The sequence below is a fragment of the Melozone crissalis genome, unplaced genomic scaffold (genome assembly GCF_028551555.1).
Source record: "Melozone crissalis strain CALT ecotype California unplaced genomic scaffold, PUWL_Pcris_2 ptg000029l_1, whole genome shotgun sequence".
NCBI classification, from domain to species: domain Eukaryota; kingdom Metazoa; phylum Chordata; class Aves; order Passeriformes; family Passerellidae; genus Melozone; species Melozone crissalis.
The window spans coordinates 14,677,364-14,749,097 of NW_026535807.1; positions in this window are offsets into that span (position 1 = coordinate 14,677,364).

Below are 71,734 nucleotides of genomic sequence, written 5' to 3' on the forward strand. Positions count from 1 at the left end.
GATGCCAAAGCTGTAACTTAATACCAAGGCATCCCAGCACTGTGGATGTGTTGATCCTCTGACAGCCAGTGAATTCCTCTGGGCTAACCAGGGGGTTATAAAATACATCTTAACATGCAGCTATTCAGCAGAAATCTTTCTTTACCTGATATCTGCCAGGAAATCCCTCTGGCCTGCCCTGGAGGGGAGTGGTCCCTGAAGTCCATGGACAGCCAGAGAGTTTTTGATGGCTGTGTTCTGTAAACACAGCACCTTCTCCACCAGCCATTACCCTGCCCTCCCTACTCACCCAAATATCTTATGTATAAGAGAAAACCACAACTGGAAGGTCAAATTTTCCAGTTCCAAGGCGCTGCTTTTGAGTGCTGTTGAATTGACCAAAATGTATTTGAGAAGTGCCATGGATCTCTGAGATCAATCCAACAAACTGGAGATCAGGCAGACCTATGATGCCCTCAGAGACACAGAGAATGTTGGAGGTCGAAGGTTTGGATCACAGGATGAGGAAGTTAAAGCTCCATGTCTGAGTCATGATCTTTTGTTTGGCTCTTCTGAGAAGGGGATTTTTGTGCTTTTAGAAGAGAAATTGTTTTGCTTTTAAAGTGTTGCCTTTAATTTCAAATGAAGGAAAAGTGAGTATAAAAAAGGAATGTTTGTCCATGTTTTCTTTCTTTTCTGTAAAAGCCTTGTGAAAGCACAAGTCAAATTCATTTCTGGAGAACAGGGTACTCCAAAAGTGGGAAAGCACCATATCCTGTCCCATCTGCTGTGTGTGACCTTCTGAGTCCAGGCATGGAAACTCCCATAAAAGAAGCAATAAAGCACTCTGGGATACTTCAGCCTAGAAAAGGGATAATTTGAGGGGGAATGTAACAGAGACCAACAAAATCTGGAGGTGCATGAAGCAAATGGGTAGGGACTTCCTATTCCTACCTTTTCCCTTACAAGAATTGGACGCCAACAAATGTGGGCAGATTTCAAACAAATGGTGGGAGCAGATTCTGGATGTACCAGGTAGGAGACACAGAGAACTTCTCATCAGAGGGTGTTGTGGGTGCAAACTGTATTCTTGTGTTCAAAGGAAGACAATAGTGTTTGAAACCAAGATTGTTAGGGATCACAGAATAGACCAACCCTCTAGGGCTGAAAAAAAAATCTCTTCAGCTGAAAACAGTTGAAGGTTAAGTAAATAATTTGTGTTTGAGAAGGGAAGTACCATGTATTTTTGATTTATTCTTCCTCTTTCCTAGGTGTCTCTCCATAGTTTATATTGTGGTGGTAGGTGGATCCTTGCTGTGGACTCATGTGGCTGCTGTAGGAGTTCGGAGACACTTAAGCCTGGAGACAATATTGTTAGTGTATTTAGTCCTGCAAAAGAAGCATCAGCACAACTAGAGCTTCCTAGAACATCCCAAGGATGACTGATCTCCCTAGAAATTGTTTCCATGCTATTCCTAATTTATCTGCTGTCTCAGTTATTTCCTTAATGCCCTCCCTGACTGCATAAGCAGTAAATGGGAAGGTCTTTGCTTGCTCAGGGAAGTATCCCCTGAGGAATGGGGTCTTCTGGGGAAGAGGAAGGCACAAGAGGGGCCAGAAGGCAAAGGGGAGGTGTAGGGGAAGGCACTACAGTGAGACTTTGGAAACATAATCTTTGGCAAGCTGTATCTGTTTGAAAAATTTCAGCTGTCTGTAAGTGGATAGGTGGATTGAGAGAGTTGGGTAAGAGCTGTGCTGGGATGGGGTAGGAGCTAGTGATGAAAAAGAAGCTCTCTGTTGGAAGGTGTGGGAACATTTCTGTCCCAGTTGCTCTTGAGCACAATCAGCCCAAAGGAGCAGTGCTGGCTGTTGGTTTCCTCAGAATGGGAAGCCAGACTCTCTACTTCCCACATATTTCTATGAGCAAGTCTGACAACTCCTCGGAGGGATTTTTGAGGACTGTTAAATGTCATGTCTACATGGAGCTTGTGTTGGGGAAATGCATATTCCCAGAGCTGCTTTTCTGAAAGCAGGACTTTTTCCTTTATTTTTCACTTCAAAAGGACTAAGTGCATAAATCTTGTCCCTGGCAGAACCTGCCTCTCCCTTTGCGACAGCTCAAGTGCATACACAGGGAATCAGAGAGCAGGTGACTTCAACTTAACCTTCCCTCTGAGCTTGAAGAGCAAGCCAAGGCAATACAAAAGGGACCTTCTAAGAGACTTGTGCAGCTGCACACCCTTATATTGGCCCCATGATGTGTTTATCTTTTGCCTTCAAGAAAGTCTCCGAGTTAGGGGAAGCTCCCCCAAGTGGGATGGCTTAAAAGACTGCATCCGCTGCTGGGAAGTGCACGTACTTCTTTCTTTGTAAGCCATTTGATGTATTTTTCCTCTCTTGCTCTCTCTTCCCCTCCTCCCCTGGCAGCAGAATCTCTGGCTGTTGCATGCTTTTCATTAAATCTTTCTGATTGTAAGCTTGTATGTTCTGACCCAGGGTCAGAGAGTACCATGGCAAGGATACAGCTCAGCAACAGAATGGAAAGCTTTTTCTGGTTTGGATTATTAGACATCTCCAGTTATTGCAGAGTGTGTTCTTGTCTGGGGTCTGAAGACAGAGTTAAATGTCACCCGGAAGGGAGCATTCCATGATGCTCCTGGAACTCTGAACATCTCCTCTTGAATGATGAGGGTGTCTGTGTGTGTGCTCCACTTGTGTCTTGGCCCATTTCCAGCCTCTAATGCTACTGTCGCCCTTATCCCACATGTTCCACTTTTGTAGTATCCATTGGGGCAGGTTATTCAACTTTCCTCACTGATATCAACAACTGCCACCGTTGTGTTGTTTGGGTTTAAGTTGTTTGTCTGTAATGAAAGCCCCACGCTTAGCACCAGCTCAAATCACCAATTGCTTACTCAGCTCTGCAGCTCTGTTATCGGAAGGCATAATCACTTCCTGCATCTCTGTTTGTCTTTGCCTCCGTACTGATGGGTTGGGAGGTGCCCTGCTGCTCCTGCAGCTGCTTTTCCTTGCCCCAAGGCACATCAGCATATGGGGGGAGGAAAAGCAGTTCCTGCTTATTGCTTCACCTTCTTGAGATGCCTCAGACACAGGCTGCTCTGTAATATGGAATATCATCCCTCTTACTCTGAGGGAGAAGATCAAGGGGCATTTATGCCTATTGTGAAGGCTGTGGAGTTTGCACTCAGAGGGGACAGTGGCAAAATCCATCTGTAAGCTCTGAGCTACCTGGTATGAATACAGGTGCTGGGTTGTCATGGGATGTGCTGGCATCTCTCTTAGTGTCTGGCTGTGATACTGGCCAGGGCTGTGGAGATGAAGTGTCAGAGCCCTGAGTGTAATGAGCCTGATGAACCTCTCATGGGCCTCCAGCCACTGCCATGCCCATGGCTTCAGGGGCTCCACTGAAACTCAGTCCATGACTTTCCCTTGCTCCCTGAGCTGTAGATGTAGCACTCCATGCAGGGCCTTACACTGGGACCCTGATCCATGGACTGACCTCCCACTTTGGCATCAGACCTGCCTGGTGACCACTAGACTATGTCCGACCTTGGTTACTGTCACTGGAGCTGACTGACCTGCACTTTGAGCTCCTGCCTCGACCTGCTCTATCACCACAAATGGTCTGGGCTCTGAGTTGGCCCTGGCTGCCCTCCCCAGACTTGGCTGCTGGTCTCACTTATGTCCTGTAGGATGGGGGAGCCCTGCCCTGCTGACTGAGCTATCCTTGACTCTTCATCCTGTAGGGAACTGCCAGCCCTTCTGATCCCTGACCCTTGAGAGGTCTCTATGGAGAGCTGATTCTTTGGAAAGACTCATCTTGGTGTGAAACACTTCCTCAACTACCAGCACAGCACAACAAGAGCATGTGGCCTTGGGGATATCCTGTCTGCCCACTGGGGAAGGTGACACTGTGTATCAAAGCTGTGCCTCCCTTCACATCTCCAGTGTGGTAAATGTGTTATCACCAGCTCGTTAGTTGCAAAATTAATTAGCATTCCAGCCATGGGATGTGATCTGTTTCTCAACTCAGCAGGCTGGCCAGGCAGGAGCTTCTGTCCAGCCTGAGGAAAGGATGTTTGGGGATTTGGGGGTTTATTTCTCGTTTGCTTTTTAAGCTGCTAATATTTCTGGTGTTTTCTGCTGCAATCAGCAAGCTGCCCTGTACTGTGACACTTGCAGCCTTCCAGGACAAGAAGAGAAACCATTCTTTTGCAGAATCCTTGCTAAACAGGTTCCCTGAAAAATATGAGGAACTTGTGACTGCTCGCATCTTGCAAGAAAAGATCATGATAGATGCATTTACAGAGCAGAAATAATAACAATCATCAACAGACAGGGGGAAATGACTCCTCTGAGAGCAAGAACCAGACCAAGGGAAGAAAAATGCTCAGGTTAGATAACTAAGTTTTGTGAGAAGGGAGGGGATAAAATGCTCATGAAGGAGGGATTGTAAGGAGGGACAGGGTGGGGAGCAGCCCCTGAGGAGGGGATGTGCCTTGGCAAGAAGCCACCTGTGAAAGCAAAGCCTCCTCACTGATAAGGCTGTAAAATGTGTAAGCAGAATTGCTGCAGCCTTCTCCCATGGGAGGCCAGGCCCAGCTATGCAAAGGACACCTCCTGTCCTAGGGCAGGTCTGAAGGGAGGGAGCAGAGGTTTCCTTGGAGAGGCACTGCCACTCATTGGTGTTCAGACACAGCCCTGGGATTCCTCCCAAAAGGCTGGGGAGTGTGGAGGCATTTAGCTGAATGTGGCAGCTCAGGGGGATGGAGAGAGCTGGAGAGAGAGAACTGGCCCTCCCAGAGGGCTCTGCATGGGGCATGCAGTGCAAGAAACTCACCCATGATGTGTATTTGTAATTCAGCACTAGGTTGTGCTGATCCCTCCTGCTCCCCTCTTTTTCCTTGCTGAGCTCATCTCAAGCTGATGGAACATAAAACCTTTTTCCCCTCTTTTCTGATAGGTTCCTAAATTCGCCTATGATTGCAGATATTGAAGGCTGCAAGCTCTTGCCAGCCTTCAGAGGTTTATAGCAAAATCCTCCCACACATGCTATGTACTTCAGAGGGTGGAGTATAAGGGTGCTCTGGGGATGGCTGGGAGATGTCTGTGATGTTTTGGAGATCCCCATTTGTCACTGAAGGGTAAAGTGGGACAACTGTTATCCCTGGGAGCCCCTGCTCTTCCCAAATGAAGGGATTTGGTGACCCAGCAGCCCAGCTATAGCCAGAGGAGATTTATTGGGTGTTCTGCATGGGTCCTACAAGTATTCTACACATAGAGCCTACAACTAGGTCCTTGTCAAAGTAATAATTCAAACAGGGTTCCTTTGAAGCTTTTCCAGCTATTCTGGAGACAAATCAGGGACGAAGAATCTTATTGTTACAGAAAATAAAATTTTTCCACACAGTAACAGAAGAGAGCTGTTGTGTTGCTTGAAATTCAGGGCTGGATTAAACTAGACATCTGAAAATGGGGAGATGTGAACAATTGGAATCAAAGCTGAAGAAAATGTTCTTGTGATCCCTTGTGAATTCACCCAGATAATGGTTGTTGTGTGACTTAATTATTGTTAAACCAGAATATGTTCCTGCTCTTAGTTTGCTTTTTTCTTTCGCTTTGTCTAGCAATTTCTTCCTTCAGAGATCTTAAATATTGTCTGTGTTATTACTGTCATTATTCTGCCTAAGTCAAATTTAAAGTAACCTATCCCTGCCCTGATTCTAAATAAGATCCTAAAATTATTCTTAGTTTACCTAAGGCTGGATTTCTAATGCAGGGAAGGCACTGGAGTAGTCCTGGTGTTGGGAAAGTATTTCCAGCTCTTCAGGCACTGCAGAACTCCTCTGTCAAGACTTGTTCCTACAGCCTGGGCTGTCCATGGTGTCATGACAGGAGAAAACACTTGTAAAATAGACACTGTTTCGTAGTAATTGATTTCTCTGGTCCCTCCTGGGTGAGGAAGAACTACCCACCACATCCTGTGATGCTGATCAAGATGTACTAATAGACCTTTTAATCCTTCATTTCCCTCTGTCCCACAAGAAATTTGTACCTGCTGAAGGGCTGAGTAGATTGAAATGCTCCCTTTTGGCGCTGTGTAAGTTCAGGGGAACAATTGAAATGGAAATCAGATTCCCAAACCATCACCCACAAGAGGAAGAGAGGGAGCTTTGATTGACTGTGTTTCGTTAAACAAGAAGAGATAAATGGACTGAAGTTTTAGTGTTTAGAAAATGGGAAAAATATCTTGAGGATTCTGGTTGGTGCTTTGGTCATGGGGAGACACTATTCTTCAGCAGCCTGTGGAGTATTTTCCCAGTGAAACACCATTGTGGGGGCATGGAAAACAGTCAAAAAGGTACAAATAAGGATGAGACTTATCACTGGCAAGAAACCATGTTTCTGAGGCACTATAGGGAAAGAATGTAATTTGGTTATTGTGAAAGACCAAAGCAGTCTTATCTATGTACCAGGCTTCAATAAGAATGATGCCATGTCAAAATTCCCCCTGCATTTTTTTCACTGCGTTTGTTTACTTTTCATCAAGAGTTTTGGGAAGTGAGAGGTGGTTTTCATCTCTTAAAGCTGTACTGTTTGGAATGCAAATTGTTCAGGTCAGGTTTTTTTCCCCTGTAGCTTTTATCAGAATAGTTTTGCTTCTGTGTATCACCTTTCATCTCTACTTCTCTCTCTGTTCTGAGATTTTTCCATTGGCGTCTGTGCCCTCAAAAGCACCTGAGGCCCCTGTTTCTCTGCTCAGACCCCAGACAAACTAGCCTAGGTCTATGTGAGCAGTGGAATTACCAGTCCCTGATCCTGGCCTCAGTTGTAGTGTCTTTGCCAGAATTCCTTGCTCTGAGAACCAAACAGATTTGCACCTTTGAAGCCCAACCAGCGTTGTCAGAATTAATTAGAAACACACAAGTGCACAAGTTCTGGAGTGACATTTTGTTGTTTTTTTACTCAATGAATATGCTAGGAAGTAATTTTTATTGTAATGCTGACTGTTAAATTGAAAATGACAATTGCATTTTTGCCAGAACTGGGCTTCTAGATGACAGGAGGTGTTAACTGCAAAAGGTGTTTCTGCATGGCATGTCACACTACCTCTAGCTCCAAAACCAGAGAAGCTAATTGCTAGATTTTTCTTTGTCATATGAAGACTGTCTAGCCCTAAAACTGTGCAAGAGCTCAAAATTTATAAATATACCTCAAATTACCAAAAAGCATCACTGAGTGCATTGCTCATGATAACACACTCAGAGATAATTGTACTATTGAATTATGTTAAGAGAGTTTCGGGGAAAAGGTAGGTTAAAATATAACTTCTGTGAGCTTGGGACTGGCTCTGGAAAACATCCTCCATGCAGAGCCACTTTTCTGTCCCTGGGTCATCAGTAGGTGAATGATTTTTTTTTCTTCCTCTGTGATTCAAGTGGTGAAAAGCACAGAGCTTGTGAATTTTGGTTTCCAAAATATGTTTTGCCAGCTCTGCTGAGCAGGGGCTTGCACCCTAAAGTCACTTGTTCTCTCAGTGAAACTGGTGGAAATGGTGGAAAGTGGAGAAAAATGCTTCATTTCACAAAGCACTTCAGTTACCTTAAAATCTTTAGATCAAAAAAGTCTGAAAGGGCAATTCTGCAACACAAAGGAGAGTAAGAAAAATGCAGAGCACTCATGGTTGGGAGTGCTGGAGGAAAAATCCATGCCACTGTCCTGGAAAGCTCAGTACTTGAACGCTGGAGAGGGAAAAGTATAGCAGCTCTCCTGGACAATGTCTTCCAGGGAAAATTCCTTCCTAGCCTTAAGTTTGGCACCAGGAGACAGGTGAGACATTCCTCAATCAGCCTCAATCCGGAGGAAATTGAAAGCAGAGATAGGAACAAGCTGTGGGCAATTTGAATTGCTTTCATTATTCAATTAACCTTGCATCAGTATGTGATGCAGAGATGGAGAGTTCTGATAATGCAGTGAACTATTACTCCGGAATCCTCTGGACTTTCAGGACTTTTTGATGACTTGCCTGATAAGAAGACTACTGAGATGAAGACCAGAATCCCTGTGGGAGCCCTTTCAGGTATCGTGTTCAAGGAAGATGGCAGCTGATGTCTGGAAAATAGGTTTCCTTAAACTCTTAAACTAACCTAATCTGGACTTTTCTTCTTGCCAGCTACTGTTGCTATTGTAAAAATGTTACCCCTCAGTTGAGAGGGGTCAGTCTGGGGTAGCTTTCAGGCTGCACCTGCACTCTAGTTTTAAATGCCACTGCACAGAAATGTGCCTTCCTTTCAGAACAGAGATAGGGAGCAGCAGTGACAGCAGATGGCTTAGAAGGTGTGAGCCCAAGCAATGACTACACCTGGCTTTGCCAGCCCAGCAGCCAGGAAGAAGGGGACAAGCCATGGATGCTTTGTAAAACCCTGGGCAGACACCTTTCATCACCAGGGATTTGCTACCAGCATCTCTCTCTTGGCTGTAAATGCCAGGAGAGAAAAGCATGCCATGCATACTTTCAGGAATTATAGGGAGGATCAGGTTTCCCTGCTGTCCTTCGTGGTGACCCTAGACCCAGGTACATCTAAATAGGGTTGTCTGAAATGCTTACAAATAGGGTCCTTGGAGCCCTTAGGGCTGTAAATAACCATTTGTAAAAGCTTTTGAAATGCAGTGGTTCTGTCAGCACTGCTGCATTCAGACTTTCCTCTTTGTTTCTTGTGTTGGTCCAATGCAGGAAAACACAGAATTGATGATAAAACAGCTCTTGAAATAAAGCCTGGCAAACAGACAGATGATTTTATGGCCTTGGCCACCTGGTGCAAGGAAGGGCCGCCATGAGCTGACTGGTCTGTGCCAGGCAGGGATCCCCTGACTGCCCTGGCAGGTGGGATCCTTACTTCTGATGGGGGCTTGGGGAGCAGGGGAGGAAGCTCTCTGAAGTTAAGTTAGAGCTGTCCTGCCGGGATAGATTTGCAGTTTCTTTTCTTAGGGAAGCTTGGCCACTTAGCAAGCATGAGAGGGGAAAAAAGGAGGACATGCCTCGCTTCTCATGCATCTGATAGGTTTCTACTATTTTTTTTTTTTAAGTCTCAGACTGATAAACATTAAACAGTTTGAATCTGTGGGGCTGTGTGTGCTCCTAAAGGCTGTGAAGGCACCTCTCAAGAGTTTTTTTTACTGAGAACTTTGTTAGTAATGCATTGAGATGTGCCTTAGGGCACATGGTGTTGTCCTGGGTGCTGTTTGGGAGCAGCAAAGCCCTGAGAGCTCCTGAGTTAAAGGTGATTGAGAGTGAAAGAGATATGGGGAAAGAGTTCTACCATCCCCTCCAGTTCTCAGTCCTTCCTCAAGTGCAATTCCACTTTGGTGCTTGCCTTTTGACTTCTTGCCCAAGTTGATTGAGTAATACGTCTGTTCCTGGCCTTTTGTTCCTGAGTGCCTCCCCAGGTTAATGGGAAATCAGACCTTCTCTGACCATGCTTTTGTTTGAAGTGCTTCAGGAAACTCTACAAGGTCAGGTCATGTAGGTAGGCTTGAAGAGAGCAGTGTTGGATGCTGCAGAGACAGACCACATGGGAATGCTGTGCAAGCTCCTGCCCAAACACAGCACTAGTGGCTGATCCCAACCTGTGAGTTATTTATGGAGCTGTTTGCTTGGAGGATGCACAGGTCTGTAGGACTGGGAAAAACTGGAGACACAGGTGTCATCTGGGTAAGCTATAAGGGAGTTGGAGTGCATTTTCAAAATGCAGGAATTGAGAGCTGGGAAAACCTGTCCTGTGAGAAAGTTTTGAGGAAGGAAAATGAATTGTTTTCCCAGGTAGCTTCTGGTCCTCTCTCAGTAAAGTGCTGCCTTCAAAGAAACTGGGAGGGTAAAGGATGGTGCCCAGGTCAGTAGGGGAATGGCATACTCAAGAGTCCCAGACTCGTGTACTAAAATCCAGAAGAGCTAGAATGGGGCCAAGCAGGAGAGAAGCACAGGCTGTTACTGGAATCTGCTTATAGCACTGAGCTCTGTTAAACCTGTGTGGAAACCCTGTAGCCAAAGGTGTTGGCCAGGAAGCTCAGCAGGATGAGGAAAGTTCAGAAAATTCCCAGAATGTTCTGAGATAGAAGGACAAGGATCATCAAGTCAAGGGATTAAACCAAGTTCACTGCTTCCAAACAAGCAAATAAAAGGACTGTCTCCAGCACAAGTTGATTTAGCTGACAGATGATTACTCGTTGTGCCCATGGGCAGGAGGTGCAATCAGACTGATTTTAATTGAAGTTCCTGGGTCTGCTGGCTCAACTGCCTTGTTTCAAGAATAAATTACAGTGTACTCTGAGAAAAATGTATAGACTTGAGTGTTGGTAGGTCATTTGCAATAAGACTTCCCCAAAGTACTGGTGAGAAGATGATTAAGTAATAGCTTGTAATAAACTAAGATGTGTGTACTGTACATAATGATCAACAGCAAAGAGAAGCAGCAGGACAAGGACAGGAGAGGAAGAGAAAGGTTTCTGGTGAAGAGTATAAAATGGTATTTTCTTATTGGTGTGTGGTTTTTTTTTTTTTACAGAGCATGTGGAGCACGTGGGTGGTTTGACTGGAACGTGTTTAGAGTTCTGTCCCTGTGGTGGCTCTGAGGGAGTGAGCGATGGGTGTTCCGTGCTGCCAGGCAGTTTGTTCCTCACAGGCATCACTGTGTAACAGATCTGTGGAAGAGCCACCCTTAGCACGTCAGTTAAAATGATAAATCCTGCATATTGCGCAGGCTTCAGTGCATTGCAGCTCATGCAACACAATCAGGAGAGAAAATGAAGATGCAGAGCAGGGCTATATCGTGCCCTAGGGAGGCACAAGGTCTCCCTGCTTCTCAGTCCTTTCTGCATGGGTGCAGGGAGCTCCCTCCTTGGCCCACCCCACCCCTTGGGTTTGCTGCTGTTTTATGTGTTCCTCAAGAGCAGCCTCTTAAACCTGAGCAGCTCAGCATGAGCTGTTTCCACCCTCCTCTGGGATGTCACAGATATCTGTGGCATGACTCTGAGTCAAACTGTGTCACTCAGCTATTCCAGAGCACACACAAAGCTCATCTAGGCCTTTACAGAAAAGATCTACAATTCCCTTAGTGCCTGTATAGATTTTTCCACAGTGTGGTATTTGGCTGCTTAGTCACAGAGTTATCTTTGTGTTTTAAGAATAGACTTGTCTGCCATCTCCTTGGCTGTACAGCAAAAGAAAGACTTTATTTGTCTTAGCACAAACACCTTGTAAAAGTGTCAGATGTGCCAGCAAGTATGTGCTTAATTAAACAGGCTCCTTAATAGGTTTTGTTATCATTTTAGAGCTCTGCACTTGAGCCACTTCTCTTAAAGGACTGTTTAATGAATTTCTGAGGCTATCTGACAAGTAATGTTCTTTGCTTGCTTGTTATGCAAAATTCATTAATGTTTCCCTTTGCATGGTGTATACTGAATCACAAATATTATGACTTAATTAGCTTATTGCAATTTATGGGGTGGTGGATGTAGGTTTTTTATTTACTGATCTTATGCAGAACTAACCTGTTTAAAACAAGCAAACAAATAGAAGCTCAAGTTGTTTTGGTGTCCCTGCTGACAAATACCTCCCCTTGACCCTCATTGTCTGGGGACTTTTCCATAGCTTGCTAACCCTTTTTTTTTTTTTTAAATTTTTTTTGGCCATAGAAAGGGAGAAAATATGCTGGAAGTAAGCAGAGCTTTAGTTTTAGGGGATTGGCAGGACTCAACCAACCTCATTGCTCTAAGCACAGAACTTTCCACGTATATTTTCTTCTTACAAGCAAGTCTCTAGTACACATTTCCTTTGAGCCTCACAGAAATGTTTTGGGGTAATTCCTTAGGTGGCATACTTGGACGGGCTTCCCTCACCAGTTCTGAGAAAGGGACAAGACTTATTTTTCCTCTGCTTCCTTGGGAGTTGAAATTATTCACACTAGTAGACAGAATTGCCACAGTAGGTTGTGTGTCTCTGAAATGCCTGTGCTAGCAGCATGAAGGAGAATCAGTGTGTGACAGTTATGGGCCAGAAAGGGCACGATGTCCCTGGAAAGACCTACCTAGTGCAGGTAGCTCTAGATAACCATCAAACTGAAGTATCACGTTCCACTTGTACCTTCTGTTGATGTATTTATTTTCCTGTGTCTTTATAACAACCTGGTGTGAATCCACCAGGCTATCCACATTTACTTTCCTAATCAACAGTTCTGCTGGATGGGAAAAATGTGCAGTGGGTCAGAAATCAGTGGGATGGTTTCTGCAGGATGACACTGGATGGGAGGGGTGCTGTGGTGCCTGCTCCCTTGCAATGCCACAGGCTGGTTTGCACTGAGATGGAGACTGTCTCCCCCACAAATAATGTAGTTATGCTCCTGTCTCGCTGGGCTGAGACTGCACAGAGGCAAAATAATAATAACTGCTTGCCCGGAGCATACAAGAAATCTGTGGCAGAGAAACAGGATTTTGCCAGAGATCACAATGGCAGAAATATCCTTTTTTCCATCTGTGTTGATTTTCAGATTGCTTCGTGCTCCCTTTCTGAGTTTTACCCTCATTATAACTTGGGAAAAGTTGAGCTGCTCAGTGGTCTCTCCCCTTCCACTTTCCTTCTCTTCCTACAGCTGCCTCATTGATATATTTTGCTATGCAGGGCACTGAAGTCCTTAGGAAATCAGCTGCTGGTGGTGAAGGCTGGACCTGTTTGGAAACTGTAGCCACAAAAGCCAGAATTTCCAGTGTAATAAGGCCATTAAACCTTCTGTGGGAATTTTTAAGGCTGGCTTTATCTGCCCTGCAGAGAGGAGTGTGGGGAGAGGCTGTTTCACCTTTGTTCCTCCTTGTGATGACGCAGACTGGAATTGCTTCTCCTTGAACACTGCCTCCATTGGGGTGAAGCCTGGCTTTGTGTTGTCCTAATCCCTCAGTCCTGACCACAGTGACCACATGAAGTTAGAGTAGCCTGAGGCTGTTCCCTTGTTCTAAGACCTGCCACCAGCAAATTACTCAAAAAGATAAAATCGTTGACTAGACTCTGACCCAGTGTCTCAAAATGCTGGTCTGTGAGCAGTCCAATTGAATTTGGACTTTACTAACATAAACAACTGCTTAGAAAATTCAGAGCCTTGTTTCCTTTCTTTCATATCCTTCGTCCTGTCTTGTGTCATTGCGTGTTTCAGCCCATGACTGTAGACTTTGCTGGAAAGAGTCAGTCTCTCTGGGAGTTACAAATGTTCATGCAGTCTCATCCCCATTTTTGGATAAGAGGGATGGATTTGGAGTGAAGAGGAAGTTTTCTCATGATGTAAGACTGTTTCAAGGTTTTGATTTTCAGTATTTTCCTCCCAAACTGCAGTGAGTTTTATTGTAATTTTGTGTTTCCTGGTAATTGACAAAAAAATCCAAACTGGTTGGCAGCAGCAAAAAAGGAACATAAGGTACCCAAACCTTCTAAAACAAGAACAGTTCTGGCCTGTTCCAAGATGCCTCCTCCTCCCAAAATGTTAAACTGGGAGATTGCTGAAGCTGTTGTGTTCCCATAGCTGGATTAGACCTCAGTGAATCAGCCCTCCGAGAAATCTCCTTGGGGAATTCCTGGCAGGCTGTACCCCAGGATCCCTTGCTGACTAAGTTGGGAGCTTCCTCAAGTAGTGCTGCTGTGTAGGACAATGGGTCAAACCTTGGTGCTGCAATCCTGGAGCCCAGCTGTGGATCACAGCTAAAAGCCCTGTCCCATCCTACATCCCTTTTGTCCTCCAAATTCCCCAGAATGGGAGGGAGCTGAGCCCTTCACTGAAGGTGGTGGATCTGGGATGAAAGCACACTCCTGGCTGCACTGAGCCCTAGGCTGCTGCTCTCCCAGGAATGTCAGTGAATGCTGGGCTGCCTTAGAGAGTGGGGCACCAGGCAGGAGTGTGGGAGCCAAAATATGTACCTGCAGCCTCTCAGACACTGCAAAGCCTCTTGGCTGTGGGCTGCAGATTGGCCACAAAGCTGCAGAGGACAGATGAAAAGACTGTGGGGTTTGTGTTGCTTAGGAGCTCACCAAAAGCTGTTGGAATAAACTGGAGAGCAAAATTCATCCTAGGAGGCATTAGACACAGGCAGAGAGATTTTGCTTTTGAGCTTTTAACTTGATTTGCCTCATGTGACATGCCTGCCTTTTCTCTATTTGGAGTTATCTTGTCCTGTTTGTACCTTTTTAGTGCTTTAATAAAACCCAGCCACAGGGCCAGAAGCCTTTGACTTCTGGCTTGGCTGCCTCCAAGAGCAGATGTAGCAATTTCACCTCCCAATCTGTCTGATTCAACCCAGTCCCAAACAGCTTTTAACTGATGAAGAAAAGGAGACAAATGCTTGTCAAAGTTGCCCTGGTTGAAAGGAGCAGAGCTGGACAACTGTTTTGGCCATGAGGGCTCCAGCTCCCTGCCCAGCCAGGAGAGTTTGCTGCCGGCAGTGCTCAATAATGTGTGTTTATGTGGGGGCTGTTCTGCACATACTAATTTTGAGCTGTACATTTTCTTCCAGGAAATCTGTATTTGGCTTTATAACTTCCTAGGAATAGTTTGTGCATTGGAAAACCCCCTCCTGCCATATGGGAAGGAGCATTCTCACTTGTACCCTGTAAAATATGCATGAAGTTTTTTTAATGAAATGAACTTCCGATAGTTGCAGAAGTTTGGAATTTTCAGAGGCTTTGATGAAATAGGTGTAAATTTGTGACAATTTCTGAGATGCACCTGGCAAAAGAGTGCAGCTGAGTGGGTCTGTCCCTTGTTTGCTCCATGGTCCAAGACACAGAAACCACCAGTGTGGTTTGGTACCAGAGCAGCTGGTGCTGCTCTGGTGGTATGGGGTCCATTATTCACCAGCCAGTGGATACAACTTTTGTGTAGATGGCTCAGGTCAGTTTCCCATGTCCAGAGGCTGCAGCTGGCCCTGCCTTTATCCTTTCACTCCCTGGTTTCCAAGGCCAGTTGTGCTTGGTTGGGCAATGCATGACAAGGGAATGTCCAAGAGGATGAACCTGTTCTTAATGTTCATTTAATCAGCTCCCAGCTGCCCACCCCCAAAGCTGACTACTCATTAACCTGGGTGCTCCTCACCCTGATTTTTGGGTATCTTTTTAGTGCAGCAGAGCTAAATTATCTGGATGGAACAAGTGCTGGAGGAGAAACAGGACTTTAACAGAAATCACTTTTTTCAGCTTCCCAGCAGTTACAGCTCCTTGAATGGAGACTCTTACCTCCTCAGCAAACAGTTTACACTGGCATATCCTGCTGTTTGCAAGGAATGAAATTTGACAGAGGTTCCATGTGTAAAGCAGGCTTGAGTAAAAATGCTGTCAGTGTCACAAATTCCTGCCCCTTCTGAGGCTCTCTTGTTCCTACAAAACTGTTTGGATGTTGATTGTGCAGTATTTTGGTGTCCCTTGTGCGTATGAGGGTCAAAGCAAAGCAGTTAAATGACATTTTGCATCTCAGAACTGAAATCACCTTTTCCTGCAGGATGCTTCAGGTGTAAATTTGCTAAAAAAAGCCCAACCAACTCAATGACTTGCCCAAAATTCCTCCCAGGAAGATTTGTAGGTACAGATTTTGTGGTAGTTGCGAGTGGGGCTGGCCCGGCCTCATCCCCAATGGGCTGCAGCTGTGAGCAGCAGGTGAGCAGCATTGAAGGTAACGAGCCATGGAGTGCCCAGGGCAGTGCCCAACCACCAAAGGGAACAGAGGGCACACAGGTGCAATGCATCAACAGGAGGGGATAAAAGGTTGGGCTGATAAAGGGCAGAGCCCTGTAGCCCCCTGAAGTGGGGAGATGTTCCTCTGTATGGGCAGATGCCTGAAGTCTTCAGAAGAGGTATGTGTTACTGTATGGGTTGGAGTTTTCTGAAATGGTGTGATGATACTCTGTGTATCCTGGCCATCTCGACTACAGTGTATGCTGTGACTGAGTTTGAGCAGGAAGAGAGGGGAAGTTTGGATAATTCCTTTGTAGAATTCATAAACATTCATTTTGTCACAAACAGTTTCCTTTTAGCTTCCTTACCTGAGCAGGTGGGAGGAAAACATGGTCCAGCAGTTACAAAAGGGGCTAAGAATGAGCAGAAATAAATCCTCTCTTCAGCTGCCCTGTGCTGGCCAGTACCACCTCCACAAACAGTGGTGTCCATCCAGTGCAGGAGCAGCTCAGTGTCAGCCCAGCCTGGTGTTTCTCCAGGTGCCAGGGACTTTTGAGTGGCATCACAGATTGAGTGTTTCCGGGAAAGAGAGGGTCTCTGTATAAACATGCTGAATAAACAGGCATTTTCTCTGTCCAGCCCCATCCTGTCAAGCATAAGGTGCAGATGCAGGAGCCAAGAGCTCTTCCAAATTAATTCTTTCCCTTCTTGCTGCCTCTCTGTTTTACCTGTGGTGTGAAAGCAAACCAAGGCCAACAGCCTTGGCCAGGGCCAGACTGGCCCAGGGCTGCCTGCTCTGTTTCCAGCATCCCTGTGCTGTGGACCTGCACCCAGCTCTGCCTCTTGAGGGACTTGCTGGAGTTGGGAAAAGGATTGCTGTTACCTTTGCTGAGGCAGAAACACAATCCAATCCAGCTTGTTGGGTTGTAGGGGAAGGGGGATGTGAAGTAACCAGCTCTTGCTCATACTGGTAATCTGTAGATCTTGGGAAATAAAAGTACATAAGGAAGAGCTAGCACTGAATAACTCTTGTGCCCTTCTTTAAGGTGGCTACTAAAGGCTCAGGAGTGGTAGAAAAACACCAGCATGTGACAGAAAAGGTATACAATAGGGTCAGCAACTGATGGTAGAAACACAGGTTTTGGAAATTGAGTTCTGGCTATCCTTTGTCTTAGAAAAGCTTAATGCCTTTTTTCCTCTAAATCCAACCAGTCTAGATTTAGGGCATTATTTTCTGTGCTGCTTAAAAACTTACACTGTTAGAAGCATTCAAGAAACTGAAACTAAGGCTGCAGGTAAATGTTTGCCACATATTTTTCAGTTGAAAAATGCTTAAGCAGCTCTTGCTTCAGTGGAAAACCCACAAAGCTGTTTGATAGTTTCTACTGTGTATCTATTACAAGAAGGCTTTGATTCTTTCCCCCTGGATTGCTCTGGAGCTTCCTGAGGACTTGTGTAGGAACATGGGCAATATTATTTCTGCAGGGACAATGTGAGCAGAAGAAAACCCAGTCTCTAAAGTGGGATGAAAGATTGATGTGTTTTCACAGTTTGGACTTAGATTTGGGAATTGGACCTCTCTTGAAGGAGGACCTGGGAACTTGGAAAAGCCCTAAGATTAATGTTTTGAGTCAGAGAAGAATTGTGATTTTTCTGCAAGAGCATAGTACACCCATCCTGTACCAGATGCAGCAGTTGTTTGCTCAGTAATGTGAACCACAGAGTGGCGATGACATAACCTGTGCACTCAGTTCTGCATTTGGTTTTTGGGGGACTTGAGCCACATATTTAGGATTTTGCTGAAGGAAACAGAAGTGACCTTGGTGCTGTCCAGATCTCCAGCTCCCATCTGCTGCCCTGGCTCCCATCACTCTGGGTTCCTGCAGTGCTTCTGTTCTCTTTCCAGGCTGGAAGAAAACTGTGTGTGCTTGTATCCCCCTCAGAGCTGAGGCCACCGTGGTGGCACTGTAAGGGAGGGCAGTGTGCCATGGCCCTTTTCAGCTCTTTGGCTAGAGTGCTGTGAGGATCCAGCATTTTGTGTGTGAGAGAAATCCCTCTGGCATTCTCTGTTAGAGCTGGCTTTACTGGAAACAGGTCCTTGGTGAAAACCTTCCTTGCATAACCCTTTTCCCACCTACAGGCAGTGGTGAATGGCACAGCCCAAAAGCCTTTGACAACCAGTTTTTCTGTAGATGTGTGGAAGGAGGCTCCAGATGTGGAGAACAAGGCTTAACTCAGGGCTGCTTTAATTGGAGACACTGCTGTGGGTTTGTGTATCAATGAGCAGGTGATGACCTGGTGGGTTCCCAGGCCTGCTCACTCATAATAGCTCTCAGGGCTGTGTTTGTAACAGGATTTTTGGAAGCAGTTTTCACTGCAGTGACAGGTGTAGAGAGCTGAATTTTCAGCCCCAGATCCTGATAGTTTATGGGAGGGAATGTTGTTTAGTTTCTATTGAAATGTGAAGGTGCTCCTTCAGAACTGCTCTTTTCTAGTACTGTTTTCTAAATGGCATGGACTGGGGAGAGAAAGTGTACGTAGAGAAGAGAATACAGCATTTCTGCCTTTTGATTTAATGGTCCTGTATAATTTTGAGTAAGTCTGTGGCTGTTATTTGGTGCTATTCCTGCTTCCCATGCCAGCCAACACTGGCAGCACAGGCGTATGTCTGCTCTCCTGTTGACTCAGCCCCCAGTAAGTTCCTGGTGAAGGCTTCAGTCCCCTCTCCTTTAATTGATGTGGTTTGCTGTGCTCTGATGGAGATTGTTTATAGACCAGACTATGCCTTTGGCCCCAGCATGTTACTCATGTCTACACAGATGAGCACAGACACACCTGAGCTTGTCTGCCTATGCAAAGATGGAGCTGACTGCGAGCCAGACACCTCTCAGCATGGAGTCAGAGCAGAAGCAGCTGCATGCCAGGCTCTGTGTAACTCTGCTCACAACCTGTGGCAGTGCCTCCTGTAGCTGCAATGAAGTCCTTGCTGTGAGCTTTCCTGTTTTACAGTCATTTGTCAGTAAATCCCATCCAAGTGTAAGCAGGTGTTTGGGATTTGCAGGCTCGTGGGAGAGACCTCTCCTTACTCCCCTGCCTGGTGACTGTGTTTTGGGAGATGAAACAGAGATACAAAATGCAAATAAAACATTGAGACAGGGAGGTATGTGCTGACCCCTGTGGATGTGCATATCCAGGCCTGGTTCAGACTTTGATTGACTGGATCTCCTGAGCTGGGGCCAGGGTGTGTTGCCAAGGGCTGACAGGACAGCAGGGGCTGCCTGCTGAAGGGGGCAGCTGGTGGCAAAAGGCAAGGAGCAACCCTTTGTGCTGGCAAGGAGATCCCCCAAGGAGCATCGTGCCTCAGAAAATGCCAATTGTCTGAGACAGAACAATTTTGTGGGAAAATGTTGGTTTTGATGAATTTCAGTTGCTGAAAAATATTAGATGAAAATGTTTTGAAAACTGTTTGACCTTTTCTAAATGGCAAAGTTTCAATGTTTTTAGGTCCAAATGCTGCTCCATTTTGATAGCTAGCATTAATTGAAGGTTAAAAAAAAATGTTGGAACTGAAATGGAATTCCTGAAAATGAATAGAAACAAAATGTTCTCTTCCTCTTTTCCTCCCCCAGCATTCTTATTTCTGGAGAAATTGTGAGATTTTTTTGACTTTTTAGTTCCTCTGAGCGGAGATATTTAAAACCTCACAAATTGTTGTGGGAGGGCATCCCATCCGGCTCACTATCCACCTGCTCCAATGCAGTTGCTGGTTTTGAAGTGGCTTTTGTTTTATTTCATCATGGAGCTGCAAGCATTTTTCAGACATTCCAAAGGTAGAGTCTCCAGATCTGCTAAGGGACTGGGGTTCAGCCTGTCCCTGCAGCCCTCATCTGCCCAGCACCCTCTGTTGGCTCCCTGGCAAGGCTTGCATCTCCCCATCTGAAAGGAAAGAGTGAGAGCAGTGTGCTGTGATTTGTGCTGTGGCTGAGTGACAAACACACTGTGTTTGCTAAACTAACACCCTGGGAAAGCATGGAATGATCACTCTAAATGCATCATGGCTAAAAGGAGTCAGTTGTGTGCACAAGTCGGGCTCACGTCAGAACATAGGAATAGAAAGTAAATAGGATTGTGCAGCAGGAGATGCCTTAAAAGCCTCAACAAGAAAATGCTGCTCACAGGTCCAGAGCCACAGAGAGCGGGAATGTCCTCTGGCTGAGGTGGCTGGAGCAAAAGCCTGTGTATTGTGGCATTTGCACATCTTACAGCCAGGTGAAGGAACTGGGGTGGAGAAAGCAGGAGGGGCTGTGAGCTTCCTCCTGTCCAGCTCTGCATTGGAGTTAAAGTGCACCTTTCCACCTCCTCCCTTAAATGGAAAGGGTTTATATATGATCTGTCATGTGGGGTGTGATGGCAAACAGGCTGTGCTGTCTCCTCCAGCATCCCAAGCCTGTTGCCATGTCTCTGGCTGATGTGAAGATCATTCATTGCTCCTCTTTTAGCTCTGCTGTCTTTGCCTTGTCCATCAGGTGATGAGCCACATCATCGTGGTGAGTGGTGTTTCTGACTTCCATAAGATGCTGTACTGGCTCTGTGTTTGGAGAGCTTTGTTTCTCCTTTGGAGGGGATGTCTGACAGATTTATTGCACCTCTTGGAGTGTCCTCAGTAGGAACAAGAGTTTGCATTTCAGCCATCTTCATATCATGTTGATGACAGTCTGGATTTTGGCCTTGCACAAAAATGATTGAGTTCAGTTTTGCTTTTGAGGCATGTTTGTGAAGTGCAAAGCCCTAGGCTTCAGGAAACTGCTAAAAATTAATGTGTAATATTGGTAAAATGATCCCCTTTACACCAAGGGTGTTCCCAAAGGCCTCCCAGAAGGCTGGGTGGGTAAGATGAAGACTGCAAGCAGTTTTGGGGCTGGTAGGTGGTGAGGTGTAATGTTCCTATAAATAACAAATACTGGCTTCAGGTTCCTGACAATATTGGTTTTATATTGGTCATTGATCTATTTCTGGAACACAGAGTATTTTGAAAATTCTTATCAAGTTGATTTGCCTCAGAAAGGGCTCCTCTAGGGTAGCCAGCAACTGGACCTGAACCCTTTCCCTCTTCTCTGAGAGCCAAGCCCTTTCTTCTTCATTTCCCTGTTGGTGTTGGCAGAAATGCCAAACATGAAGAGGTTGCAATGTAAGCAAACAATTTTTAGGAGACTATTTAAGAAGAAAGTAATGGCAAACAATAACAACAACATAATCCCCAGGAAAATCTGAAGGATTTATAAGATGTTTTTCCTCATTCAGATGGGTGCCATTATGCTGGGAGAATGAGTGGATACAAGTAAAGGGGAGCTGGCATGGAAAAATCAAAACACATAATTTCTAGGAGAGGTGCAGAGTTGAATTCTCTCTACTATGTGTACTGACTATATTCAGTGCAGTTATTCTGAAGTCACTTCTTTTAACTTGCCTAATACTTCTAAATGGATTGTCCTGGTAAACTGCTTTTGTCAAAGTACTTCTTGCATCTTAATGTGTCTCTCAGAAAGTGGTCTGCTTTCAAAACTGCACCTTGCAGGTATTTTTATTTTGAGTATCCATGTAACTTGTGCCTTGGCAGCCATTCATTCTGTTTGAATACTCCTCTGGCTGAACATTTGCTCCTTTGAGCAGAGTATAGGCAATGCTGTGTTCCACCAGTGCATTTTTTGTGCTTCAAACTCACCTTGAGCTGAGTGGGTGAAACTGTCTCATACAAGTAGCTTGTGTTCCTCTGGGCAGTTCCCTTGCAGAATAAGATGTAAGGCTTGTGCTAAGAATTTATAACCCTTTCCCCTCCCTGCTAGTTTCCCCTAATAGTTCACATTGCTTTCATTTCTGCTTTTTCTCCAAAATATGTAAATGGATTTTTAAAAATTAGCGTCATGAGCACTTACCACAAGAACTTGAGGCTGGGCTGTGTCAGAACAGAATGATGGAATACCTTTTTGCTTCACTCTGCTGTTCTCCCTTTCAAGCTTTGTGTCTAGGTCCTACGTATTTAGAAAGAAAATAAAAATTAGCCTGATTTTTCAAAAAACCTGAACACCTGGATTCACCATCTTTTTCTGCTGTGGGTATTGCCTTTAAGAACTGGAATCCACTTTTTCTCCACTATCATGCGCAGAACCTGACTGTTACCATGAGAAAGGGCTAGAAACTCAGATTCTGAGAAACTCAAAGTATTTGGTTCATAAGGAGCCCTCCAAATAATTTCAAAGCATCTTATGGGATTTTACAACCATGGCATGTTTTGCTTTCATTTTGGATTCAAAGAAATCCTCAGACTTAACGTTTAAAAACCCACTCACCAATCTATTCTTGTACCAGCTTGTCAGGTTCTATCCAGATTGCTCAGTTGCTTCCATGTTAATTTTAAGCTGCTGTATTAACTGGTTAGAAAATCTTGGGAAGGTCTCAACTGGCTACAGGAGCAAAAGCCAGGGTTTTCTCAGGCTTGGAAGTTTGTCAATTTTTTGGAGATCACTGCAGAATTTGAGCTGTAGCTTGGAAGGATAAGGGTTGCATGTGTGTAAAATAAGCTGGGCAATCACAGATCTGTAATGTAACCTGATTCTTTGCATTTTTATGTTCCCTAAATGTGTTTACAGTCAAGAAAAATAATAGTTTTTCCATGAACACATGGCTCTCTGAGCTATTTCTTGGATTTTCTATCATCAATGCTGTCTTTATTATTTTCTGCAGATGTAACTCTGCATATGAGATTTCCATAGACAAATAATATCCTCTCTTTTCTGGGTCTTTGGAAAGCAACAAGGAAAGCCAAACCAATCCTGTCCCCCTGTTGAGGTTCTCTTTGAAGAATGATTGCTTTGTGGTTTCTTTAGGGCACAGCTTCAAGTTTGGAAGCAAATGCGAAGTGAGCAGATTCTAGCCAGCAATTCCACCTGCCAGCAGGGTGCATTTCTTAGGTTTTACTGCCCTTGTGCCCAGAACTCTCTCTGCAAGACATTAATGAAGCAATTAATGGAAAGGGCTTTTAGATAACCCCTTGGAGAATAGTTAGTCTCCTTTTCATGTAAAACTCAGCATCCAGAGTAACCTGATGCAGTTGGCTTTCTAGGATGACTCCTTATAAGTCCCAAAGCACCTGGACTTTGGGCAGGTATCCTTCTCTGCTTGTTGTAAAATGCATCAGAAGTGTGACCTGTCTAAAAATATTAATTACCACAAGCTCAGACCTGGCACTGCTGCAGGCAGTGCTTGCCAGGAGTATGGCAGCTGTATCTGGTAGAGCTCCCTTTTAATGAGAGGAGCTTGCTGCTTTGGCTGCTTTAAGCAGCTTTCTTTGAAATATTGTCTCCCAAATGCAGGAAGAGGATAAAGCCACCTCCTGTAGCTGTGCATGGAGATCACACAATCATGAAATGGTTTGGGTTGAAAGGCACTTTAAGGCTATCTTGTTCCAGCCCCCTGCCATGAGCAGGGACACCTTCCACTAGCCCAGGTTGCTCAGAGCCCCATCCAACCTGGCTTTGAGCACTCCCAGGGATGGGGCATCCACAGCTTCTCTGGGCACCCTGTGCCAGGGCCCCACCACCCAAACAAGGAACAATTTCTTCCTAATATCCAACCCTGCTCTTTTTCCATTAAACTCTCTGAATGGGGAACTACTCTGAGTCTGTTGGCAGCTCTGGCTCAGGTAGGAAGGCAGAGGTCACAAGCAACATGGTTCCATGAGGCGTCAGAACATTGTCAGTCTCTGTCACAAGATTTAGTTAAGTCACTCGAGTTCTCACCAAGCTGCTGCTTCCAAAGGAAAGAAAGTTTCCAGACACAGATGGGAACAGAGCCTGAAGCTGCTGAAGTGTAATGCCACAGGGTGTCAGGGCTGTGGGCTGGGTTGGAAATGCACCACATCTGCATGAGGCTCTGCCAAAAGTTGTGCCTCTGTTGTGTCTGCCAGCAGCGCTGGCTTTTCTGTGACACCTCTGTGTGTGCCTGAGGCAGAAGTGCTCTCTCTCTCAGGGTGATTAGGAAGGGTCACCTCCAGAGAGTCACAGCTGCCTCCTTTGTAATCTGCTCATGGTGATGCAAACATAAGGTTAAAACTTCTCACCTAGGATTTTGTTGGGGTGTGTGTGCTTTCTACCCTGGGCTGCAAAGGACCCAGCAATAGAAAGTGGTGGAAAAACTGTGCAAGATACAGGTGGTTGTATATTTTCTCACCTCTTACTGCGCTCTTTGCTATGCTGTCCCCATTCCAGGCCAAATCTCAGTTTCAAAAACTCTTTGGTCATGATATTGATAAAGGCAAATGAATAAATTATTTTTAAATCCTGGCAATTATAAAAGGGAAGATTCTTCAAGACGCAGGTTAAGATATTTGAAGATGTGGCAGTGATGATTGTGCAATGGGAAGCAAAAGAAGTTCTCTCCTAGATGAATTACAGGATGAGTAAGAGCAGCCTGCCTGTCCAAGTCCTCCCCAGGGCTCTGGTGGGATCTGATCCATCTCCCTTCCTGTCTGAATTTGCAGCATGACTCTTGGGTGATTATTTCACAGGTCTGTGCCTGAAGCTGGCCCTACCCTTAGAGCACCTGCTCCTTCTCTCCAAGCTGTGCTCGTTGGGCTTGCAGGTCCTGGATGCAGCCAGGGCTGAGACTGACACAAAGCTGCTTAAGGAATGGTGTCCAAAGCCTGCAAAGAAGCTGCTGTGCTTTGCTGTGGCCTCTGTATCTGGGGGTTGTGGTGATGGTGAAAAACAGATATGGGAAGGAAAAACCAAGGGTGGGAAGCACCAAAGGTTAATGTACTGGTGCAACAGGCAGGCCTGGGAGGAGGGTGGCAGGAAGGGGTTTGCAGATGCAGCTTTTCTGTGCTCTTATCTACCCCTCTGGCAGCAGCTTCAGCGAGACTCGGGCTCTTTGGGAACTGGCCCAAAGCTTTAATGAAGGCAGGCGGGGCGCAGCGCGTTCCTGCCTCTCAGGGGGCCCTTTGTCTCTCAAGGCTATCGGCTTGCTCTGAGGAGACACATCATCACCCAGCTCGGAGCTGGATGAGGGCTTTTGAAGTTCTGTGTTTGATATGCGTCACTGCCTCCGTCACACAGCACAAGACCTTCTCTGGTTTTATCCTTTTGCTGCTGCAGTTTCACCCACCTGGTATCGCAACCAGAGATAAAACCGAGCCGAGCCACACGTGTCTTGAAATAGCCGGAGTTCGGGGAACGTGCTTTCCTAGAGAGAGCAATTAGCACCTTCGGGAGGTCTTAGCAGGAGTGAGGATGATGAGTCTCTCCTCCCATGCACAATCTGGGCTTTATTTCATGTAACCAGCTCGTTGATGGTCTCAGCTCTTCTCCCCAGATCTGGCTGCTGAGCTGTGCTTTCTGGGGCTGCCCTGGCTCCAGCTTTTCACCCGTGTGTTTGGCTGTCCAGGCAGGTCTGAGTCCTGCCCTCCGAGCTCCAGCACTGCTCCCAGGTCAGGACATCCTGTGGGTGTCTCTGGAGGCCACACAGCCCCCACGATGACAATAGTGCAAACTGTAGTAAAGGATTTGTTGTTTAAGTTCAGGCTTTGGTCGCTAATGCCTGGTAAAGACACACAAACAGAAACCAATCTGGGCTTTGAGGGTCGTTGTTAATTGTTTAGGGAAGGGGATTCCTGGTTTCCCTACCAGTGGCAGAAGGATGCTCAGAACTGTTCCCTGGAGTGATGAGCAGGTAGCTGATAGTTCTTTTTTCTTGTCCCAAAGGCACATGGCTCCTGTTAATGGAGCAGTGAGAGCAGGCAGCAGGGCAGTGCCTGAGCGTGCTGGGTGGGATGGCCTACCTTGGTGACTGTGGGCCCGGATGTGTGAGCAGCTGGTGTCCTGGTGACACCAGGGTGCTTGCAGAGTTAATGTTTCACTGACCTGTGTGTCAGGTGACCTCTTGCAGTTTAGAAGTCAAGTCATGCATGGAGTCAACCAAGGAAGAAGTCATGTGGAGGGGTGGGGTGAGGTACTTAGCCAAGAGGCAAAGCAAACAAATTATGAATGAGTTAAAACAACACTTCAGGTTATAACCAGAAGGGAGGCTCTGCTGAGAAGCTGTCTCCAGTCTCTGTTTGTCTTGCCATTTCTAAGTGAGGGAATTGTGAGCACAATGAACTGTGCAAGATCAATAATAAAATACATTCGCCTTGGATCTTGTTATATCTGCTGTGCAAGCAAACAGTATTTCCCATAATTGCTGAAAGGAAAAAGCTAATTAAAAGAGCTGCTATTTAATTGGCCTAGGTTCATCTTTATCTAATAGTCAACAGCAGACAAGTGAGTCTGAAAAGAAAAGCTCTGGAGGGTTGAAGTGACTTGACCAAGATTGAAATAAACCCAGCTTGAAATCAGCTCTTGTAATTCCCAGCAGAAGGAGCCTACCCAGCTGACCGAAAAAAATCTCTTGCTTGTGTTGCTGGCAAAGATCCTCAGCTCAGAGCAGAATACAAATGCCTCATTTTAAAGAAATTACTTCTGTAAAGCTTGTTCTGGTGCTTATACATCCACATGAGCAGTGGTGGCTTGGAGAGGACTGCAGCAAAGCAAACTGAGGCGAGATGCAGGTGTGCAAAGAACCTGGACAGTAAAATTCCAGTGAGAGGAACACACTGAGCTCAGCTGTGGTTTTGTTCGTCATGAGGCTGGGGATGAACCTGTCCTGGGAGAGAATTGGCAACACATTCAAGGGGGTTGAGGGCAGTCTTCTGTGCTTGTTGGTGCCTCTGCTCAACACGCCACATTTCTGCAGATTTATCCCCAAGCTTTCCTCTTTTGGGAAGTTCAGCCTCTGAAAGTTACAGTCCCTGCATACAGTGGTTTTAGGATCAGGCCTTGTAGGTGCTTAAAGTGCATCAGGAGTGTTGTTCCTGAGCAACATCTGAACCCTGTAGGATACAGACAAGGTAAAAACTATGGATGGTGCTTTAATGGCAACTGTGTGTGAATGAAGGGGGGATGTAACTCATCCCCATCCCCTCTTTTTATGGGATGGTACTGGCCAGATGAGCTGGTGTCAGGAATGCTACTGGCAGTTTCCCCTGTTCCTTGGAAGCTGTTCTGGTTCAAAACTAGGGAAGCTCACAAGACAAAACATGGGAAGAAATCAGGTTTCAGCTGCTGAACAAAACCTCAATTCAGTGTCATGTCTTGGGATCTTCTGATGTTTCTGGGGACACTAAAATATTGAATGTTCTATGGCAAAATCTTGACTTTTGTTCTCTCTAGTGGCTTTGCAGTTGATATCCATGTCTCCTGAAATCTGGCATGGTGTAAATCACACCAAGCAGGCCCTGATCTCTGCTGTCTATGGCTCAGGTGAATCTGCCCATGTAACTGACAGGGCAGCCAGAGCAGTGTGTGCTAGCAATGGTATTCTCCAGGCTGAGGGAGGATTGGCTCCTTGTCCATGTCCTACAAGGATATTTATGAGTGGCTGACACCTGGCACAGCTCCTGGGATACCCACTTGTCACCTGAAATCCTCCTGCACATGCCACTGGTACCTTCAGAGCAGACCCTGCTTTCCTGAAGAGGAAGGAATCAGGTCAGGCTGTTTCTGGGGCAGGATTTACTGCACACTCCTGGGGCTGACAGCTTAGCTCTTCTGACAAACTTGTGCCTGAGATTTAAGAGACAAAACTACAGTGTTTGTTACAAGTGATTGCCCCTGTCCTCTTCAGTCCATCTCATTTTCCAGTCTGACATAGCCAAGTTATCAAATCAGTGCTTTTAGAGGCTGGATTCATTTTATTTGTGACCAGGCAGTCCCGGGGACACAAGCTGCCAAGAACCTGTCAATAATCAACCAGAGGATATCTTATCTTTTTTTTTCCTTGGCTAAACACATTGTAAGGGCTAACACACCATGAATAATAGATAGTCATAAAAAAAACACATCCCCTGTAAATCTGTCCCAGCTGTTACTAGGCTGAATTTATGACAGCAATATTTAATCAACTGTTTTCAAGAAGAGGGTTACAAAAACACTGTGCTAAAAGTGGTGGGTCTAGCAAAAGTTTTCTGCTTTCTAGCCTCTAAGAGTCCCGGAAATGGAGAAATGTGGGAGGTGATATGGATAGACTTAGGGGCTTTGTTTTTGTTTTAATCCACAGCCATGCTGGTGTGCTGTCTAACCTGAGACAACCCACAGGAAATGGATTTGCAATCTCTGTGTTTTGTGCAGTGATTGTCTGGTGAAAGCAATGCCTGAGAAATCTGCCTCTGCTCTTGTTAACGTCTCTTGCTTTTCAGATGTTTGTTTGTCTCTGTATTATGAGATGTAGATCACTCATTTGCTGTGGTAGTTGAGATTTTAACTGCTGTACCTTTTCCTAGGTGTCTACCCCTGCATTAAGGAAACCTGAATTCCCATTAATTTCCATTTGGCTTCGGACTTGAGGTCAGCTTTCTGGTCATCTTTGTGTTGTCACACCTCATTCTGTTGTCTACTGGAGCTCTAGATTTTAGCCTTTTCCCTGTCCTCCAGATTTTTCACATGCTGCATGATTCAGAAGTCTGGCAAATCATAGGTCAGGACTTTTCTACCCTTAGAATATCCCTTGTGAAAACAATAGCTTGAATAAATGAATAGAAATTTTCATTTCCATTCTGATGTTTGAGACTTCAGGGTCCATTTGTTAAGTGACCCTCTGTGCAGCAGTGATAGCTGTTACTTTTACATAACAACATGGCTCCATTATCTACACCTCCAAGAAAAAGTTAGTAGTCCTGGTGGAAGACTGAGAATCAGAAATTGTCTCATTCCAAAAAAAGTTTGCATGGAAAAGGGATGGTGTCAAGTCAATGTGTTGAGGTTTAGGCAGAACAGTTTCCTCATATTGCTGAGGAGCTTGGAGCAAGTACCTGAAATGCCTTTTCAGAGCCTCAAGCTTAGTGGAATCCAGCACTAGGGGAAGTCATCCAGGTGATTTCTGCATCCAAGCATCTCTGGATACAAATAGCATGCAGGTTCAGATAAGGGTAATCAAATCGGATGCCCCAGGCTGTGAGATGATATCAGCAGGGGTTGGGAAAGCTCTGCTTCCCAGTCCTCCCCATTGCTCCCCACTGGGGCTGGCCAGTGGCCAAATTTTGCCATTGATTTGCCTGTCAAACTATTAGGGAAACAAAGTTCCATTCAGTGTTAATAACAATAATGAAATCCATTGCTCTGCTGTTTGCTTTTCTTTCTCAAAAGCATTGTGCTTGGAGGTGGCCAAGAACACAGGTTATAGAACACAATCTCTTCTTCTGAGCTTCCTGCTGTTAAGCTTTTGATGTTTTGAAAATGTTCTGGGGTGGGTTAGATGTCCCAAAAGTGCAGTTTCTCTGGGCACAAAACCCTTTTTGGTTTTTGACTTGGACTTGTGATTTTATGGAGAGGATCATTCCTGGCCTGTGTGGTATTTGGCTAACAATGAAGATATATTAATACCATGCCCTGGAGAAATGGCTGCTGAAATGAACTGTCAGGCCAGTGTAAGACTTGCTGCTGTCTGAGGGGATCTGGGCAGAGTCTGCAGCCACCAAGAAGCAGATTTATACTCAGTGCTGCTGCAGCTGCAGTAAATCTCATGTCAGCTATGTCATGCCAAAGGCAAAGCTTCTCAGGCATGTTGCAAAGATGACTTTCAGTGTGGTACAGCAGCCAGCTCTGGTCCTAGGTAAACAGAAACTGTAAAAACACTCAGAAATTATAAAGAATATGGGGGGGGGATGTCACACCAAAATATTTTATTGGGCTGGGGTGCAGGAGGGAGGTGGGTTTGTTACCAGATTTACTGCTGCTTTTCTTGGTGCTCTTGCTCATTTCTTATTTTGTTTGTGGTTTGGTTTCTTTCCCCTCCAAAGGTGTTGTGAAGTGTGTATCCTTTCTGAATATTGCCTTTAGTCTTTTGAGCAGAGGTGAAGGATCAAATATTGATTCAGTTTTGAAATGTAGGTAAAAAATGGCTATTCCTCCCTTTTCCACCTCTAACAACTTGCTTACAACACTGTTAGCTAGGAAGGTTGCAGTGCTGTAGACCTCTGTACCTTGGACTTCCAGGTGTATTTTGCTGATCCTACTGCTCTCCAGCATGGGCTGTTAGCAGCAATTTTGTTTCAAGGGAAGGTTAAAACTCACGTCTCCCTTCACACAGGAAAGCTACAACTGCATGAGATTTAAGCCTCTTGGCTTTGTGACTTATTTTTTATTGTTGGGTTCATGATTCACTGGCTGATCAAACAAATTTCCAGCAATAAACAGGAGGAAGGGAAAAAAAAAATGTGTGTCATGTTGATAATATGATGACTGAAGGGACCAATGACCCTGAGAGGAGAGTGAACCAGTCCTGTTGCGAAAGATATGGCTCATCCTGTTCATAGCATGGCACTGCCAGGAACCTGGGGCAGAGAGAGATGAGATAAATCTTACAAGGAGGAGAGAAGGGCAAGTGACCACAGGCTCCAGCTCAGGGAAGCACAAGCACCCTCCCTGCCACTGTACCACAGACCACCAGCCATGTGGGCAGTGGGGCTGAGTGTGGGGTGCCCATCATGGCCTGGGATACCAAAAAACCCCACAACATGGTCATGGCTCCTTGGTATGAAAGGAGATTCATGAGGGTGGCTATGATGACAAGGCTGCTTCTATGCACCATCAGCAAATTTCTGTGACTCTTCATCTCTCTCTTACAAGAGAAGGTATCAGTGCCCCCAAGTACGAGAAATTTTGGTTACTAGCCTGTGAGGTCCTGTTGGTTTCTCAGTGCCTCTACCTTGCAATTTTGGGGCCCAACCAGCTGTGCAGCAGCAGTGCAGCTGCCACATGCTCATTTGCCTAATGAGCCTTAGGCATCAGAAAGCAGCCAGGGAAGGGAAAAGTGAAGCTGAACTTTGACTTGATGGGCTCAGCAGAACTGGACTGAGCTGCAGATGTGAAAGAAAGCACAACAAGCTTGGTAGAGCAGTACAGCTGTATGGTTTTGGGTTGTTGTGTGGGTGTTCCTGTTGTGATTAGAAGCCTTATCTCCAATTGCGTTGCTTTTTATCCTCTGTTTTTCCTTATGGTGCCTACTTCATCTCCCTGCTGGAAGATGTCCTCACCTGAAAACGTGAAATTGCTGGTCTGGATGGTGTTTTCATGTCCCAGTGGCTCATGTGAGTTATCTGGTTTCCTCAGGTAGAGCCTTTTCCTGCAGTTCACAGGTCCAGGGCAGCTCTTGGAGCTGGGCCCTGTTCCTTCTTACACTCAGGGTTCCACGTAGTCACTTGCTTTTCTTGTCCCTCTGCATGACACGCTATCATGAGACATCTTATCCACAGCAGTGCTGCCTTGAAGAGAGCTAATTTATGTGATAAGGCCTTATTGCTCGTTTCTCAATCTGTACCAGCACTGCCTGCTCAAAAATAAGATTATGGTGATCAAAAACCTGCAGGACAGTCACCTTGAATAGTGTTGTGCTCCTGAAAATGTTGTACGTGACATAAATCTTTATCAGGATGTCATTTAACAGGGAGAGAAGCTATTGTACTTCCACCAGCTTATAGTGAGTGCTTAACATTTTTATTATGTGGAGTTTATTATTTTAATGGATCACCATGAATATGCAGCTGCACTGTTCAGCAATAAAGAGAGGGAGGTTGCCTGGCTAAGTCCACCGGCCCTGGGTGAGGTCTCAGTGGTGGTTGCAACCACCAGCAGTGCTAAAGCAGCCACTGCTGTGGCTACCTGCTGTACAAGGGGCTGAGTGTGGTGGGAAAAGCTGGCAGGTTGTCCTGACAGTACTGAGTCTCAGAATTTTAATTGTGGCTGGTTTGTTGTTATGAACAAGCCAAATCTCTCTAGTTCCTCTTTAAAAACAAGTGGCTTAATTAGGCAGTCTATTTATGGTGAGATGTGTATCTAAAGTGAAGGACATTTCTTCATCACCTTCCACTTAGCTAATGATAAGCACAGCTACAATAGATTGCCTGCCTTGAGAGAAGTGTCTCCACAGATTTTTTGGTTTGATATGGAGGGTGCCCTTAAACTTGGCTTAACGTGACCTTGCGTGGTTAATTTTTCCCACTGTGCAAAACAAACACACACACACAAAATAAAAGGGTAAGCAAGTATAATGTTGATTTCTCAGTTGCTATGAATGGGCATAGACCTTAAAAAATGCATTTAATGCCTGGTTGATAGTAGCAAGAAATTTATTTGTGGGCATACCAACCTGTAGAGATACACTGGCTGGGTACTGCTCTTTTGACACTGGCCAAGGGCATAAACCAAGAGTACTGGTGATACTTCCTTCTGGGATGTGCTCTGCAGTGGAGATGTCCTGTGCTTAATATCTTCCAATAGGCTTCCTGTGAATTTGTCAAGTTGTTTTTGGAATCCTTGGTAAGCCCTTGATATCCTGGTCATCTGCTGGCAATTAGCAGTTTGAGAGGTTGTGGTTGAAGCCTTCTGTGATACTTTGTCCTGGTGCTGGGTCCTACTCTGAGAGCTTTAATCAGCCCTGTTTTCTAGTAAAGCCTGTGCTCTTGAATTTCCTCATTAGCAGGTCTCTCTTCTCCTTTTGTGTTAGAAAAAGGTGAAGGGCACAATGTCAGCCAGCAGTGGTTTTTTTTGGGAGCAAGGATATGAGTTAGCAGCACAGTCAGATAAGGTTTTTCCATGCACAAGTATTGCAGGGGGTTTGTAAGTCACCTCTGTGTTTGACCAGCTCTGCTGACTTAAATATACAATTTAAATATAACATAAATTTCAAATGCCTCCTTATCTCATCAGTGACTGAAAGAGATCTCTATGGAAGGGCACTGAAGGAGATGTGGTGTGTAAGTAATGGCATTCCCACAACCACATCACAAAGGATGTTAACACCATGGCTTCTCTGCTCTTGCTTCCCAGAAAAACTGATTTGTGCTGCCTTTGGATTTTTCTGTCCTTGTCCCTGTTAAGGCATTACCCTAGGAACTTGCTCCTTCTGAGAAGCTCAGCAAAGACTGTGACCAGAGCTCAGCCACCCTGGGTCATGCAGCCAGGCAATAGGGCACCTTCAGCCTCAAACAGCAGGGAAATGTGTTGGGGTTTTGCTGCCTGGGAGCCTTTGCCCTCGGCTCCATGACTGCAGTCACACAGGTCACTTTGATGCCTGGGATGGGGGTCCTGCAAGCAGGTTGTTTCCCCTTCCAAGAGAAGGGAATGCAATCATCTGTACCAGGCAGGATGCTGAGGGGACCATTGTATCTGTGTGCAGCTGGTCTAGAGTGTAACATGGTGGTCTGTTGTTACCAATAATTTCTAAATGGCAAAATCTACAGATTGTTGTAAAGTCCCAGTTCAGAAATACACATAAAAATTACTGAAGTGTTTAAATTGTTTATACTCCCAAGTTAGGTTTTAAAATCCACTCAGGGTTTCTGTGTGCCTGATCACAATTTGCCATTAGGGATCTAAATGCCTTGGGAAAACATTATTTACTTGCTACATCCTCCCACTTCTGGGAAATCACATCCCAAACCTCCGACTGGGTCAGATTGGAGTTGGTCCTGTGAAGGGAGCCAGGAGGAAAAAGGGGTCCTTGAGCTTGGTCAGTCTGCCCAAAGCATCTCTTGTTTCCTGAGCAGTGTCTGAGCACCTAAGCAGGGGCCCTTTAAAGTAACCCAGAAAGCCATGACACTTGCCTACGCAGTACTCACAGGGACAAAAGAACATTTCATAATTGTTTGTCCAGATAAACAAGTGTCAAGCCTGCACTCTGAATTAGTTGTGGTGGCTTAAGTTAGCCTTTATTATCAGCAGAAGAACACTTGTTATTTGAGCTCTCTGAAGAATGCCTGTGCTGCTCCTTTGCTCACTCGGTTAAGTAACACATGATAAGGTTTTTCTGATGTCATGTATTATTTTATACCACCTAGAGAAACAGATAATTTGATTAAAAAAATCAAACCCATTGCTTCCTAAATGCCAGTGGAGATTAGTCAGTTTAAACCAGCTCTAGCTGTAAAATGAGTGAACTTCAGTCAGGGGAATGTTTTCTGTAGCCAAAGATGGTGAGTAATAAGAGTTGAAGTTGAAGGTTGGGTAAGGAAGCTCATAGCTTGTCAGACAATTTCCAGGTATAAGGAATAGGAAAGAAAGCAGGTTAGCTATATTTTAAGATGCTGATTAAGTATAGAAGAATCACAGATTTGTCTCAAAACCCAAATCCAAAATTGCCCTTCTTTAGTAACGCCTCTTTAGCATGTATCAAGATATTGAAGCCAAATGGGTGGTTCCAAAATGAAAAAACAAACAAGGCCCAAACCAAAGCCCAAGGTGCTGTCACCCTGGCAGCCTTTCTCTTATCTTCAGTGAAGAAAGAACTGCTTGTTCCCAACCTGTGACATGGGGTCATTTGAAGGTGGGTTGCAAAACAGGGAATGATAAAAACAAGGACATTTGAGTAGGTTTGTGCCATGAGGAAACCTGTGTGATCACCTTATCTAATAAATCCTTGTAGAATGTAAATTGAAACAACTGCCTTCCTGGTGTCCTAGCTTGGGTAGGGATGCTAATGAAGATAGTGAGGTTTTCTAGCAGAAATGGAAAATAAAATTGCAGCCTTCCTATGGTCCCAATCCTATATTGGCAGACAGTTGTCTTTATTGTGCTAGTGGGGCTGCTGGATTCAGCTGTTCTTGCTGGATAGTTTAATAATGTTGATGCAAACAGATGTGTTACTTTCAGAAGGCTTGAGAAAAGGCCCATAATCCTTACTGATATGTTTTATACTTCTGCAAAAGGCTGGTCTTTACCTGACTGTTGAAAAAACCCTCAAAGTCCAGGAGCACAGTCAGTTGAAATCTGCCTGCCAGCTGGAGATAATTCCTAGTTGGCCAATAGATCACTACTGGCCTCTCTGATACAGCTGGTGAATGGTCAGTTGTGTAGACCACTGTGGGTCCTGCTCTGCCCAATAACCCCAAATTGTTATGCAGCACTTTCTATTCATAGGTCCTGGAGCACTTTGCAGAGGTACATCTGTGTTTCACAGAGGGCAGAAAAAGCATACAAAGGGCAGTTACTCAGCTGAAGTGTGCCAGTGGCAAGCTGTAGACTAGAAAATGAGCTCTACTCTATTTTGCTAAACCTTTGAGCCTATCTACTCTGTTAGACTAAAACTTCCTGGTTCTAGACTAATATTTTCCAATAGTTACTCCTAATATGGTAACTGGTCAACTATTATTGAGTGTGTAGGTTAGGGAAAATTCCTATGTCAGTCTGATGAGGATCTCTGCTGAAAGCTAAATGAGTTCAGGCAAGGAGAAATTCTTAATGTATGGCACTAGAAATGAGCATTATGGATATCTGAGTGGATGTCTGGGCTCTGATTCAGTCCTGCAGCTGGGAAATGTGCCCTGTTTGTTGTGGGAATGAGGCCCCTTTTGCCTGGGTAAGAAAACCACATCATGGCGAGCAAGTGACTGTTAGAGCTGTCCTGCAGTTAGGGACTTTTGGGGTGAAGTAAGCTTCACTTTCTTTTTTACTTTCCATGGAAAATGTAGGAACAGAGACTCTCGTGAATCTTCCCCCTGCCTGAAGTGTGTTTGCGTTGGCACTGCCAGGAAGGCAGAGCTGAGCACCAGGCGAGCCCAAGGAGGGTGGTGTCCCACTGAGCAGTGCCCAAGCCATTACCTCTTGGGGAAACCATGCAGGGGCAAAATGTGAGACACTGGTGATCTCTGCTGAGAGAAAAAGCAGGTCTGGCACTCCTGTGCTCCTCGGGGGACATCCTAAATATGATAACCAAGGGGAAAACAAAGCCAAAAAGCACAAGCTGTGAGGTGCAAAAGCTTTCCTGTTCAGCTTGGTGGGTTGTCCTAGGTTTTGGTACAGAGAGGTGGAGGAGGGCACGATGCCAGGAAACATGGATCTTGGTTTGTTTGGGTTTTCCTTCTCTAAGGTAAGGGCCAGATATCGAAAGGTCAGGAAAAATTAGTCACCCATTTGCAGAAATAATACTGCGGATTTCTGAGTGACAGAACAACTCCAGCCAGAAGCCCTTATCTGTATGTAAGGAACAGCCTTCATTGTAAGAGTGTTACCTCTGAAATATGGGGCACAAAGGGGAATTCATCCATTCCCATTTGGAGATGCAGAGCAGAACACAGGGGGATAACTGGCCTGCTCCAAACCACACAGGTGACAAGTTAGAGGAGACCTGGCCCTGCCTCAGTGCCACTGGTTGCAGACTGCTTTGTCTCCAGCTTTGTCTCCCCCTGTCCTGCCCTCCTCCTGCCCGCTGCAGGCTGTAGTAACAGGCTCCTGGAGCCAGGCCATGAGCTGGGGAGAGGCTCACAGCTTGCTGTGCCAGGGCCTCTGCCAAGTGGCTCCATTAAGAACTGCTTTCATGATTACAGTGCTTATGCAAGCAGGGAGCAGGCTTTTGGGAGGATGTTTATATTGCACAGATCCCTTATCTGGCTGGACTATCTCCTCATTACCTGCATCGAAGAATTGCCTGCCTTAGTGGCCAATAAAACTAAATTGCTAAATCCAGCTTTGTGTAACCCTATTTACCTTTTGTACCAGATTAACCTTTATCATATTTGCAAGTGTGTTGGGAAACTAACATAAACAAAGGTAGGTGGTAGAGGCAAAGGCCAGCCTGGAAGAGCCAGCAGTGCCCTGTTTGCCAGGGCTGCCCAGATAAGAGGAGGCTTGTGCCAGGCAGGGAGTTGAAGAGAAGCTGTTGCCAAGCCAGTGCTGATGAACATGATATTTGAAGGAGTCTTCCACGCCTTCTCTGAATTAGCAGAAATGGCTGGGGCTGAAGGTAAACAGTGAGGAGCCCAAGCATTGCAGAAATAGTTGGTGGGGAAATGAGTCCTCAGGGCTGGCACAGGCAGGGAGCTGTCCTGGTGACTTGGCAGCTGGGTCAGTGCCAGCCTCATGTTACCAGGCTCTTCCCAAAGCACACCCAAAGCACAGCCACCACCCTGCCACGCTCAGCCCACACCTGGGGCAGGACCAAGGTGCTTGGAGGGATCTCTGTTTTGTGAGCTATGGAAGGACTTCAGGCGTCAGGGATGGGGGCTGCCTGTTGGGATAAATACTGCAGGGACCCAGGGACCAGCTCTTGAGCAATGTCATCATGGCCTGTGTGTTTGCTGGTGTATTCTTACTGCTAAAGACAGGAGGATTTCCAAATGTTCAAATGTGGGAGCTTCCTGTTTTTCTGAGAGCCTGCTCTGCTGGGCTCACTTGGAGGAGACCAGGTTTCTTGGTCAGCTCAGTTACACTATGCTTGAGCAGCTCCTTCTACCTTTCCAGCAGGAAAAAAAAAATTGCCTTGAGAATATTTGTTAGTGAACAAAACAAAACAAGTGCTGCCTGGGTGAATGATCCCATTCCTTCCCCACTGCAGAATGTGTTCCTATGTCTTCTTCTTGCTGATGTATTAAAAAAACACATGTGTCTACACAACTTCATGATAATTACAGCCCTCACAATAATTTCTAGGACAGATTAGTTTTACAAATGGATCTTGCATGCAGTTTGCACTTTGGATTGTGTTAAGATCTTGCTGCTTCAAGTTCAGATGTATTTCCTAGAAAGTGTGGCTGTGCAAGTTGTAGACTGAGCAGCTGAGATATCCATTGATTAGTAGCTGTATGGATACCTTTCAGTTTTTTCCCTAGTGTTTTATCCTCTCTAAGATTCAGAAAAAGAACTGAAGGGGAAGAATATGAATGTATTTTTTCATCATATTTTAATTTTTGTTTTGTATCAGCAGTTCTGGACTTCTGGAATATTCAGTGAAGTCAACAACAATTTTTGCAGTATTTGAACAAGCCATTGTGATCTGTATTGTACCATCACTGAGTGGACAAGGCTGTGTCCCACTAAAGGGAAACTGGAGCTCCCTTAGTTGTCACTCCAGCTTAGTTGAATGGGAGTACTTGTCCCTTTGATCTCCTCAAGAGGCCTGTTAAGCTAAACATTGCCATTTCAGTTGAGTGCTTTGCCTCATCCTTAGAAAAGGAGGTCCCAAACTCCTTTTTTCCAGTTAGATTTAACAGGGCACAAGGAAAGGAAGAACAAGGATTGCGCAAAGCACTGCTTGCCTTTAGGGCAAGGTTTCAGGGTCCTGCTGTCCTGAAGCAGAGAGCAAAGGGAGGAAATACCAAAAGAAATCCTGGGGGTGCCAGTGTTTCCAGTGAGAGGTGTGTCAGAAAGCTCATTCTCCATCCTTGACCTGGAAAACTCAGCAATGACCACACTCCTTACACCCACGCTGTGCATCCTGAGTGGAGCTGAGCTTCACCAAGTTCCGGGGTGTGCTTTAGAAATGGAGAATTGAAGCAATGGGAATCTGGTACCCAAGAATAACTTGCACTTGAGTCCAGACTGATAATTTTGAACTCTTTCCATCCTACTGAGCTGTTAACAGCAGGACTGTGCTTGTCTACTGCCCCGTGTCAGGTGTGGCAGATGCAGGCAGGAGGGAAGAGGTGGAGCAGCAGAGCCTGTGTTTCCCCTGAGCCTCCTGGGATGCATCTTGGCTCCTTAGCTGCATGCTTGCCTTGCCCTTATTTATTGCTGGTGGCTCTTGAGAGAGAAGCATTTGCTTTGCTCTGTTTCTGAGACACCTGGAATGCAGAGAAGGTGAAGTTCCTGGGCAGGTGAGCATGCAAAGGAAGAGTTGGGTCTCAGAGCATCCCTGAGGGGTATTACCTCTGTTGAAACAGACACTTGCTTAAGCTATTTGTTGAACAAGTCTCCAGTCCTCCATGTGTTGGTTGCCTGTGACAGTCCTGGTCACAAGTGGCACAGTTTACATGGCATTTGTCAGCAGCTGGTCTGCAGTTTTGAAATTTTTTTTCCTCTAAATAATTTAAGAAAATTACATCACAGAAAATGCAAGTTCAGTGGAAATTTTACTGTCCTGGACTTTGCAACTTCTACAGAGCAAGCAGCAGCCAAGCAGATAATCCCATCTTCTCATATCTGTGACTTTGTCCTTCTTGCCTGACATGAATTTGATCATGAGGTCTGTTTATGTGCCAGCTCCTTTAGATGCTGGTGAGGACAAAGATGTTGGGAGGGTGTTGAAGAGGAAAAGAATGATGAGAGAGACCTGCAGACTGGTTAACCAGTCTCACTTGCAAAGAAGGCCCATAGCAACAGGGAACTGTTAAAAACTCCAGAGACTGGATGCTGGCAGGACTGGGGTTTGCTTGAGTGGCGAAATGGTGAAATCATGTTTAAACTCTGTTCCAAAGCTGGGGAGGCAGAGCTATTGTCAAGCTTTTGTTCCCCATGAAGTTTTGGATATCTTTGCCAGCAGAAATCAAATGTGAGCACTTCCAGTTCTTGGGTGAAAGGTCCTTAAGCAAAACTATTGCTCACTAAAGTGAAAAATTTTCCTGTTCCCTCTACAATTACCATCTTGTTTCCAGACCTGTAAGGTGCATGTCCTAGGAATAGAATAAAATGCAAGTTGGCCACAAATGTTTCCATGAAAGTGTTTTCATTAGAAAATTTTGTTGAAATTGAGACCTTTGTGTGAAAGGATCAGATTTAATGAATTTCCTGTCCTGTAAGTGGTTGTGAAAACAAGTTTAAAGTCTTGGACACATATTTCCTTTTTTTATGAAGAGGGACTTTATATTTTCCCCCATCTCCCATTTTGGCACAAAGATCCATTTGAATGAAACTTTTATTTGAAATTTTAACAAGTTCCTGGAAAAAATGTCAATCAAATAAGAGGAAAAGGTCAAGCCTTTGTGTGTCTGGCTACTTCCAACTCCCTTTCAGTGCCGCACTGCAGGGCACTGAGCTGTCACTGAGGTCTGTCCTGTGCCACTGGTGGCATGTTGGCCAGGGAGGGGAATGCAGGCAGGGCCTGTCACTGCTTGTGCCATTGGGGAGGTCAAGAGTCTGTGGCTGCCTTAAGTCATGTAGGGGACAAACAAGAGCTGGAAGGATGCACAGCCCTTGGGATGAGTGCTGTGAACTGCTGAATTACCTGGATGTGCTTTCCCACCTGTCTCAGGTGCTGGAGGTAACTTCCAAGACTGTGCTGAGCAAACTGCAAGAGGGGTTTGTTTTGTTACATGACTTAACCTCCTACCACACTGCTTAAGCGACCTAACCTGACAGTTGTCATTGTGTGACATGCTGTGCTTTCCTGAAAACAAAAATGGGGTTTATGGCTGCTGTCCTGCCCTCTTCAGCATCAGGGAGCATGGCTAAAGCAAAGCAGCTCCAAACTATGAATTCAAGAAGCTGGTGATCTTCTCTCCCTTCTCCTAAACTTTGGTCTGGTAATCAGCCTGCTGAAGCCAGAGAAAAGGCTCCTGTTGGATGTAATGGATCCATTGTGTAGGCCAGATTTGCACTAGCATGTTTCAACCTTGTCTCTTTAACATTTGGAATAAGCCTTTTCACCAGTTTCCCAGGATATGAGGGCTTGAGAAAATTCAGAGTAGCACAGGCAATGTGTGTGTGAGTCACTCAGTGTGTGAAGCCTTCTCCCAGATTTTCCACATGGTTTGGAGCAGACAGGTTGAGTTATGGAGCAGGAGCAGATGAGTCAGGTGGTTTTGGGCTGTGTCACTTGTAGGCATGAGCCTCCCTTTGCTCCATGGTGACTAACCCGTTCATGGGGGGTCTGCAAACCTGGACAGATCTGGCCTGGGACCCCATCTCAGTGGACAGATGAACTTAAATGATGGGAGAGGACATCTCCTTGCTTCTGTCCTGATTGCGGACACACTGACAGGCCAAAAATACAGGCATTTGGGGAGTTATGGCAGAGTTTGAGTAGACTCTCACCTCTTTGTTGCTTATGTCCCCAGTCTGCTTCCTTCACCCCTGGACTCAATGGTTTCAGGTGCATCCTGAGAGAGATGATGTTCCTGGCCTGAGACTGCCACAAGTCTAAAGGCTCCTCATCTGTCCAGCCTGACTTCCCACTGGCATTGTTCTCTCACAGTCAGCCTGCAATACTGTGTAGCTTACATGACGTTGCCACTGCCAGAACTGCTGCTGCCACTCTGCAGGAGCTCTCCTAGAGCTCATTGCAAAAAACTGAAAAGAAAATTCAGTAATTTGGGAATGTATCCCTGCTTATGCTTAGCTGCTATCTGTATTTAACCCACATGGTTCTGAAGCCAAAAGGCAAAGCTCTTGCTGTTCCCTGGGGCAACAGGGCTCACAAGGGAAAGGGTTGCAGATGTGTCTTGTCCATTTCTGCTTTTACTTCTGAGAGTCTTCCCAGGTGGCCCATCCTGAGAGAGGGCATGGACAGATTAGGAGGGACTGGTGATACTGTGCCTTGTTGTTAAAGCAAATAAGAGGGGCTCTGTCAACAGCCTAGCACAGCAGGATGTGGAAAACAGTTTGTTTCATCTCCTTTGGAGTAGCTGAGAACAGGATGGGATGCTCTGAACTTCCTGTGTTATGTCTGTCACTTTTCTCAACTTTTCCTTGCATACTCACCCAGCTCTTGGTATCTTGACTGTAACTGCTCTGCAGGGAAGTGGAATTTGTCCTGAACCTTCATTTCCCTTTTATTGCAGTCCACCAATCTTTTCTCTTCCGTCACACAGAGATAAATATTGGTTTCAGAATTGAAGACCATGTCAGGAGCAGACTCCAGTTTGTCTAAAGTTCATAGAGTTTGTTTCATATGATGATATTAATAAACATCTCTCATCTCAAGGCATACTCTGAGCATGAGTAGGAAACAAAGCTGTCCTGACAGCCACAGCTGTGCTGTGGTCCCCTCAGCTTGGGGAGGGTGTTGCTGAGCCTCCACAGCCTGGCCAGAAACCTCTGCCTTTTCCCAGGAAAGTTCTCTGCTCTAGACCATACAGATGCCTGACTGGATCAGGAAAGTCTCTGTGACTCCATCTCCTAAATCACTGCTCTATGATTACACATTTTTACAATTTATCCATTTAAAGAACCAGAACACCACAAATTTTGGCAGATTGAACTTGATTTAGTAAGATGGAGTGCTCCCTCTTACTGGAGACTTATCGGAGCCTTTAAGTGCTTTGTGAGGTTTCTTCTTGCTCCCCTAAATTTTGCTAAATATCTACCTGAGATTTCATAAAGAAAATACTTTGTGGCAGCTGTAGAACAGCTATTTTAAGCAGGAACTTCCTGCAGCCAAATCAGGCTATCACTGCTCTGCCCAGCTTCACTCTGAGGGGGAAAGGAGCAGAAGCCTCCTCCTGGCAGGTTCCCATGACCTGGGCTTCAGCATGTGACTGTGCTGAGGACATGTTCTCCCTTTGCCCACATGCTGGCCCTCAGCTTTGGCTTTTGGGGGCTGAATCCACCTCCTCAATTCTGCCTCACTGCTGACTAGAGGGAGCCTAGGAAGTGAGAGGTCCTGCATGAGGAGAAAGGTGAGGCCATTGACAAAGTGACATGGCCAGAACTTGTCCCCTGATTCTTGGGGGGCAGCTGGAGCCCCTGTTTGGTCCTGAATGAAGACTGTTCCTTCCTCAGACCAAGCAGCCTGGGGAGATGCTTGGATTATTTCTCTTGCTTCTCCCAGGCAGTGAACTGTCTGCCTTCCCATTGCACAGCCAGGATGTGACCTCTTCCAGTCTCCCCTGGCCTGGGCTAGGCCAGCTTTCCTTGTGCCTTGCTTCCAATGGATTATCTGTGACATAAGTGGTTTGCAGTATCTGCTCTGCTTCCTGCTGCATTGCTTTAACAGCTTGTTCCATCAATGTATTTTATCCAAGAAAAGGCGTTGAGAGGTATAAAGAATTTAGAGTGGTCCATGATTAATGAGCCATCTCCAAGAAACATCCCATGAGGTTTGTGACTTCTGCTTCTCTCAGAACTCCTGTCCCACCTACAATCTTTCATTCCCCCAAAATTCTCTTCAGGAGAAGGGACTGGTGGTTAGAGGCAACCCGTATCAGGGTTGGAGAGGGAAGCAGTTTGACTGTCTTGTCCTGTTTGATCCATTACCACAAAGTTATTTATTCTTCATGCTGTTTATCTTAGGGCCAAGTGAGATAACCAAAAGTATGCAGAGATAGACCTCCATTCATCTGAGGTTCTCTGTAGCTTGGAAATGGTGTTGGCTTGTCTTAAAGCACCTGTCCCTTACTTTCCTTTAATTGTTTTGCTTCTGGCACAGGTTATATGAAGGGTTCTACCTGACCTTGGCCAGGGACAGGAGCCAAGTGCATTGTTCAAGGCCCCAGGGTGAATCCATGGCATGATCAGAGCCCTTGGCTATGAATTCTTGTTCCTCAGCCCTCCCACTCCCTTTCTTGACCCCAGTGTTGTGTGCCCTTTCACACAGTCATTATCTTCTGTTTCTGCTGCCTGTTTTTCAGGGTGAGTGACAGGAGATGTGCTGCATGAGGGAGTTAACTCCACTGAGAGAAGCTCTGCAAATGGTCTGTCTGCAGCAGTGCAGGAGAACTGAAAAAGTGTCATAATTTCTCTTCTCCTATATAAGTCCTTGGTTTTTCAGAGCAGAGCCTGGGATGTGCTGCAGAGAGTCCATGAGTGGGCTGTCACACACTGCAGTGTAGGATCTCAAGATGAGGAAATCCCTGCAGGATGGTGCTGATATTCTCTGGGAATACTAGCCCTGAGTGCACTGTGGTAACCCCCAAGGCCATATTCTGTCTTCCAAGCAGACCAAACCTGCTTTTTCCAGGCTCCATTTCTACCATTCTATCCCTGTACCTTGAACAATCAATTTATTTATTAATTTTTGTTCAGTTTAGGCTCTTCTGCTGTGACAGAAACCTCATGAAAATTAAACATTCCTGGTGGGTTTCCAGGCCTTAGAGAAGTAAAGTTCTAGTTCCCTGAGGTCCCCTCAGCCCTTAAAGTATCCAGTCATGGGATATTGCCATTTCATGGAAAAATTGGTGCAAGATTTGCTCTCCACTGACCTGCAACAATTGCAAGCAGCAAAGCTCAGACAGTCAGAGCCTCCTGCTGAATCAAGGTTGTCTCCTGAGCTGTGCACCTTGAGGAGATCAGGGTGAAACTACACAACGTTCCTGGCCATGTGTGGGTTTTAGGGTAGGGACTGCCCCATAGGACAGTGTTATCCTTTGAAGGTTTATGTCCAAGATCCACATTTTTAGTACTTTCAGTTTTGTAGTAACCAATAAAGAAATCTCTACTTGCAGAAAAACTGTCCTGGCAAAGCAAATCTTTTTCCAGCTGGAAGAAGCTGTAAAACTCACGCAATCTAGCTTTCTTTCTGGTGCAAATCAATTTTTTCTGAGCCATAGGTGTAGGAACTTGTTATGCTGGCTGATGTGGGCGCTTGTAAGCGCACACAGGCACCAGGAATCTGCGTTTGGGAATGTATATACTTTAGTCTAAGAACTCATTCAGTCTTTCTGGCACTGCTAGGAAAGGGAGCCCCTGCTCTACAGCAGTGATGGTTTTTCTTTTGACAGCCTGATTACTGGCCTACAGATGCAAACCCCCAAGTCCTTGACTCCTGAAATTAATTGTAAAAACACTTCCACTAAAACCAGACCTGGGTTTGCTCTGCAGTCTGAAATATTTGACTGGAACATCAAAGTGAGTTTGGAGAGGAAGGGTTACTTGATAGAATTGATGTTGCAATTTACCTGATTCTTTTCCAACTCTAGATATTTCTGACATTGATGTTGTAATCTCATTTCTAAATACCCCTATTTCCTAAATATTTCGCATTTGGCCTTGTTTTTCATTGGATTCTTCTGAAAAGTCAGTACTTACCTAATCACTTTGATATAAACACTCTGTGAATCATGGCAGGGGTCTTCTATATAAATTTATACATGCTTGCAGGAAATAAGACCGTGATCTAGAGGCTGTTCTCATCAGTGTCAGTGTGCAGGAATTTTAAGCAAATGGTTTTTTTGTGTGATTTTTATAGCATAACTAAACTGTTAATATGTGTGCTCTTCCAAATCATGACATGTGCTTACAACTCAGCAACAATAGTGGCAACTTAGTTTGTTCTGTTGGTGCTCATTGCTTTCATCTGCTCAGTTGAAGGGCCCAATGCAGCCTGAAGTTGAAAGATATTTTGGTTGGACTTGACTGATCATTATAGAAGCAAAGTTCTTTGGACACACTGACTGTAGTATTTCTGCCTTGAAGAGGATTTTTTAAAAGTTGAAGATAAGGCTGAAGGCTCCACTTACAGGAAGATTTCAAGGATTTCTCCCTTCCTCCCTTCCCCCTCGTAAAAGAGAGCAGCAACTTTTCTGCCCAGCTTGGAGGTGGCTCTTAAAATCAGATACAGACTTATCCCCAGGCTACTGAGACAGGGAGTTATGGGCCTGTGTGAATATTTCATGAAGAGGAGCTGGTTGATACAACGCTGAAACTACCTTGGGTTTGGAGGCATCAGGGTACTTGGTTGGTGACAGTGGGGACTCACAGGTCAGAGAAGGGACAAATGAGTTTGTGTGCAGGAGATACCCTTTTGTATTCCACAACCACTTTGTGGAGACTCAGTCCCACCTAATGAGGTAAAATTTTTTTCTTTTTTCTCTCTTTTTTTTGGCTTACTTTACCTACTATTATCAGATGTATGTTCACACAAATTGCAAGTGAAGCTCTCTGTTATTTACATGGCTTATAAATGGTCAGCAAAGTAGGATCTGCTCTGTCACTCTGGAACAGGCTGCAAGAGAGGAAGCAAGGCTGGCAGAGTTGGCATGATGTTGGGCAAAGCTTGCTACAAAGCCATTATGTTTGTGACCATGCACAGATAAGATCTTGCACTTTAATAGCACTTCAGATTCAAAGGGGTCACTGAAGAAATGATATGCACACAAGCTTTATCTCTCTATTGGAATGGTGTTCTGAGGCAGTGCTGATAAACCGGGTGATGTTGTTTTGAATGGTTTATGAGGATAGGAAATGAAAATGCTTACTACTTGCTTAAATTTCCAGAGTGACTGAGCTCTGGAAGCACAAAGAGCAGCTATTTGCCTACCACCAAATCACTGGGAATAGCCGTGTTTCCAAGAGCAGACACAAAGTCTTTGGTGATGGCTCTGATTTGGGCTCAGTGCATTCAATTATTTTCAAGTCCTAGTCCCTAAAATGGTGCAGTGCCCCAGTGCTGCCTGCATTCTGCCTTGTTGAGTCAGACACCACCTCCTGAGGAGCTCATGTTCTCCTGCAGGATCTGAGCACTGCCCACACCCAGTCCTGCTGTGCTCCAAGAAGGGCAAGGCATAGCCTGGGGCCAGGTGGTTGCAAGCTGTGCTTATGGTCTTTGTTCCTATGGCTACCAGGATGATGGTCTCCCATCCAAAAAGCAGCCAGATGACTTTCTCTCCATCCCCTTTGCCTGCCTGTACACAGCAGTGCTGGTCAGGACCTGCCTCTGAGTAATCCACTTGCCTTCTCTGGAAGGTGTCATCTTAAAAAGAACAGTGACACATAGTTTGATACAAACGAAAAAAATATATCCTGAAATAACCAGGGCAGGTGTTGAAATATTGTTCCTTAGAGCTAAAGTCTCCAACATTTTTGATGGCATACTTCTTTTGCTTGAAAGTTGCCTTTAGGAAGAACATCCTTAGTAGATCCATCATGTAAATATTATACATTATTCCAGTGCCCCACTCAGGATTTTTTTCAGCTGGATGCTTCTGATACCTGAAGAAATGTTCTTATACTCTTTGTACTCTTTGCCATCTTTTCATTGAGAGAGTGTCCATAAGGAAACACCACCCAAGATGTTTTGGGTACTTAATCTGACAGTGATGGTAATAGCTGCAAGTATGTAGTGTGTTCATGGCATTTCCTCTTGTCCTGTCTCTTGTTATGTGCAGCAGAGGTTCAGGGAGTTGTAGAAGGTGATAAGATCCCCCAACCTCCTTTTCTCCAGGCCAGGCCTCTCTGTGAGCTCCCTCAGCCACTCCTTGCAGGACTTTTTCTTTAGATCCTTCACCAGCTTTGTTGTTCTCTGGGCACAATGTAGTGAGGGCCCCAATAGTAAATCAGAATGAAAGGAGGAAGGAATCTTGTTAGGTAAAGATGCAACAGGATCAGCATCATCTCACACCTTTATACTGTGTAATGCAGTGAAGAAGCATCAGCTCCAAAACAAAGAATCCTTCTCCTGACCTATCCTGCTCTGGAGGTGCCACTTCCTAGCACAGGACAAGTGTTGTAACTCATTTCTGTTGTTGTAACTCGTTTCTGCCATTTCTTGCATTGAACCAGCTCCATTTCCAGCTCTACAATGGCTGAGGCCATCTGCTTATCAAAGCAGTGATGAGGGGAGCAACTCTGCTCTTGGTAGTTTCAGCTGACAGAAACTGCCTGTTATTTGTTGTAATTAAGAAACAGTCCAGTTGGACAGTCCAACTTTCAAATACTAATTTCTCCAAAACATCTGTAGTCCAAAGAACTCTATTAAATTTCTCTTCAAATGAGAAAATGTTGTGCCACCACCAGCCTGTTCATATTTTAAATAGTCTAATCATTGACACTAAAGCTATGTTGCAAATTTTGGTAGTTAAGACTGAGTTTTGATGTTTATACCAGATTTTATATGGCTGTAAAACCTACAGTTAATATTTCTGGCATAGATTACACTCACAATACAAGTGGAAAGGGTTTCTTAAAAAGCTGAACAAATGGGAGGTTGGGGGAGGGGGGGATGTTGCTCAAGAGGGTTTGGAACATTAGAATGGAAAAGTAACAAAAGCAGCACTGAACTCCCAAGACACTGGAAAAGTTGAAATATTGGCAGAATAATTGACATAGCTGACTTAAAAATATCCTGTCAGCTGTTAACCCTTCTAGTGCCAAAAAAAGCAATCAGTTCTCGCCTGAGAAGCTGAACACTAATGATGATGGTGATGATTGTGACTGAGTAGCGGTAGCAAAGAGATCCTTGTACTAAGACATACTCAAAATCAATACTTTGGGAAATTAGGTGTTTAAGAAGGACCTGAAAGGCACAAATGTTTCATGTAGAGTTTTTACAAAAATACAGTTAGATAATATTTGCAGTGTACAGAACCAGAGTTCTGAACAGTATCTGATATTGCTAAAATATTTATCTAAATACTTGAAAGGTAAGTGTGCAACCAACTCCTTGGGAATATTCACCGATTTTACAGCTCTTGTCTTTCTGGTCAAGAAGTGCCAGCTCAGTTAGAGCATCAAGCATGGAAAATGAGCAAAGAGCTGAGGTTTAGGGAATGATTTCTAGAGAGTTTGGTTCACCACAAGTCACATACTCCCAGGCAAATCTTGGTCAGAAATGTAGTGTAGTAAGTCTGGGCTTTGTAGTTTTGTAACAGTGGTGAAAAGTACAGGTCAGAGACCATGGAAAGGGGTACAGCCTGTTAGAAGATACTTGGATGTAAAAGCAATTTTAATAGATCAATGCAAAGTTTTACGTCAGCAGAATTGAGAAAGCCTTGGAAAAAAATCTGCACTTTTAAAGTGTGTTTGCTGTTTACAAAATATAGCTAATGTGAGTGAGTGGGAGCAGTCAATATTGTACATAATGATGAAGAGTAAAAAGAGAAGCTATTTGTATTGCACAACTCTCCTACCACTGTGTTAGAAAAACATATGAACCTTACATAAGGAAGTGAGTTAAATGAAGAATATGAGCACTTTTTTGTTGTTGTTGCTTCCAGGAGAGTGTGGGGCTTAGTAGAAAAGGATTGAAAATATTTTTATGTAGTATGCATACTGAGTACATGATACATACAGTTTATATCTGTAAAATATTATCCACTCCAACATTTTCATTAGTCTTGCATTTGCCTGAAATCTCTGAAGACTGATCGAAGTCCAGTGGGAAATGGAACTCCTCAGCCCCTCAACTTTCATTCCTTTTCTCTGAGGAGTCTCCTCTTTTTTCTCCAAACTCTTGTTTTTGATGGTGTATTTTTTGTCTAAACACCTATTACTACAATATCTGAACACCTGTTAGGAGTTCCTGCTCCAGGATGTGGTCAGGTTCAGAGGGACACAAACTGATGAATATCTCATTACCTCACATTGTGTGCCACCCCACACACGTATTTTTTGGCAATTGAATCAAGAAAGGAGATTGGTGCAGGATTCGTTTAAAAAATGCTTGGCAGAGGGAAGGCAGAAATGGGCAGGTGGAGACAGGACATCCAAATGCTGTGGGAGCAGCTGTTTAAAACGGCCTGGAGATGAACAAAGCTCTCTTTGAGGCTGACAGTAGGTTTTACTGAAGGATCTGGAGAAGCAAAGCCCAATATTTTTTAAATAGGGTCCCACTGTCATCACCTTCCCCCTGTCCCAAGCCTTACCTACCTCTGGTCTCCCTACCCTTCCTGTCCATGTCCTTACAACTGCTCCTGCCTTATTCCCACCTCAGGTTTGAGCTTTCTAGCCCAGCCCTGCTGCCAGGTGCCATCAGGCAAATGGAGATCCCAAGCTGGTAGGCCTGGGGAATGCAGCAGCTTAAGCCCTGCTCCACATCATGCTTCAGTTTTAGTTTTAGCTTAGGTGACCCTGGGGACCTGACAACTGAAAAGAGAGGCTTCCTGTAGCTCCCAGCAAATTTCAGAGCTAGCTGAAAAATCACAAGGAGGACTCATAGGATTTTAAGGATGTAGGAACAAGAAATAAATGGAGATGTTTAACTTTGTTGCTTAAATAACTGCTTAAAAAAAATGAGAAACCTGTCTCTGCTGATAGTGAGATGTCCATAGATGAGCAAGGAGAGCCTCACTGTGCCAGTCTTTTGGCTGAGTGTTGCTTGACAGAGCAGCAGCCATGCCTGTGAGAACCCCTTCCCCTCTGCTCTCTTGACTACAAAATGGGGTGATGATATCTGTCCACATGGGACCAGTGATGTGCAGTAGCCAGAAAAAACCTGTGTGAGGCCTAAGCTCACTTATCCTTGCAGCTTTTGTTTGTTTCACAAGTAACAACAGCTAAACTAATAAACCAAAAATTATTTCATATGGAAATATTTAAAAAATGAGATTGTGGTGGTGCTTTTCCCTGTAGTCAGCTGGTGAAAGCATTGCTAGGTGAGGCTCAAGACTCAGTTTCAAATCCCTTCTCCGTGTTCAGAATCAGAATGTGGATTCAAATGTCCCTGATGATACAGAAGGGCCTTGCCAGGTGACTGTGAGCTGTTTCATGATGGGTTTCTCTGCCTTTCTAACCAAGTCCTTGTGGAGGTGTGTGCACTCAGCAGGGACAATCTGTCATCAATCTGAAAAATGACTAGGCCATCTCAGGTGTGCTGGAACAGCTGTCACTGGGCAGTCATGCCATTGCAAAACACTCTTCAGCTGTGCATGCCTTTCTCATAAGATGTTCCTTTTCCTCTAATTACCTCGGTGCTATTGTTACTCCCAAGCAGGCTGGAGCACTATTAAGTAGTAATAACTACTGATACCTGGGGGAGAAATAAGTGTTAATAGGTAGCTCTTTAGGGGAGCTCCAGGAGGAGCACAGAAAGAGGATTTTGTCTTGTACAAAGCATAAAGCTCTCATGAGTGAGTCTGGATGAAGGCTCCCTGGCAGGAGAGTTGCACTCAGAAGACAATCAGCTTGGTCCTGGGAATTGAGCTCTGTCAGGTCAGAGAATGAGAGAGCAATACTGACAAGCTGAGCCTCTGTAGTTTGTTTTATTTTTGTGTTTATTGTGGTTTGCTTGTTATCTGTATCAGATGTGGCCAGCAGAACTAGGGAAGTGATCCTTCCTCTGTACTCAGCACTGGTGAGGCCACGCCTCGAGTCCTGTATCCTGTTTTGGGCCCTCAGTTCAGGACATTGAGGGGCTGGAGCAGGTCCAGAGAAGGGCAGAGAAGCTGGGGAGGGGTCTGGAGCACAAGTCCTGTCAGGAGCAGCTGGGGGTGTTCAGCCTGGAGAAAAGGAGGCTCAGGGATGACTCTGCACAGCTCCTGGCAGAAAGCTGTGCCAGGTGGGAATTGGCCTCCCCTGCCTGGGACCTCATGATGGGGTGAGAGGATGTAGTCTTAAACTGCTCTGTGCTGGACATAGGAAGAATTCCTTCACAGCAGAGGTGATCAGATATTGGAATAGGCTGCTCTGGGAGGTGTGGGGTCACTGTCCCTGGAGGTGTTCAAGGAAAGGCTGGCTGTGGCACTCAGTGCCATGGTCTGGCTCTCATCAGGGAGTTGGGTTGCAGGTTGGACACAATGATCTCGGAGGTCTTCCCCAACCTGATTGATTCTGTGATATCCAGAAATTTTTCAAACCAAATAGAAGACGCAAACTGGTGATGAGTCCAGCCCCTGCTCTGGCTATGGGTATATGGAAATGAGCTGGGGTGGTCAGTATGGGCTGGATCACTTCAACCTGCTTTGAGTGCCACACCTCAGACCTTTCTTCTGTACTGTGAGGAGCCTTGTGTCTCCCCATTCCGCTGAGGCAGCAAAAGGAAAAGCTGAATGAGCTGCACCTTCCACGATGCAGCTGCATGGGGAGGTGTTTCTGGGTAAGAACACAGTGGGATGCTCATGTTGCCAGCTGGACAACACCTTGGTTTTCTTCCTGCTTTTTCCCTTGCTGATGATGAAGCTCTAATCATGTGATTTTCCACCATTTTGAGAGTGGCTTTGGGTGCTGCTTGGAGTCTGAGTTTTCAGCCCCACTTGTCCAGGCTGCCATCTGTGGCCTTCCAGGGCTCACTCTCTCCTTCTGGGAGGTGTGTGAGTTTGTGTGTGTGTGTGTGTGTGTGTGTGTTATCCTGGGAGGGCAACACAGGTGATGCACTCTCAACTGTAGCTTCTTAAGGTGTAACTTGTAGGGCTTTCTAACTGCACTCCTGATCCTCCTGCTCCTTTTGCCCTACTTTAAGAAAAGAGCAGGCTCTGGTACTGCTGTCCCATCCCAGTGATGGTCTTGCTGAGGCTTGCTCTAGTCTGGGGCATTAAAAAACTAGAAAGGACATACCCTGTTATCACTGTGCTGTGGAAAGAACACAGTTGTATTCATGTAGAACCATTGCAGTCTGTTTGTAAGACATGATATAATTGAAAAGTCTGGCACATTTCCCACAGCAAACATTGTTAATCCCCACTAGCTAGGATTAGTCACCACTCCTTACAAGCCTTGACACAAATCTAGCAAGTTATTCAGTTAATCCACACTTACAGGATAAATATTGCATCCTATGGGAAATTAGGCAGTGTCTTCTTCCTCTCCTATTGTGCAGTGATGCATTGTGTCCTTTACATCTGAAGGTGGAAGGGAAAAATGCAATAACATGTGATAGATGTTAGCAGACACCTGCTTGCACAATGCAGCTGGATCAGCAGGGAAATTTAGTATAAAATAGCTTGCTGAAACCAGTGGATATAAACAGCATCTTTGTGCTCTTTGTGGCTCTGCAGAATTTTCCCTTTATACAACAATGAGCACTTCATGCCTCACAGCTGCAGAACTCTTCTAAGGGTCCCATCTTCCTTTTTGCTGGGGGTTTTCTCCTTGTGTCATCTCAAGCTGTATCTCCAAGTTATTGGAGCTGGGTGGTGCATTTCCCATCAAACTAAGGCCTCTGAGAGGAAGGTGTTTCAGGCTCTGAACGTTTGTAGTATCCAGATTGCAGCTCCGAGTTTCCTCATAGGCAATCTCCAAAACAGCAAGATCCTACTGATTGGGTGGTCTGAGATCCTATTTGTCTGGGCAAAATAGCTGAGTGGATCTGCAGAGACCAAGTTTCCAATACTTGGGGCATTTAGCCAGGGAAGCTGGCTTGAAGAAGAGCACCAAGGAAGCTTGGAGACTTCAGTTCAGTTATTCAGTTATTAAACCCCGTCAGAGAGTTTCTTCCAAGCCTGCACATTGCAGCTGTCCAGTGAAACCATGACCACCAGTGGGCACAAGCCAGGAAAGAAGGGACTTTTTGGCTCGGGAGATCTTGATTTGTGAGGAGTTCTGGAAATTTCTGATTCCAGTGTTCTTTGATCCAAAACCTTTTAAAAATAAATTATTATTACTGAAGAATTTCCTTAGATATTTAACTCTGCCAGTGCTTTAGAACAGCACACATTCCATTTTATCTTGGGTAAATAAGTAATTGCATAAATGAATTAATGTTTCTTCCCCTCGTTGATTTATCATCTCATTTGTCTGAGTAATGTTTTCAAGGATTTTAAACTTAAATTTCACTCCCAGTCAGCAATGTGGGTTTGTAAATCTTAAGCAAGGTGCTTTTGAAAAGAGAGGAGTCATGCTAAGAACTTCTGCTTTGACAATCTGTCTGGTTGCTTACCCTCATTACTGTGTGACTAAGTTTCCTTAAATCTGGTAATGAATTATGTTCCCTCTTGCCCCGTACCAAAAATTGTTGTAGTAACCATGTGTTACTACAGACCAGCCCTGACTCCTCAGCATCTTGTCTGAGTGAGTGCTGGCTGCTGGGAGAAGTCAGGCAGGGATTTTGTAATGTATCATCACATCTGGTGGTGTTTGCCTTGTCCTTGCCCTTTGCTTTTGAGTATTGGTTGTCTGCCTAGGAAAATTTAGGATTCATTTCCATCTTAACATGCACTTAAAGGCCTGAAATAATTGTAGACATGATAGTGGATTTTAACACAATTTTATTGCTCCAAGGTGTGAGTCCAGTGGAACTGGGCTGGTTTTAACACTTGTGCCTACTGACCGTGGATGTGGTGAGGACCTGTTGTCACACTTGGTATCTGTTCAGAAGCTCCCCTGCCTGTAGTCTGGATTTTTAGAAATTTAAACATTTCCATCATGTTTCCTCCAGGCAGGTCAGTACTGCAGGAAGGAAGCAGCCAGCTCACCAGCCAGGTGCACAGGTTGTGATGTTCCTGTGCTTCCCAAGGCCATCTCTCCTGCCTGATAAACCCTGCTGGCAGGGCTCTCTCTGACAGTGCCCTGCAGCCCCTGGAGGCAGGAGCTGGTGTTCCTTTCATGCCTGGAGATGACCAGGGGACGTTGCAGACTGGTTGAGATAAATCACTGAGTCAATTGGAACCTGCCAGCAGTATTTTTCTCCCCTCTGTCCACATCTAGAATTTACACAAGAAGGTCATGTTACTGTTGTTTCCTCTTCCACATTCCCTGTCAGACAAGGTCATTTTCGAAGCCAATGACCAGTTAAGCTTTAATTCTGCAGCCATGGAAAATTATTATCAAAAGGGACAAGTTTCAAAGTAGATGATTAACTGGCACATCCGACCGCTGGTTACAGTTTAACAAGATCCTTTTGCAAAACTCCCTTCAGCTGCAGTGAACTTGAACTCATGTGAAAATGAGTGAGATGTAAGGGGTGACTCTCCCTTACAATAAATCCTGGCTGAATAAATAGATGGTCAGAGAGAGAACAGGGGGTCCCCACAGAACAAACTCCTTGCAGCTCTCCTTGGAAGCCTAGATTTTGCTCCTGCTCCTAGTCCTTTGTTGCTGCTAGTATAATTCACTTTGTTTTCTTTTGCTGGAGTTGTGAGAAACACAGCACAGTCTCAGTTGTGCAGGTACAGCCTGTCACAATTCTGGACTAGTGATGGCACCAAGGTGGATTAAAGCCAGCCCCACTCAGGTTTTGGAGTATTGAAGAGCCAGGCCAGGTTTGTGTGAGATGTAAATCATCAAAGAGGGAAGGGCACAGATGCACAGCCATGCCTGCAGGAGCAAAAGGAAGGAAGGGTTATCCCGACATGGCCTAAATTGATCCTTCTACTGCTGTGTTTTGGCAGTGCTGTTTCCTAAAAGAAAATGTTGCAAGGCTGTGCCTGTTTTGGTGCAGAGTGTGTATCCAGTGCTTATAGTCCTCCCATCTGAATCAACTGCAGGGTTTGAACATTTAAGTTTTAATACAGGATGGAAAAGAAGGCTGACAAACCAAAAAGGAACACAGCTATGAATTGAAACCTTAAGAAGAGAAAAATAATGTCACAAGAGGGGCTTTTTAAAGTAAATTGATTAATTGCTTCAGGCAATTGCATCAGGCTTTGCTTTCTGCCTTCTCTTCACCATGTCTGAAAGGTGCATTGGGGAACTTCAAGCCATCTTGCCCCAACCTGAAATGCAGCAAGTGTTGGTGTGGTTAAAGCCATTCATATCCAAACCATTATCTGCCAGTCACTGATTATCACAGACACTGACATCTTGGGAGCTCTGCCTACCTGAGTCAGCAGAGCATCTGGCACGGATCATATCCCCTTGTTGAAAAATTCATCCAAAATTACTTTTTCCAAACTTCATCCAACTTCATCCAAAATTACTATCCTGAGCCACTGCAGCCACCCTGCTTATGGGTATCCAGCCAGGCTCCTGTGCCACTGGCACAGATGTGTCTAGAGTGGCTGAGGCTGTCCCTGTTTGACTGCAGTGCAGTCCAGAGTCCACCTGCTTACATAAGAAATAAGCAGGATGTGCCTTGCTGTGGGTCTGGGGAGGCAGAGGCAGGAATGCATCCCCATCCTGGCAATGTTCCCCAGACTCAGATGTCTTGTCCTCCCTGAAGGACCCCTTCCAGCTCACCTACAGCTGAGGGCAGAAGTTGGCCTTTACTTGGTTTATTTATGGCAGCTTCATTTTGGTTCTGTTTCCCCTATTAGTAATAGGAGTGAATTCTGTTCTTGGCTTAATCAGGGTAACTGTGAGCAGGCTCACGCCTGTGCACTTTTGGAGGCTGTTTTTAAAAGCTGGCTGCTATCAGTGTTATGGTGTAAAGCTGACAAATCTTTAAAGAGAAGGTCACAGGGCTGCCTGCAGAGGCCTGACATTACCTTCCACTGACAGTGACATAAACTGGTGGTGCATGTCTCTGGGGTATCAAAGAATATCTAAAATTCACCCCTGCCTAAAGGACTAATCTCCTAAAGTCCTTCTGAATGGCTTCTGAGCTGGGCTAGAGCAGGGCAGGCATTTGCATTTGTCCCACTGGCTGTGCCTGCCCTCCCCTTCCCCACAATCAGCTTTGAGGCAGAGCTTTGACAGCTTTGTATGCACAGCTCAGTCAGAGACCAGAGCAAACTGGTGTCTCTGCTGGACAGCTGTTAATTAAGATCTGCAGAACTGAAAGCCTCTGGCAGTCAAAAACCTGGTTGTAAGGGTTTTTCCCTTTTCCTTTCTAGCCACATGAATGGAAACCGAGATCCTCACTTAGTGATGTGATCCCCACTCCCAGACCTTACAGTGAAGTTTCAGATGTTTGGATGCAGGAGCAGAGGAGCCAGCACTGGCAAACATCTTGTTCCTGTTGGAGGTGCTGTCCTTGTCCTGGTGGAGGGACCTGTGCAGTTACACTTGAGCTGGAATTTCCTGGCTCTCACTGCCTGCTGTTCCAGTTGGGTGACTGTTTGTGAGGGGTTGTCCAGGGGTTTATGCCTGGTAAAACACTTCCATAAAATGTAAGATGTTGAAAATAGGGAAACAGAGACCTGTCTCTAATAGTGCCAACAAGACAGGGTTTCTGGGAAGAATATCTGAGAATAAATCAGCTGCTATGTCTGGGGATAAAGCTGACAAGAAGTGGCCCTGGAGTTCTCTTTCAGGTCTGAAATAGAAGCTGATAAAGTTTAGGAAGGTGTTAAATGGTTAACCATCCTTGGGCCACTGTGGTTACAACAACTCTGCTGTAACAACAGCAGCAGAGGCATTTGCTAACATCTTTCTCCGTAACTCCACTGGGACCCATTAGTCCCTTGTTTCCCTGCTCTCATCAGCCTTCTACCTTTTAAAAGGCAGAATACTTATATAAAAGACATTTAAAAAAAATCCAGAATTGATTTTACGTGACAGACGTTGCTGTCAGATTTAGGAAGATGGCCAAAAGGCTAACAGAACTGAAGAACAATTGAATACAAATATTTTTCAGTGCCAGCTGACCTACTGTGTTCTAGAATGTTATTATCAGAGCAGCTTTTTCTATGCCTGAGCAAGAGAGAGGATTCATCAAGGTGCCCAGGAGAGTGCCAGTGGGATCAGTGGCCTCATGCTCCAGCAGCCAGTACTTGTTGGATCATGCATTTTCTACAATGATTACCTATGTCCTTTCTTTTGTTGTTCCTGCCTGGGTGAAGGACTGCCCTGTAACTGCTGCCTCTTGGGAGCAAGGACCTGTTTGCATTGTAGCAAATGATTCCTTGATAGAGGACAAGATTTGGTGTACTCATGTGATATGAAATATCTTTGATCCTACTCCATCCAGCTTAGCTAAGGCATTGCAGCAGCTGACAGCGCCCAAGATTCTGTAGGAAGCTGGTGGTCCCAGCTGGAGGCTGTTTCCCACAGAACTGGGGTGGGTGAAAATTTGCCAAGCCTCATGTAGGCACACAGTTTGTGGTAATTGGGAGTGGGGCTGGCCCAGCGTTATCCCCAATGGGCACAGCTGTGAGCAGCAGGTGAGCAGCACTGACCAATGAGCCATGGAGTGCCCAGGGGCACCGAGCAACCACCAAAGGGAACAGAGGGCACACAGGTGCAGGGAATCAACAGGAGGGGATAAAAGGCTGGGCTGAAGAACAAGAAGGGTAGATGCTTGAAGCCTCCTGAAGTGGTCTGGTGTTACTGTGTGTGGGTTGAAGATTTCTGAAATTGTGTGGCGTTACTCTGTGTATTGTGGCTGTCTCAATTGTGACATGTGCTGTGACAGCCTCAGGGAGTGGACCATAGCTCCACTTTTCCACAAACTGAAGTTGTTTGCTGCATGCTGAGGAGCTGGGTCAGAGCTGGACTTTGCAAACAGGTGTAAAGCTGCTGCCTGATTGGCTTTGCACCTGATTACACCAGGGGAGGCTTGGCTCACTCTACTTCCATTTCCTCCTCATTTGACTGCAAGGTTAAAAGTTGTGTTTGCTTTTGTAGCACTGGCCTGATTTCACTGGTTTATACTGCAGATTATTAGTGGGAAGTACCTAGGCACTGAAATGTTAATGGTAAATATTTAAATCAGCATGTTTTCATGTTTTATTTTCTTATTTTGTTAGGCTTGTGCAGTTTGTAAATGGCCATAAGAAGGAACATAGTGTAAGTCTGTATTGTTACACACCTTCCAGTGTCAGCCTTAAGGAAACCCCAAGTGCACTTCTGTTCTTTGAGGACAACAACAAAGAATCAGCTTGGGTCAGAAACCTCAGTGCACTGAAACCTGAGAATTTGTCTAGAAAAAACCAAAATCAATAAGGCTGTTGGTGATGGTTTAAAGAGGTAGCTTTGGAGGTAGGATTTTATCTTTCAAAGGGTGTGTGGGGAGGAAGAAACAAGTGGCTGTGAAGGATGGATTTAAGAAGAAGCTTTTGTATCTGCACTCCTTCCATTTTATTGCTTTATTATCTGTCTGGAAGATGATGGAGAAATACAGAAACCAAATAGTTGTTTGTTTTAGAAGTATTTTAGTCTTTAGCTAGAAGGTTGGGAGAGCCCTGTATTGGCCTTAAGCCACATGTTTTGGTTTGTTTTTTCTCTAGGTGTCAAGGAAGGATAGTTTTCTTTTTTTTAAATTTTTTTTATTTTGCTTATTGAGCTGAGACTTGTTGAAAAAGTTCCTTCAAAATTAAACTCCCTTGGGCTTGGCAGAGTTACCCTGGAATAAACTCTGCTTGTGGTATATGGGGCATTGGGCAAAATATATAGCAGGCCCTTTGCAGTGGTCTCTCTGTTGTGTCTTGCCAACCACACAGGGATTTCACAATTATTGCAGTGTGGAAGTGATCCAATAAAATTTATTATATAAAAGTTTTTTTTTTACAAAGACACGGGGCAAAAAGAAGGGCAATGCACTCAGGAGCCTGAATGCTGGGCATAGAGAACACCTGGTTTATCTCCACTGGACAAAGTTCTGCCACAAAACCTGTGTGCATCAGCACAAATGTCAACAGGGGTACAAGAGCCCTCTAGGTCTGGCCAGCAACCTCAGTAGTCTAGGCAGCATTTTCTTTTAAACTTCTGATAAGGACATATCCTGCCCTGCTGTTACTGCTGTAAGAATTGTTGGGTTCAAAACTCTAATTAACTCTAATTTGCTAATGAACCATGACACTGTTTTGGGTCAGCCTGAGTGTTAAATCCCCAAATCTGTTCTGTGAAAAGAAGGAAAAAAATGTTTAGATTGGAGTTGAACAAAGTAGTTTAATTAAACAGCTATTACTAGGCCAGAACTCCTTGTTCCATTCTTTTCTGGAAGCCAGGCTTGGTGCACAGTGAAGAGAAGCCCCCTTTCCTTTTGGAAGTGTGATATATCAATAATGGATTTGAGGCCATTTCCTTCTTTCTTTCCATTGCTTTTGTGGGGCACGTGAAAATGCTGTCAGGGTCAGGTACTTTATCCTCTGAGGGACACAGGTTCTGCTCTGCCTTCATTTCTTGATGTCAGACAAATTCTTCTAATAGATTACACCAAGGTGAAATTCACTGGGTGTCAAAACTCTTGGTAATATGCAGAGAATATCCCTATATATTCAAGTATTTGAAGAATGTATTTCAAGAGGATTTTTACAATGAGGGTGGTGAGGCACTGGCACAGGGTGTCCAGAGAAGCTGTGGCTGCCCCATCCCTGGGAGTGTCCAAGGCCAGGCTGGTCCAGTGGAAGGTGTCCCTGCCCACAGCAGGGGGGCTAGACTAGATAACCTTTAAAAGGTTGCTTCCAACTCAAGCTATTTTTTGATTCTATGATATCAACTTATCACCTAGTTAGTGATAAGACACAAAAGAGCAACTCTGCCAGAGGAAATGAGATTCCTGTGGCGCTGAATGAAATATTATCTTGTGTGAACCAGACAAAAAGAGGGCCCAGAACCTCCCTGTTCAGCCCAACTGCAGCGGTTTCAAAGCAGATCCAACAACACTAAAAAGAGCTTTTCCTTTTTTTCCATTTCCCCTAAACAAAGCACTTATCATGGAAGTGAGAATGAGAAAGAACAGGCCATCCCATGGGCTGTTGCTAGATCAAACCTGGTAGGAAGCCTAACTTCCAGCTGGCATGTTATGGTGGCCAAAGGAGGTGAGACCAGAGCCTGCCTCCTGAATTTCAGCTGTACAATCAGATCCAGGAACAGGCTGGTTCTGAGCAATTCTGCCTTGTACACACTTTTTCCATCAGACAGCTATTTAATGGTTTTAACAACCAGAGGCTGTGTCCAATGGACTTTTTTTCTGTGAATTTGTCTAAGTTGGTGCAAAATCCAGTTGTGGTCTCTAAGAGCTCTTGGCATGTGGTTGCCCAATCCCACCATACATGAAAAGGTACAGTTAGTTAAGCTGCAATATTGCTCCTTGTTAAGCAAGCCACACCCCAAGACCTTGTCTATAACACAATGGGAGGGACCACATTTGCAGACTGTTTCATGGCAACTGAAATCATAGTTAGCACAGCTATCTTCATATGTTGCAAGATAATTTCTCTTCTGGAGGGGGTGGATGTTAAAGATTATGTAGATAATCAATTAGAATGAAGGACTCACTACTGGCTTGCTCTCTAGCTGTGGTATGGTAGACAAAATTGACTAACACACATTTTTGAGCCGTCATTGTAGTTGAAATTATAAAATGGCAAAGGGGTTTTAGAAAAGGTTCTGCTGCTGCTTTCTGGTTCGTGTCACCCTTTTCAGAGGGAAAGGAGTCACGACAGTGTGACTTCTTGAGCTGGGTGTGAGTTGTGCAGGTAGTTTAGTGCCATGTAGGATCTTTATGGTCCTTCAGCTCTCAAGCATAGCTGGGAGCAGAAGTGAGTGACAGCACAGCAGCCTGTATGGTATTAGCTATAATTACAGGTTGCCATTGTTCAGCAGACCAGGAGGAGAAGTTAAATATTTACTGTTGGGGATAAATAGAGGAGGAGGCAGGTTTTTGAGAGTGAGCCCAGTCCTGCACTCTCAGACTGATCTGAAAGGTGTCAGCACCTGCTCCTGCTCTTTGTCAATAGATGCAAGCAATGCAGCAGTCAGGTTCAGAACTGACAGCACATGGTTGACTTTGGAGTTTTTGTATTTTTAGCACTGCTGGTGTCAGAGATACCGACAGCAGAATGATCCCAGTGATTCTCACTGAGTGAGAAATGATTCACGCTCTGTAAAAATAAAGCTTGATGCAAGCAGCCTTGTATCCACTGAAATGAGGGCTGCAGCCCCCAGACTTTTGAAAGGACCTTTCTTCCCAGTTCTTTAGAGAAGACGTGCAAGTTTTCCCATTAGTGTGGATCCCTGTTTCTGGGCACCTCTCCTGAGCAGTGTTTTCTGCCATCACTCTCTTTTGCCCTGGCCTGGCACTGAAGCTGAGCATTTAGGAGATGTGAACTTAGATTACATTTGACGTCCCCAATACTGACATGAATTGCTCTGTTCTCCACTGCAGCCAGATGTTGGTCTCTTCAGTGAAGAAGACTGTAATAGTTAATGTTTCCCTCTGACCGTTCCTCTGATGTGTAAGGGGGGAGACAGTGTGAGATTGTGATCCTGGTGTGTCTTGGCTCTGGCCATGTGCTCCAGGTGCTTTTTGAGGCACAGAGAAGGTCTACTTCCAGACAAGTAGCACTTGCTTTCGGTGGGAGAATCTGGATCTTTAGTAAAAGGTTTTATATAGACTTGATATAAAAAAGGGAGAGGGAGTGTGAGTGGGAAAAAATATTTTAGTAATGCTTGTGGTTTACAAGGTCTTATGATATTTCAACAAATGACATGTGCATGCCATACTGAAACAGTTGTGGAAGCAAATTCAGAGAGTTGATATGTCTTTTAATGAATTCATTACTTGGCCTATATAAAAGGGTGTTGACAGATGTGCCAGAGGCAGATGATTTTAGTACAGAAGGCTGGTTCTGAGTCTCCATACCTTTGACAGTTGTTGGTCATATCTAAACCCTTCTCCTTGTACAGCACATTTAAAATGTGCAAGGTCCCTCTGTGAGGCTCTGTCTGTGCAGTGGGACCGAGGAAAAGGATTGAGGTTTTGCCCTGGGATTGCTGGGTGAGAGCTTTGATGAGGAATGTAATTCTCCCACCAAGAGAGCTCTGCATCCTCACAAAACCATCTTGAGATGAGTGGAGAGGCTCATTGTATTTCCACACCCAGGGAAATTCTCCTGTAGGATGCAGGTGGTTTGCTCACCCCAGGCCTGTTCTGTGGTGCAGAGCTGCTCTGTGCGTGTTCCTGTGCCAGGCAGATGAAATTACTCAGCTCCAGGAACTGAAATAATGATTCAACTAAAACTTTAAACAAAAGTTGCAGAATGGCAAAAATACCTTCTTTGGACTTTCCACTGTTCCAACAGCTACTTGTGACCTTTCATAGCATCAGATAAGTGGCTTTATCAGACAAAAACCTGAAGCAGGAACCCAGCTTGTTAACAGAACCACTTGGGTTGCAAGTGACATTTCTTTCCTTCCCTATACAAGCTTGATTGCCACATCTTAAATGGCAACATTTATTCTGAGAAGAGTTGACTGAGACTTTAGCCACATCATTGATTTATGCACCAGATACCATCAAATTGTATTTGCATTAAAGAATGAGTTGTAAGCAGGGAACTAAACTGTAGCTTAAAAGGTGAATATCTTCTGGATATCAAGGTTCAGATTTCAGGTCACAGCTTAAAATGAGTATTCCCAGCTCCTAGAGTATACAGGAGGGTGTCTTTCTTTTCTCCTTTTTTAATAAAATTCCACTGAGTAAGGCAATGCAGAATTGGCACTGTTGAAAACAGGATGGAGACTTGAGATGTATCTGCAGAGCAGTGTATAACTATATATCAAAAGTCCAATTTATAAATTGATTGATTGATTAGATTTATTTGCTCATCTGAGGCATTGAGTAACCTCATCTACTGAGAGATAAGCCTGGCTATGGCAGAGGGTTGGAGGGGATGATTTTTTAAAGGTCCCTTCCACCCCAAACCATTCTATGATTCCTCTCCATAAGGGGAACAGCTCCATGAGAGGGTGATGCCAATATATGGAGCATTTTAAGGTTCTTCAGAACTGATTGAGTCCTTTGCAAAATTCCCAGACTTTGACGAGTAATCGTTGCAATGGATTATATTTCCTCTCTTCTATCTCATGTCGAGAAGCACAAGATAAAATATGCAACAAGAGGAATAAGGAAAGCAAGGAAAATGTCAACCTATTACAGCTGTGTGCCTTGGGGAGTGCTCCCAAGTCACAAATCTTGTTCCCAAACTCAAACATGGGGACAGGAGTCTTTCTTACTGAAATGCTTGTATGGCTTAGGTGTCATGGGAGAGGGGTTTAGGCTGTAAAAAACATCTATTTTCTTGGATATAAGATTAGAAATAGCTTAAAAATCCAGCTTGAAGTAGTTGCCTGTTATGGAAAATTGCAACACAAGGAGCTAAAACTTAGCCAAGTTATGTGCAAAAGAGAACAGAGCTGGATGCTGAAAGGTCCTGGGCAGGCTGTACCAGGAGCACAGTAATGCAATCTGTAACCCAAAGAATATGTTATGTAAACATAGCATTTTCTGTAATGTGAAGTATAGCTGAGAGTGTGTGATGGGGAGAGAGGGAACATTTAGCAGCTTCTGGTGTGTTTACTCTCGAGAAATTGCAAACGGATGTTAGAGAACCTGCTTCATGAATGCCATTTAGATTAGGAAAGCAGGCAGATAAGCAATGCTGTTGGAAATGCTGAAATTGCCCAAGGGAATGGTATGAAGCTGTGTCAGGGGAGGTTTAAGTTGGATGTTAGAAAAATGTTCTTCCCCCAGAGGCTGGTTTGGCACTGGGACAGGCTCTCCAGGGCAGTGGTCACAGCACCAAGCCTGTCAAAGTTCAAGGAATGTTTGGACAATGCTCTCAAGCACAGGGTGGGATTGTTGGGGTGTCCTGTGCAGGGCCAGGGGTTGGACTCAATGATCCTTTGAGGTCCCTTACAACACAGAATGATCTACAAAATCTACTGATTTTGATTCTACAATTCTGAATGCCAAGACCCTCAGGCAACGTTCTTTTGGGAACCTACAAAGGACAAAGAAAACCAAGCAGATCACAGACTGCCTTTACCTAAGAATATAACTCATCAGAGTCCTAGGAAAATCAAATCAAGCTGAGCATGTTATCTGGGCTGTTTCAGTTTCACAAAGACTCTTTTGAAATGCAGTTATTTGGTCAAAATTGTTTTTTTAGTACTTTCAGCATGAACAGAAATCTTTGTTCCCAAGTAACTTCTGGGGTACTTATTTCTTTGAGACCAGGTATTTTTGCACCATTTTGGTTTCTACTCTCTGTTCTGCCTGTCAGTAATCCTCCAGAGCAGGTTAATTGAGAGGAGCAGAGCATCTGCAAGGAGTTTCAGGACTATGATCCTCTAAGTAAGGCTCTCCTGGGACAGAGCACATCTCCTGATGTGAGAGCAAAGATGGGCAGTGAGGTAATGAAGTTTCTGCAGGACTGCTTGGAGCCAGAGGCAGGAATCAGCAATGGCTGCTTGGCCCAAGTCAGTCCTATCTAAAATGCTAATTAGGAAAGTGAGATAACTTGTTTTTCTCTGACTGCACTGTCCAGTGAAAGCTACTGTGTGAAGCTGGGAAAGCTTCCATGTCAGGTGTGGTATTAAAGTGTGGGCAGAGCCCTGTAAGCAGCTGGGAGGAAAAAAATAATAAAGCAGCTTAAATATGTTCTATGAATTCTGTGGTCCTTAAAACCAAACAGATGTCTTCTTAAAAACCTCATATTCTAATACTGTGCTCAATAACTGCATGAATAGAAGAGTAGACACTGAAGTATTGCCATGTCTTGGCAATGTCTGAGCTCCCAACCACCCCTAGTAATGCCTGTCCTCCCCTTCTGTGGGCTGGAAGCAGTTTATGTTTTAGGAAAGGAGATCCAGGCCCTGTGGCATCCTCCTGAGTGATCTGCTGATGTTCTTGGAGTCTAAATATCACAATATGTGGCATGAAAACCGGGATGTTAAATTTCACTCATAGCACATTTGGACCCAGAGCCACTCCCCAGCTCTGGCAGCCTGTTAGGTGTGTTCTCATTCCCAGCTGGGCAGAGCAGGGACTGCATCCCACACTTTGGGGACTTTACAGCACCTCTGGAGGGTGCTTTTGATAATGCACTGATGTTGTGGTGACTTGGGCCTCCTCTTTGTCCTCACTTTCCTGGGCTTGAACTCTTGCTTTTCATTTCTTTGAGACTGTGTTACTGATTTTGAGGAGACACTGATATTTCAGGTTCTTACTTCATTTTGCTTGTCACCACCTAAAGAAACTGGTCTAACACTGTCCTGGCTAGAACTTATTTTGAGCTGATGTTCAAACACACTCTACTGCCATATGAGGACAGCCATGAGGATTTGCCAAACAGAAGATGGGCAAGCCACAACAGGCTGGATTTGAATGAGTGAAGTAAAGATGGAAATTACAGGAATGTAATTTTGGCTGCCTCAGTGAGTCACAATCTGTTTGTTAGCAACAGAACGCCTTCTGGAGATTTTGGAAAAAAATGGGAGGAACTGTATGGGATACACCACACCACCTTTGCTCACACTGGATGGACTGTTGTCCTGCTCTGGGGCTCCAAAGGACACAGTCTAACCCAGCAAGAGTTTTACTGGCACAGCTGATTTCAGAAACAGGGCAGGAAATGAGTATGTAGCCTGGGACTTCAAACACAAAAATCAGTTGTGCTGCATTCTCTATTCTAGATAGATCAGTGATATTTAGGGAGAGAGAAGGATACAGTGCTCTTTGATATGAAAAAGTTGTTGCTGAATATTAATCTGAAAGTAGATGGGAAGAAGAGCCATGTTCAAATGAAGGTACCTTTGTGCTTTATCCTTTAATAATTATCTTAATGAGATCTGTGTGATGATTAATCTCTGGCTCTATTTGGTTACTGAGTGTTATTAATTAAAAAAAAAAATCTAAAAGTAAATGTGTTGTACTGCCTTGGACAGGTTCTGTCTGGGAACTGTTTCATTTGAAGACCCCATTTCCCTGGCACTTTACAGAAATGACTGTATGAGAAATAGCATTTTTAAGTAGTACCTGGCTCTTTATGTGAAGAGATGTGACTCTTTTTCTCTCCATATCATCCTTCTGTGCAGATGCTCTGAGAAAATACAGCTGGGACATGGCCTGTCTCTGTGCCAGTCACTGCTGAACTAGCACCGGGCATGGTCTTCAGAGGAACCTCCCCATAGCCATGAAGCTCCTTGTTTTTTAACGTGTGTGGAGCTCCCACCCACCCAAAGCATTTGCTTGGAGCAATGTTGTAAATCGTGAGACTTCTGGGACCACAGAGAGTTTTCAATGACCTAACAAGGAAGGAAGACACTAATGCCCTTGATCTGATCCTGTCACCACTTCTGATGCTCAAAGAAATCTGTAGGCTTGGAGAACTCAGGAGTGCAGGGATGACCCTGCCATGCTGCTAATGATACTGCTCTTGAATGTCACGTTCCTTTTTGTAATGCAAGACCGAGACTTCCAGTGAATTCTTTACAAGCTGGTTCATAGTCTCAGTTAAGTAACACATCCATAATTCATTGACTTAATTATGACAGTTCCTAGGGAGAAAATATGAGCAGGGCTTAATTACAGTGGGCATCAGAGCCCCTGCCCCCTGGTCAGGCAGTGTAGAAGAGGAGGGGAGTGGCTGCAGGGCACTCAGTGTCAGACTTCACTCCAGTGCTTGTGCCCAGCACCTGATTTCTGTGCTGTCTGCACCCGTGTGGGGGCTGCACAGAGGAAAGCTATGAAGTGTGCCAGAACATGACATGAATGAAGAGTAGAAGATTGCTCTGTTCCATATTTCCCTTTCTTCTCTTTGTTAATATTTTTTCTCTTTCTTTCATGCCTGCCACTTTTTACTGATCCATCTTCTTTTTGTGTCATCTTTTGCAAGTCAGATGGGTTGCCTTGGAGCAAAGGTTACTTTCAAGGTGTGATGACTTAAAACCCAAGGTCAGTCCTGGTGAGCAGAGAGGCCAGATGTGAGTGTGACTCAGTCTGGTGTCTCCTGGGCTCACAGCCTTGCTGAAGGCCAGGGAAGCTGGGAGGTCACTGTCAAAGGCTTCTTTTGTAGAGTGCTGCTGGCTGCAGCTCTGGCTGTCCCCTGCCCAGGGGTGAGGCTGTCCAAGCAGCATCCACCCAGCCAAGCCTTTTTCTGTCTTCCACCTCAGAGGTATTTGAGTTCAGCCCCCCAGGGAAGAGCCCATGGACTCAGAGGTGGAAGGGTTCAGCTGCTGTGAACTCTGTGCCTGGTTTTGACATTCCTCCTTGAGCACATGAGGGTTTTTGATGTGTATTCTAGGTATGTGCTAGCTAGTGTTACTTGTAGCCGGATCTGCCCTCCACGGGCCTGTCCTCCACCAGTGTGTTTGGCAGAGCCTTCCCAGCTTCAGACCTTTCTTACCCTGCCACCTGTAATTTACTGTTTCTGCCTCACAACAGCCTTCTAGACCATGGATGCTCTGTGTGCTACAGCTTATACCTCTGGAGGTGCAGGTGGGGGGTTAATGTCTGCTTCCCTGCTGCTCCTGCTGTGGAAACACCAAAAGAGCCTCTCTGGTGTGCTCTGACCCCTGAGGAGTGTGCACAGCAGCTGGAACATGGCTGTTGGGATCCTTTGGGCAGCAGGTTCCATTAATCCATTGTCACACAGGTTGTGTCAATGTTGTTCTATACCCAGTGCTCTTCTACAGGTGTTGGAGTCGAGGTTAACCACAAATTTGCTGTCCTCTTTCCCCTGGAGTTTAGGAAGTTCAGCATCTCTGTATCCACAAGTAACAACCCTTTCTTCTTTCAGTCTGCAGCTAATTAACTTGTAAACTAAAGAAAAAGGACTAAGTTGGGAATGACTTATGGAGCTGATGGACATGGGCAGACTCACAGCTAGAGACAACAAAGTTGACTTTTCAGTCCAATCTTGGACTATCCTGCCTCAGCCAGCATTCAGTTCATCTAAAAACTGGGAACAGGAGGGTCTCTGTGCCACTGGGCCCTGTGCTGCTATAAATGTGAGGAAATATACTGGCTACTTTTATTAATAGAAAAAAACCTTTACAAATCTGTTTCCTTCTGCTGTTATGACTATCCTGTGCTGAATGTTTGTGTGCGGGGGAATTCTGGTTACAAAATATCTCTTTGCTTGTGATTTCCTTATCCAAACTGGAGGCTATCAGAATTCTCTCATGTGCAATTTTATGGGATCTGGCCAGTGCTATTTTCTTGCCAAGAGTTTTTCCAGTGCAGATAAGAGATCTAGGAGGCATTCAATTAGATGGAATTTTTTGCTTGGTTGGTTTTTTGTTTGGTTGATTTTGGGGGGATTTTTTCGTTTGTTTTGTTTTGCGTTTTTTGATTTTTTTTTTTTCTTGTTTGTTTGTTCTTAGGTTTTTGTTTTTATTTTTTTGGGTGGTTTGGGTTTTTTTTTTTTTAAGGTGAGTTTTTTGTTTGGTTTTTGGTGTTTGTTGGCTGCTGGGTAGTTGAATACCAGTCATATATATGGGGGTCTTTTTTATATCTTCATTTCTCCGTTCATGAATGTTAGACCAGCATTAGTGTCACCAATATAAAGTCCTATAAGTGTCTTAGAGTGGAAAATGCTGGACATGACTTCAGTGGTGATGCTACCAAGATTTGGGGTGTTCTAGAGGTGGGATGGGAGGGTTGCTCACCATTTGTTCCTTTGGCATCTGCTACAAACAGGAGCAGTGGGGCTTTTCTACAAAGATAAAATTCCCCTTTCAGGTCTCCATGTCACTGTAGAAAACACAGAGCATCCTCTTTCACTTTTGGAAGGAAATGATCCTAAACAGAGCCCTGCCTGTGTTGTGGGCTCTAGGCAGATGGCCAGTGCCATTATCCTTTAAGGGTGCATTAACAGCAACCTTCAGTTCTGAGGCACTGAGTTCTGTCTCTCCCATGAGGTGCCAGAATGGGCACAAGGCATGGATCCCTCTTGTCAGTGCTGCTGGACCAGACAGTGGCAATGGAAAAAATATTTGTTCTGCTCTTGGCCTGTCTTCTGCACAGGGATTTGGAGACAACACAGTAAAGGTGATGCTGCAGATAAACACAAGCTACCAGACAGAAGCACAGATTGTAGGATTTTCTGCAGCCAGATGTAGTTAATAGATGCCACCCTCCACTGCAGGCCAAAATCATGGACTTCTATTTTCACCATAATGATCTCTGGAAAGAAATTTCTCCCTGATTACCATATGCCCAGAAGGGTTTGCAATGAATAGGCCTTACAGTTTCATCTTCTGAGCACTGCAGACATTTGGTCGTATCGTCAGCTGGTGGAAACTGGCATTGCTTTGTTGCCTTTCCAAGTCAATTTGCAATGAGTGAAGATTGGTCTTTCTGTTCTCCTTCACATGAAGGTCATGTAGCTTTTGTGGCTTTGTGCAATATGTTCTTCCTAAAGAGAAATGAATGTGCAGTTGTGTTTTATTTTGCAATGATCTTCTAAAGTACCCAATTCAAAGATTGGGCGTGCTTGACACACTTTCCACCCATTTCTTTCAAATTAATAATCCTCTGATGCCTCTCACGTGATCTGTTGGTCCTGCAACAGTTTGAGCTTTGATGGAGTAGGAGTCTTTGAACAACAAGGGAGTACTGGAAAATCTGGGGAACTTCTGTTTGAGAGGCTTTGATACTGTGCTGGTACAGTATCCTACTGTTAGGCTGCTTCAGTGTTTCCAGTCTCTCAGGGTCATTCCATAAAAGAGATGGGAAGGATTCTCACTTGGATTGTCTGAAGTTATCTTAGTTGCCTGGGGAAGACTATAACTTACCCACTAAAACTACCTGTACCCCTTATTTTCAAAGGGATCTAAGGGCAGGATGCTTCAAAGGAGAAATGTAGAAAGTTGGAGAAGAACCAGCCCCCAAGGAAAGTCCTTATTCTAAAGCCTCAGTAAGAGCAGGGAGGCAAACATTTTTCCATCCTCCCCTTTCTTCTCTGTGATATGAGGAGTGTCAGCTGCCATTCACTGTGAACAAAGGTTTAGGAGTTTCTCTCACACACAGTGTGGAGATGAGCTGTTCTGCAGGCCTGCAGAAACCAGGACTCAGCTTCCTGCCCAGTCAGGCTTTGACTCAAACCCCCAGCATGGCAGGGAAGTGGCTGGTTAGCTGGGGGTCCTCCAGACCTGCTCCAAAGGGATCCTGCAGATGAGAGCCCAGGGCACTCTAGGAAGCTGGAGGAGTCTCTGAACATTTACAGGAACAAATTGACTTGAGAGGCTGTCAGGCACTGCAAGCAATGAGGAGAAAAAGTCCCCTTTGAAAGCCAGTAGATGATTTCAGGAACTGCTGCTTCTTGTGAGAGGAAAACCACAAACTGTGAACTATGAATCCAGAGCTGCCCCCAAGCTCTGGGTAAAGGCAGAGAATCTTTAAAAGCCAAGCCCAGCAAGGCTGGCACAAGTGGTCATGGGCAGGAAGTGTCCCACAAGACAGGATCTCAGCTGCTTGGAGAACATCAGGGAGCATCACAGAGGAAGAGAGAAGCCAGCAATGTCACAAGCAGCATCAGATCTGCTTTCTAACACATCCTTCTGGGTGTTCTTTGGTGTCAAGGGAAAGCTCAGTTTATTAGTTCTTCCCTTAGCAAGGCACCCTTAGCAAAGCAGAGACTTCTTGCTCTGTTTGCCTCCCAGTTTTCTCAAAATTCATAGGAACTCAGTATGTTAGTGATTTTCTCCTGGTTGAAACGGGACAATTCCCAGAGGAAATGGGGCACATGGAGTGACAATCAAGAACAGTTGCCTTCCTTATGTATTGTGAGGAAATGGCTGCAGATCACTTCTGTGAAGATGCCACTTTCATAGGTCTGATCTCCAGGAAACATCCCCTCTAAAGAGAAAGAGGTGACTGCCCTGTGACACTGAGTGCATCTGTCACTTCTGTTTTACTTTAAGCAGCCAGTAATTGATCTCAAAGGTCTTGTTTGCACTTGATGATGCCTCAGAAATCCTGAGTCACTCTTTACCTGAATTTACCCTGGTACATCTGTTTACTCTATAGTAAAGTGATAGTTGGGAAAGTCCTCAAGTACAAAGAATGTTGAAACTGTCATCTTCCTAAAAACATAGTCCTGCGGCTTTTATAATGAGAAAGTAGGTTGGATGTCACATTGCTTGATGAAACACAGCTGTGTATCAGTCCCAACAATTCTCAGGTGTTGAGACAGCTCAGTTTTGCTTGTCTGCTCAGAATCTCCTGGTTATTAACCTCCAGGAGAGCCAACACAGGTCTACACCTCCAAGATGTTAAATATTACATTTATGTCAGACAGAAATATCTTGGACTACTCTCTCAGTTTCTGCCCTGGCCACTGTATCAGTGTGGAAGAAGCAAATGAACATTTTTTTTTACCTATTTCTGGCTTTGAAGGGTGTTTGGGGCTGTGTTCAGCTTAGCTCTGCCCTACATTTGCTGCTATGTGCAAGCATGTCTGTGTCACTTGGATCCCTCTGTCTTTGCTAAGGGTTAAGACTGTATACACAGCAAGTTGCTGAGGTCATCTGAAGTGCATTTGCATTCATTTTGTGGTAACTTGGTCACGAATTTAAGCTCTGAAGGGCACAAAGCAATTGTGTTTATCAGTAGGAGCCTTGGTGCTCACCATTTGCTATTGGGCTCTTTTCTAAGTTATCTTCAACCTCAGTTATCGCTGGCACCCAGGGACCTTAACATCAGACAATTGTCTGAGTATTCATTAAGCTCTAAGTGCTTAAACAGTGAAACCTCTACAAAAGCAGCTCTGAAAGCTGAAGAAGAAAAATATAACTGCCTGTGAGGAAACTTTCCTGCTGCTAGCCATAAATCAGTGGGTTTTTAGTAGCTTGTGATGAGCATCTTAATGGGGCCTATCAATCTGACTGCATTTAAAGTTTCAGCCATTGTTACATTACCCAAGTGATCACAGCTCCTCTGATGGCAGAGATAACTTGGGAAAGATTGAGCAGAATATGAGTTTATCTGAAACTGTGACCTGACAACTGTGATGTCTCTAACTGCCTAAAATTACTGGTGTTCATCTTTCCAGGATGCACAGAGACTGCATTGACGCCTCCCTGCCTTTTGTGGCAGCTGAGCTATTTG